Here is a 72,089-nt window from a genome sequence, read left to right as displayed (position 1 = left end):
TATTTTCTAATTTTGTGAATTAGGGACTAAAGTGTTGAAATGTGAAAACATGAGGGCTAGTTTACAAATTGCCCTAAATATGTGTTTATGGATTGAATTGAATTATTTGGTGAATAAAAGGATTAATTTTGAATACTTATAGATCAAGAAAAGAGGAGTTCGAATTTAGATCGAGGAAAATCGAAGATTATAGAATAAACGTTTGAGTCGATACCTTTAAGTACAAGGTAAGTTCGTACTTAAAATATGATGTTAAGTAAGTTTTGATGCCTTTATTATACATGGGTTGTATATAATTGAATTGGATAATATGGTGATGAATCAGAAGTTTTGGCACTAAGTGTGAGATTTAAACTAGCTTTGGCACTAAGTGTGCGATTTAACTAGCTTCAGCTACTTGAGGCACTAAGTGTACGATACCGACTTAATCTCGGTTATTTGAGATGGCACTAAGTGTGCAGAAATATTTAGCTTCAGCTAATCTTATAGCACTAAGTGTGTAGATGTCTAAAATACGAATAAGTATTGGAAAGTTTTATAACATTCAACAAGAGGTAAGTATGAAAGTGAACAAGTACAGAAAGATTCAGGTATGTATGATACCTAAGTGGTAGATGAAGTTATGTATGTGAATTTCATTGAGTTGATATGGTTTTATGGATTGAAATTGTGCAAATACTCATATGTTGTTATTTTATGTTCATATACTATTGATGATTTGAGTACGAGCTTACTAAGCTTTTTGAAAGCTTACTTTGTGTGTGTGTTTGAATTGTTTTTGTAGATATCGAAGCTACCAAGCTCGAGGATCGTCAAGGATTGTCGCCACACTATTGAACCTCATTTTTGGTACTTTTGGAAATGTATATATATTTGAAGTATGGCATGTATAGGCTAGTAGTTGTGGAGTATGTTTTGTGATGTATATATTTAGCCACATGATTTGGCTAATTTGTGTTTGAACTTATAGTTGTGTAAGGCTTATGATATGTGATGTTAATTTGCAATTGTGGCATGTTTTGGTTGGATAATGGAGAAGGTAAGTTTGGTGAGTTCATGGTATAAGAATGAATGATGTTTTTGATATAATCTTACATTATGTTTTAGTATGAATAGGTAAGGTTTATAAGCATGTAAATGGTTGATAATATTATGGCATGAATGATGTATGTGTTTTAGCATGAGATATTGGTTGATTGGATTGTACATATATGCTTGTTTCTATGCTTGTAGGTTGACCCAAAAAGGGGTGGCAATTTGGCTTAAACCAAGCTTGCATTATACCATACGGCCATAGCACACGGGCTTGTCTGTTGGCCGTGGGCTTAGTCAGTAGCTAGCTAAGAACCACACGGCCATAGCACACGGGCGTGTCTGTTGGCCGTGAGAAAAGTCAGTATGTAAACTTTGTTTTGGCACGGCCTGGTTACACTGGCGTGTGACTTCAATAGAATTGAGAAATTTTGTTAGGTTCTAAAAATTTTGAATGCGTTCGGTTTAGTCCCGACCAATTCCTAATGCATGTTTAAGGTCTTGTTGACCTAAGAAAGGGACTTTATGTTGATGTTGAACTATGATGCTATGATGTTTGTGAAATGAATGCGAAGTGTTCTGATATATCCGGTAATGCCTTGTAACCCTAGTTCAACGATGGATACGGGTTAGGGGTGTTACATTTAGTTGGTATCAGAGCTATAGTTTAGTCGTTTCTAGGACTATCATAGAGTATGTGAGTCTAGCTATACATGCCATATATCTGAAATTGCGATAGTGTGAGGAATCCTGACATGGAAATGTGCTTTTGTATAGCAATGGATCCTGATAGAGCTGTAGCTGACAATGTTGAAAGCAATTCGCCTACTCCCGCACAAAGGACGGTGCAAGCTGGTTCTCGACCGGCTACGAGTAGCCGTGATGGTGAGGCTAAGCAAGCCTTCTATCAAATGATGAACGATTTGTTCACTCAGTACATTAGAACCAATCTGGCTGTACAACAACCGCTACCCCCGGTTAATCCTCCTCAAACTCCTGATATGCCACGAGTGAATTCGGTACAGTTGAGTAGACCACCGGTTGAAAAGATGGGGCTGAAGAATTTAGAGCTACTACAAACAATGATGCTGAGAAAGTCAAATTCTGGTTAGAGAACACAATAAGAGTGTTTGATAAGTTGTCTTTGAGTCCCGAAGAATGTATAAAATGTGTTGTTTCTCTCTTGAGAGATACGGCGTATCATTGGTGGAAAACTTTGACATCTGTGGTTTTGAGTAAACAAGTTATATGGGATTTCTTCCAAGCTGAATTCTGGAAGAAATATATCAGCCAAAGATTCATTGATTAGAAACGTAAAGAGTTTCTCAAACTTAAACAAGGTTGTATGTCTGTTACAGAGTACAAGTAGGAATTTGTAAGGTTGAGTCAGTATGCCCGTGAATGTGTATCTTCGGAAGCAATAATGTGCAAGAGATTTGAAGATGGTTTGAATGAGGATATTCATCTGCTAGTTGGTATTCTAGAAATCAAATAATTCATGGTGCTTGTTGAACGAGCATGTAAAGCAGAAGATCTTGGGAAAGAAAAAAGAAAGGCTGATTTTGAAGCTAGAGAGGTACGAAAAAGATCAACGGGTAAATCATTTCAATCTGGCTCCAAAAAGTTTAGAGATGATAGCAGTCATTCAAAAGCTAGTGCGGGGCATTTGAACAGAGATCGTGTTAGATCACAATCGAATTACAAATCTTCAGCCACGTCTGTTGCTAGTGTTGATAATGCAAAGAATGAAAGGCCTGAATGTGATCAATGTGGAAGACAACATTTTGGTGAATGTTGGGGAAAAAGTAATAACCGAGCTTGTTATAGTTGTGGTTTGAGAAACCATTTTATTAAAGATTGCCCAGATTTAGCTGAAAAAGATATTGTTCAGAATCCAAAGCGGAGTGGTAATGTTTCTCGTAGTAGAACTCCTAGAAATTCAGGAAATGTAAATGGTAGTCAGAGAGGAACAAAAGACACAGCTATTAGATCTGAGGCTCGTGCACCTGCTAGAGCGTATGCTATCCGTGCTCGTGAGGAATCATCATCACCAGATGTGATTACCGGTACATTTACTCTCTATGATGCTTCTGTGATTGCTTTGATAGATCCTGGATCAACACATTCATATATATGCATGAACTTAGTGAACAGTAAGACTTTGCCTGTAGAATCTACTGAATTTGTGATTAGAGTTTCGAACCCCCTAGGCAGAAGTGTTCTAATTGATAAAGTCTGCAATAATTTTTTGTTAATGTTTCGAGACAATTGTTTTTCGGCTGATTTGATGCTATTACCTTTTAATGAGTTTGATATAATTTTGGGTATGGATTGGTTAACCTTGCATAATGCTGTAGTGAATTGTAAACGTAAAACTATTGATTTGAGATGCAAGAATGATAAAATAGTCAGAATTGAATCTAGTGATTTAAATGGATTGTCTGCTGTAATATCTTCGATGAAAGCTTTGAGTATTGTTAGAAAGGGTTTTGAAGCCTATTTTGCTTATGTGATTGATTCGAAAGTGTCAGAAAAGAAAGTTGAATCTGTACCTGTTGTTCGTGAGTTCCCTGATGTGTTTCCTGAAAAACTTCCGGGATTACCTCTAGTTAGAGAGGTAGAATTTGGCATAGAATTGGTACTTGGTCCAAATCCAATTTCGATAGCTCCATACAAAATGGCTCCAACCGAATTAAAAGAATTAAAGTCTCAGTTGCAAGAGTTAACTGATCGAGGGTTTGCTAGACTGAGTTTCTCACCTTAGGGTGCTCCTGCTTTATTCGTGAAAAAGAAATATGGTACGATGAGAATGTATATAGATTATCGATAGTTGAATAAGGTGACCATAAAAAATAAGTATCCCCTGTTCCAAATTGATGATTTGTTTGATTAGTTAAAAGGTGCTACTGTGTTTTCAAAGATAGATTTGAGATCAAGTTACTATCAGTTGCGAGTAAAGGATTCTGACATTCCAAAAACTACTTTCAGAACAAGGTACGACCACTATGTATTTTTAGTTATGCCTTTCGATTTGACTAATGCGCCTGCTATTTTTATAGATTTGATGAATAGACTTTTCAGACCGTATTTAGATCAATTTGTTGTAGTCTTCATTGATGACATATTGATTTATTCACATCATGAATCTGAACATACTGAGCATCTGAGAATAGTGCTACAGACTTTGCGAGATAAGCAATTGTATGCGAAGTTCAGTAAATGTGAGTTTTGGTTGTGAGAAGTTGGTTTTCTGGGTCATATAGTATCAGCCTCTTGTATCCGAGTTGATCCAAGTAAAATATCAGCTATTTTGGATTGGAAACCTCCGAGAAATGTTTCTGAAGCCCATAGTTTTCTGGGACCTGCTGGTTACTATAAAAGATTTGTGAAAGATTTCTCGATGATTGCGACTCCGTTGACAAAATTGCTCCAGAAAGATGTGAAGTTTGAGTGGTTTGAAAAGTGTCAAAACAACTTTGATCAATTGTAAGGTTTATTCACTAAAGCTCCGATTTTGGTACAACCTAAATCGGGTAAAAAATTTGTGATCTATAGTGATGCTTCGTTAATTGGTTTGGGATGTGTTCTAATGCAAGAAAGAAAAGTTGTTGCTTATGCTTCGAGACAATTGAAGCCGTATGAAAAAAACTATACGACACATGATCTTGAGTTAGTTGCCATTGTGTTTGCTCTAAATATTTGGCGCCATTATTTGGTTGGTGAAAAATGTCATATTTATTCAGATCATAAGAGTTTGAAGTATTTGATGACTCAAAAAGATTTGAATCTATGACAGAGAATATGGTTAGAACTGCTCAAAGATTACGAACTTGTAATTGATTATCCTCTGGGAAAAGCAAATGTTGTTGCTGATGCCTTAAGTCAGAAAACATTATTTACTTTGAGTGCAATGAATACTTATTTGATTCCGTTTGATGATGGTTCAGTTTTAGCTGAATTAAAAGCAAGACCCTTATTCTTACAACAGATTATCGACGCTCAGAAGATTGATAATGAGATTTTGGCTAAACGAGCTCAGTGTGATGTAGAGACAGATTCAGAATTCAGAGTTGATAAAAATAATCGCTAAAGATTCCGAGATAGGATTTGTGTTCCGAGAAACTCACTAAAGCTCCGGTTTTGGTACAACCTGAATCCGGTAAAGAATTTGTGATCTATAGTGATGCTTCGTTAATTGGTTTGGGATGTGTTCTAATGCAAGAAGGAACAGTTGTTGCTTATGCTTCGAGACAATAGAAAGCCGCATGAAAAAAACTATCCGGCACATGATCTTGAGTTAGTTGCCATTGTGTTTGCTCTAAATATTTGGCGCCATTATTTGTTTGGTGAAAAATGTCACATTTATTCAGATCATAAGAGTTTGAAGTATTTGATGACTCAAAAATATTTGAATCTACGACAGAGAAGATGGTTAGAACTACTCAAAGGTTACGAACTTGTAATTGATTATCATCTGGGAAAAGCAAATGTTGTTGCTGATGCCTTAAGTCGGAAAAAATTATTTACTTTGAGTGCAATGAATGCTCATTTGATTCTGTTTGATGATGGTTCAATTTTAGCTGAATTAAAAGCAAGACCCTTGTTCTTACAACAGATTATCGACGCTCAAAAGATTGATAATGAGATTTTGGCTAAACGAGCTCAGTGTGATGTAGAGACAGATTCAGAATTCAGAGTTGATAAAGATAATTCCTTAAGATTCCGAGATAGGATTTGTGTTCCGAGAAATCCAGAATTAATTCAAATAATTCTGAGTGAAGCCCACAGTAGTCGGTTATCTGTGCATCCGGGCAGTACAAAAATGTTTAATGATCTGAAGCAGCATTATTGGTGGTCCGGAATGAAAAAATATATCTTTGAATTTGTTTCTAAATTTTGATCTGTCAGCAAGTGAAAGTTGAACATCAGGTGCCATATGGATTATTACAACCGATTATGATTCCGGGGTGGAAATGGGATCAAGGAACCATGGACTTTGTGTCGGGTTTCCCCTGTCTCCGAGAAAAAAAGATGCAATTTGGATTGTAGTTTATTGATTGATGAAATTGGCTCATTTTATTCCGGTTTGATCTGATTATTTGCTTGATAAATTAGCTGATTTATACATTTCTGATATATTGAGATTACATGGTGTGCCCTTGTCTATAGTATCAGACAGATATCTGAGATTCACGTCATGATTTTGGAAGAAGTTACAAGATGCTTTGGGTACTAAATTGCATTTTAGCACTGCTTTTCATCCACAAACATACGGTCAATCCTAGCGGATTATTCAGATATTCAAGGATATGTTGAGATGTTGTATTCTTGAGTTTTAAGGTACGTGGGAACAATATCTACCTTTGATTGAGTTTTCTTATAATAACAGCTTTCAGTCGAGTATTAAAATGGCACCATACGAAGCTTTATATGGTCGTAAATGCCCTACACCTTTGTATTGGACCGAACTCAGCGAAAATAATGTCCATAGGGTTGAATTGATAAAAGAAACTGAACCGAAAGTGGAAGTGATCCGAGATAGTTTGAAAGCAGCTTCTGACCGTCAGAAATCATATGAAGATCTGAAAAGAAAAGACATTGAGTTTGAGGTCGGCGACAAAGTGTTTCTGAAAGTGTCTCCGTAGAAGAAAGTGATTCGATTTGGTAGAAACGACAAGTTGAATCCAAGGTTCATTGGACCGTATGAAATCATCGAACGAGTTGGGCCGGTTGCTTATAGATTGAGGTTACCATCTGAATTAGAAAAGATACATAATGTGTTTCATGTGTTGATGCTTCGACGGTACAGATCTAAACCTTCGCATGTAATTCCTCCGTTGAAATTGAAATTTAGTCTGATATGACTTACGAAGAAAAGTCGATCCGAATTTTAGCTCGAGAGGTTAAAGAGTTACGTAATAAAAAGATTCTGTTAGTTAAAGTGATGTAGCATCGACACGGTATTGAAGAGGCCACGTGGGAATCTGAAGATGCTATGAAACAACAATATCCAAATCTGTTTAACGGTAAGATTTTCGGGGACGAAAATCCCTAAGGGGGAGAATTGTAACAGTCCAATTTTGGCCCTAGTCAGAATAGTGGTTTTGGGACCACATGTCTGAGTTGGAAAAATAATTTTATATTTTTTTTCGTGCCTATTATAAGTGAATTGACATGTGTGAAAATCTCCTGTGAAAATTTAACTGTTTGTGTGCTTAATTTGCAAAAAGAACCTAATCACGTAAAAGGTAAAAGCTATGTGCTAAATGTTAAAAGTGCTTATTTGACTTGGATTTATAATTGAAAGGTCCTTATGTGGTTATTATGCCATTTACTTAGCTAATGGACATATATGGCCTTATTTCAAATGATTTTTATATGTTTAAATAAAGGGTAAAATGGGTATTTGTTTAATAAGTATTAGTTAAATAAAACGATGCATAAAATAAAGCCATTATTCATGTTTCATAGCTGAAAATAGCAAAGAAATTAATAGAATAAGAACACCTAGGGTTCAGCCATTGTATTCCTTGATTGAGGTATGAGTTTTGTTCGATTTTTGATAATTTATACGTTTTTGTTATCGTTGTTTAGTATACTACAAAGCCCATGCTTCAATTTTTGATTTTGGTGATGATTTTGAAATATGCCATGGATGAATTCATGAGTTTTGTGTTGTTAAATGGTAAATTATGGAAGGTATGTTTTGGATTGACATATGTTGTCTTTGAATTTTTGATGAAATTGAGTAAATTGGACTAATTTGTAAAAATGTTATTTTGAGGAGCTAAAATGTGAAATAAATGAAATGTATGAACTAGTATGAGTACTAGGAGAATTCGGCCAAGTTTGTGTATATGCAAATTATGTGTATTTTCTGATTTTGTGAAATAAGGACTAAAGTGTCGAAATGTGAAAACATGAGGGCTAGTTTGCAAATTACCCTAAATATGTGTTTATAGACTGAATTGAATTATTTGGTGAATAAAATGATTAATTTTGAATACTTATAGATCAAGAAAAGAAGAGAGCAGATTTAGATCGAGGAAAATCGAAAATTATAGAATAAACGTTCAAGATGTACGAGGTAAGTTCGTACTTAAAATATGAGGGTAAGTAAGTTTTGATGCCTTTATTATACATGGGTTGTATATAATTGAATTGGATAATATAATGATGAATCGGAAGTTTTAGCACTAAGTGTGTAATTTAAACTAGCTTTGACACTAAGTGTGCATTTAACTAGCTTCGGCTACTTGAGGCACTAAGTGTGCGATACCAACTTAATCTCGGTTATTTGAGATGGCACTAAGTGTGTAGAAATATTTAGCTTCGGCTAATCTTATAGCACTAAGTGTGCAGATGTTTAAAATACGAATAAGTATTGGAAAGTCTTATAACATTCAACAAGAGGTAAGTACGAAAGTGAACAAGTACGGAAAGATTCAGGTATGTATGATACCTAAGTGGTAGATGAAGTTACGTGTGTGAATTTCATTGAGTTGATATGGTTTTATGGATTGAAATTGTACAAATACTCATATGTTGTTATTTTATGTTCATATACTATTAATGATTTGAGTACGAGCTTACTAAGCTTTTTGAAAGCTTACTTTGTGTGTATGTTTGAATTATTTTTACAGATATCGAAGCTACCAAGCTCGGGGATCGTCAAGGATTGTCGCCACACTATCGAACCTCATTTTTGGTACTTTTGGAAATGTATATATATTTGAAGTATGGCATGTATAGGCTAGTAGTTGTGGAGTATGTTTTGTGATGTATATATTTAGCCATGTGATTTGGTTAATTTGTGTTTGAACTTATAGTTGTGAAAGGCTTATGATATGTGATGTTAATTTACAATTATGGAATGTTTTAGTTGGATAATAGAGAAGATAAGTTTGGTGAGTTCATGGTATAAGAATGAATGATGTTTTTGATATAATCTTACATTATGTTTTAGTATGAATAGGTAAGGTTTATAAGCATGTAAATGGTTGATAATATTATGGCATGAATAATGTATGTGTTTTAGCATGAGAAATTGGTTGATTGGATTGTATATATATGCTTGTTTCTCTTCTTGTAGGTTGACCCAAAAAGGGGTGGCAATTTGACTTAAACCAAGCTTGCATTGTGCCACACGGCCATAGCACACGGGCGTGCCTGTTGGCCATGGGCTTAAGTCAATAGCTAGTTAAGAACCACACGGCCATAGCACACGGGCGTGTCTGTTGGCCATGGGCTTAAGTCAATAGCTAGTTAAGAACCACACGGCCATAGCACACGGGCGTGTCTGTTGGCCATGGGGAAAAGTTAGTATGTAATTTCTATTTTGGCACGGCCTGGTTACACGGGCGTGTGACTTCAATAGAATTGAGAAATTTTACTAAGTTCTAAAAATTTTGAATGTGTTCGGTTTAGTCCCGACCTATTCCTAATGCATGTTTAAGGTCTTGTTGACTTAAGAAAGGGACTTTATGTTGATGTTTAACTATGATGCTATGATGTTTGTGAAATGAATGTGAAGTGTTCTGATATATCCAGTAATGCCTTGTAACCCTAGTCTGACAATGGTGTGCTATTGAGTATTGTTTTTGCATTATAATGTCAGAATGGGCATGCTGGTCTGGTGGTTTGTTCGGTGTAATTTGTCATTGGGTTCTGGGTTCGAGTTCTTGTAACGGCATTTTGAGTAGTATATTTTACTATTGTTAAATAGTGGATTTCTTTTACGTTTAAAAATAAATATTAGTCTTATTTTTAGGATGGATTTTTATTTTTTTTATTTCTTTATTTGTATTTTTGAAGTCACGTTCTCCTCTTTCCTCTGCTCTTGGCTTTTTTTTTGTTTCGTTTCTCTTTGAAAACAGTGGTGTGTGATTTCTAAAGAGCCTTTGATTTCCTTGTCGTCGAGTCAAGTTTGGACGCCTCTGATCGTGCATCAGGTGTGGGATTTGAAACCCCTTTTATATTATTTACGAAATTGTTGATTTGCTATGAAATTTGGCAATCTTTTTGTGTGTTTGGTAATTGGGCAAGTTAGGCTCGTGTGCTTGTAATTTTCTGAAATGTAGTGTGTTAATGTGGGTTTTTGAAGCGGCACGATTGGAGGTCATTTTCGTAACCGGAAAACTTGATTTTTAGGCTGATTGTGGGTGTTTTTGTGGCCACACGGGTGTGTTCCAGTTCACATAGCCCTGTAGAGTCAGGAATTAGGGATTATAGGCAAAACTTGGTGCCACACGGCCGTGTGGCCTATTTGGGGATTTTTGTCGATCTTCACACGACCGTGTCATCTGGGCACACGGACGTATGTGTTTGGGAATTAAGGTTTTAGTGATGTGGTGCCACATGGCCTGGCCACATGGCCATGTGGCTAATTTGGGGATTTAGGGATCCCACATAGGTGTGTGTTTTGGGCACACAGTCGTGTCTGATGGGCACACAGGCGTATGAGACCCTTACGCAGCTGTGTCTACCCTATACTCTATTTTAGCTCAATTGGATAGTGAGTTACTCAGTTTGTTCCCACGACCATGTTCTTGGTCCACACGGGCATGAGCCTCAGTCACACGGCCAAGTGCCTCTCTTCACACGAGCGTGTACCTCAGCCACACGACCGTGTGCCCCTCTTTACACAGGCGTTTGACCTCTTACACGGCTTGGACAATTCCACACGGTTAGAGCACACGACCGTGTGGTCCTGAATCACTTATTTGGGTTTTGTGTGTGTTTCTGATCTAAAAATTGTATCTGTGTGCTTGAACCCTTGGCTGAGCCTTGGTAAGGGTAGTTAGGACTCTAATTTGGGTTGCTGCTTATGTGTTAATTATAATAGTTGTGTGAGATGTTTGACTCTAAACTCGGTTAACTGGGTGTTTGTGTGCATATCTGTTCTGTCTGACTGTCTATTAATGTGTCACTGTTCTGTGAGATCATTTGCGTACATACACTTGCATAAAGTAAAGTTTTGGGTGGGATTGCGAAAAGAAGGGAGAGTGATTCTTTTCTGATTTGGAGGTTTAATGCAACATATTCATATAGCGATTTATCGCACGGTACTGCATGTGCATTAGCTTCGCTGTGTACTATTATCTGATTTTGCAGTTTAAACTGCAACATGTCTGTACTACGGATTACCTCATTGCACTGTACAATACATATGCCAGCTCTGCTGCATATCGATATCTGAGTGGCTTAGTCCACGTATATAGTGTGTAGGGTTGGATGGGCCCTTGAGGTCCTATGTGGTGTATTTAGGTTGGATGAGCTTAAATAGCTCTAATGGGGTGTGATCGGGGACAGAGAGGTGGGTTGGCTGGATAGGTGGGTTTTATTACTTGAATGCATTTTATATGCATCTATTTGTGTGTTCTGGGTGCTAGACCATCTGACTGTATTATGTCTGTCTGTGTGTGATTTGGTGTGCTTGAGTGTTATGTTCTGTTGGGACTTTAGTTCCAAGTTTTCTTTCTGACTCAGTGAATATCTGTAAGTCTGTTGTGCTATTGATTTGAATTCCGTGATTTTGTTTTTAATCTTGATTCGAACTCACACTGAGCTCGAGTAGCTCACCGCCTTAGTGTTTCCCCTTTTAGGTACTTTTTTGAATTCTGACGTTGGATTCGGTATGTAGAGGTCTCAGACAGTCTCGATGAAAAAAAATTATCAATGTGTATTTACAGTTTCTATTTTGTTATTCGGTTTTTGAACTGTAAGGTTTTGTAAACATTGTGGTACAAGTTTTGTTTTTGGATTTATATCGTGAATCCTATTTTGTTCATGAATTAAACCTAGCTTAAATTTTTTTGATTGAAGACTAAATGGGTAAATGATTTTGGTTCGTAAAGAGATGGTATGATTGTAATGGAATTTAAGATGACTAGTGTTGTAAAATTTTCTACAATCACTTCGGTGATCAATGTAACATCCGAGATTCGGTCTAAACTTCTGGGCCTGGTTTAGGGCTTTACAGAGCTCCTTTAACTCATAATTAGTTCTACCGTAAATTCAATTATTACTAAAATTAGATAATGATATACATTAATTAAATAATATGATAAATTGATCTAAAATTTTTAGTAGTTGCTTTGGCAACAAATGTGACATCCTGATGCCTTGACTCGACGATTAGGTCAGATTTGGAGGTGTTACGCATATAATTTGATGTAAGTAAAAGCTTGAGTTCAAATAGATAAGGAATCGAAAGCTGGTACGATGAGTATATGAATTTTGCAATATGTAGTATCATTCACAATAGTGAAATTCATAGCCCAAGAAATTGATAAATGATATCCTCTCATTAATATTACATGATAAATGAAAAGTAAACGTGGCTACGAGTCGTTTGCCTTTATGATAAATGACTTAATTACTATTTGATAGTAATTGACTTTTCATGAAGGAAGATGTAATGATTACAATGAGATAAATATGATCATATTGAGAGAACGAATTTATCCCAAAGAGATTAAGGATATCTTATGAGGGTAACACACTTATGACAAGGTCATTGGACGAGCATTTTATAGTATGCTCAAAGACCAACATTACATACTTATTTTACCTTGTTTATTAATATAAAGCATTGCCATTATTATTTTAGTTTCTTTTTCTGTGTATATAAATAAATTGAATTGTAATAAAGTCCTAATAAAATATGATTATTCTTAAAAGGTCATTAGTCAAGTATTATTATAGGTTTGAACAATAATAATGCATTGAGACTAATGTGTAGTTGACTAATGACAAAGTGTTGTCATTGACATAGGGATGTCAAAATCAATACATGAGTATGTGTTAGAGAACAACATATTGGATTGACCCACTATAAATATGTCTCTTAGATTATTATGTAATAGTCACGACATTACTCAAAGTGATAACTATGTATATGATCCTCAAACTTGAGATCATCATTGTCCCAACATCATGAGTTGTATATTTTGACACAGTCAAATGTCTACCATAATAAGTTATACTATAAAGACTAATACTGGGTATGCCGCAATCTATGTAGTGGGAGATGATTGATCAAGATAAGATTTATCCCTCCTACATAATGGGAGCAATATCTTAGGCATCTTGATGAAGTAAGACTAGAAATGCATGGTCATACTTGAATAAGTTGATATGAGATATCGCACTTATTTGTTTATTATAATAGTCTACTAAGAATATCAAGAAATATGAGATTGGACTATGTAAGTGTGACTATTCCATGACTTGAGTCCAATCAATATATTAAGGATAAAAATGATATAATACATAAAAATTGTCACAAAAATGTTATATCGAATCACGACTTCTTGTAACTTGGATAGCAATGATGCATTACTAGATGTCATTCATTACTTGTAATAATAGAAACGTACTACTACTACTACTACTACTACTACTACTACTACTACTACTACTACTACTACTACTACTACTAACGTTATAAGAGTCTACAAAGTCATACCCTATAGTTGAAGCGAACAGAATCTAAACACATTTGGTATTGTATTTACTTGTCATATGAATTAAATATTTATGGAGTGAGGATTTTTTTAAAAAATTAAATTATAAATATATCTATTTTTTATTTTAAAACTTGGTAAGAAGACCTCTCCAGTCCCTCTCAATTTTGATATTAAACAAATTGGTCTTTCTCAAAAACCTTAATCCCTGTCAATTTCGAAAGTGAGCAATTAAGGACAATTAATCATGGTGTTAATGCTCGCAAAATGAGCACCCATGTTATAAATTTTGTTCATTTTGATCATTCTAGTTAAAATTACAAACAAAAATCTTACATGGCATTCCAACATTTTTTTATTTCCCACCTTGAATATTTCATTATTTTACATTCAAATAATTTATTTTCCTTTATTTTCAACCTACCAATTCCTCCAATGCCGCATCATCAAGAACATAAATAGCACACAACTTTGTTTTATATGCTCTACATATCCATCCATTGCAATTAACACTGTCTTCATTTTCTTTTTTTTTTCTTTTACCTTTTCACACTTCAAGGAGTAAGGTATTTGAATGCATGAGATGTATATTAATATACAGTTGGAAAATTACAAAAATTACCTGGAATTTTAAATAGGATTTTTGTTTGCAATTTTAGCAGAAGCTATCAAAATGAACAAACTTAATAATGTGAGTGCCCATTTTGTTAACTTTTTTGTGCTTAAAATGAAATTTTTTGAAAGTTAGGTGACTATTTGTCTAGTTTACCCTAAAATCTATACTACTATATATAAATTTCTTAAAAATGAAAATTTTTTGTGCCTTCCTTACATGACACTTGTCCATTTTCTTTTTCTTTTTTCTACATGAGAAGATGGCTAAATTTGAATTTTAATCTCTTTACTTTTGTGAGATTATATAAGAAAGGTTAAATTTCAATTTTGATCTTTATATTTCGCTCACATTTAAAATTTTATATCTATAATTTATTTTTGACATAATTTTCTACCTCAATTCTTATAATGCCTTTAGTTAGTCTAGTTCTACAACCAAACAGTCTTATCGCGATATTTTTTTTTTTACTTTAGATGAAGCAGAAAAGGTTTCCATAGGTCTTCATGACGCTTCTCCCGACGCTTCTGGAAATGTCGTCTATAGTGCAGTTGGCATAGGTTCCACGACACTTTTGAAAAAGCGTCGGCATAATGGAAAAAACATAGTCAAAGCCGGTGTTTCGTAAAAGTTGGCTTAGGGTGGAATAGATGACGAAAAAAATATTGGAATAAAGCATACTTATGACGACCTTTAAAGAGTTGGGTTATGCCCACGTCAAATGTGACGTTAAAAAGGTTGGGATAGATAGGTTCTAAGCCAACCTTAATGGGGTAGACCCGTCTAAGGAACCTTTAAAAGGTTGGGATAAACTCGTCTGAGGCAATCTTTAAAAGGTTGAGATAGACACGTCTAAGGCAATTTTTTTTCTATTTTTTATTATTTCAATATTAATATATTTTCATAAACATTTCTAGTGTACAATGATAGAAATTGTGCTTTAAATACAACTAAAAAAATATAAAATTAAAATTAAAATAAAGGTTGAATATTCACTACAAAAATTGATCCAACAATCAAAATACACTAATATTTAGTCGAAATGTATACCACCAACATTCAACCCAATGTACAAAAGTAAACAAATAAAAAAAATACTTAAGACGATGGACATTGATATTGATGTTGTACTACATAAAAGTCAATACAATCTGAAACTGTAACCTTACTCACAAGTTCTTCTTGGCATGGGGCTAAACTTGGGGACGACCCATCATTATTTGCTATTAAACTCTCTGGACCATCCGAGTTAAGGCTTAGATCATGGGAGTGTTTAGTGCTATTACCTTATTCATGGGAATTTGTTTGTGTTGATTCATTGTCCCTAAAATAATCCATTGCAAGTGTTTATGATCCAATAAAACATTTAAAGGAAAGCAAAAAACAAGGGAACGAAGGGTAGGGAATGATACAAACATTGGTTTTGTTTTTGGTGTCAAACATTGAATTTTCATGTGCATATCAGAATTATAAGTGTAATAATATTCTTTAGAAAAACATTCAATTTTATGTTTCTGTTGCGCGGATACGTGTGAAAGAGTAAAATTATTGTACTAAAAAAATCACACTAAGTTCAATTCCCAGGAAAGAGAGGTGGATCACGAGGATCACTTAAGTTCCAAGTCTTTCCTAGCCAGAATATCCCTCTATCGTAATTTAATAGCACAATAAATCACTACAATCACATTCACAAAATATGAACAATAAATAGTAATGAACACCAGAATTTTAACGAGGTTCGACAAATCTTGCCTACGTCCTCGGGCACTACCAAATATATTTCACTCCAAAATACAAGTGAAACTTTACAAATAGGGAGAGAGAACAATGCCTTAAGTAGAGAATGGCAAATGTGGGATGATGAGAATGAGCAATGGTTGGCCTATTTATAGTTGAGGTTCAAGGGCCACCTTGCAAAGTCCCTATTCACTTAGGGACCAAAAAATTACTATTATCCCATGCCCAACACTAAATAAATATTTGGTGCTCATAACTTTGACCTTTCCAAGGTATGGGTAGGTATGGGAAAGGTATGGGCAAGGAATGGGGTATATTCTAATAATCTCCACCTTGAAGATTTGATTAGGATAATCTTATCTTCACACAATTCTTTCTGCCTTTGACAACAATACTTGATAGTGCCTTCTTCAACTGTTAAACTTGTAGGATATTGATCAAGTTCAAACAATGTTCGAACTTGGTTGCTGTTACTACCTTGGTCATCATATCTGCGGGATTATCTGCAGTCTTGATCTTCTGAAGACAAATTTTCCCTTCTTCAATAATTTCCCGCACAAAATGGAATCGTACGTCGATATGCTTTGTACGTGCATGATAGACTTGATTCTTTGCTAAATGAATAGCACTTTGACTATCACAATACACGTTAATATGCTCCTGAACCAACCCCAAGGTTTTAGCCATACCTTGTAACCAAATAGCCTCTTTTACAGCCTCTGTTACAGCCATGTACTCGGCTTCTGTGGTTGACAACGCAACTGTAGACTGTAATGTAGACTTCCAACTTATTGGTCCTCCAGCAAGTGTAAACACATAACCGATGGTTGATCTTTGCTTGTCCAAATCACCGGCATAGTCAGAATCAACGTACCTAATAACACCTTTACCAAGTGTATTATCCTGCTTGAACAGTAATCCAACATCTACGGTCTTCTGAATATACCGTAGAATCCATTTCACAGCTTGCCAATATCCTTTTCCAGGATTATACATATACCTGCTCACTATACTAACTGCCTGTGAAATGTTGGGTCTTGTACACACTATTGCATACATCAAGCTACCCACTGCATTAGAATACGGAACTTGCAACATGTATTCTCGTTCCGTATTCGTCGAAGGAGATAGTTGTGCAGAAAGCTTGAAATGAGAAGCCAACGGGGTACTCACAGGTTTTGTCTGCTCGTTCATGCCAAACTGTTGTAGTACCTTCTTCAAATACTGCTTCTAAGACAAGCTAACTCTATCATGAGCTCTATCTCTCCATATTTCCATGCCGAGAATCTTTTTAGCTTCTCCTAGATCTTTCATCTCAAACTCGAGATTGAGTTGAGTCTTCAATCTTTCAATCTCAACTTTGCTCTTAGATGCTATTAGCATATCATCAACATATAAGAGCAAGTATATGAAAGTTCCTTCTTGTAGCTTCTAAAAATACACGCAATGATCAAATTACTTCTTGTGTACCTTTGCCCTTTCATGAACTGATCAAATCGCTTATACCATTGCCTCGGAGATTGCTTCAATCTATAAAGCGACTTTGTCAGTTTGCAAACCCAATTTTCTTTTCCAGCAACCTTGAATCCGTCTGGCTGAGTCATATAGATTTCGTCTTCCAAATCACCGTGTAAAAATGCGATCTTCACATCAAGCTGAACTAGTTCAAGATCATATTGCGCAACCAAGGCTAGCAAAACCCGAATAGACGAATGCTTCACAACTGGAGAAAACACTTCATTGTAGTCTATTCCTTCTTTCTGAGCATAACCCTTTGCTACCAATCTAGCCTTGTATTGAATTTCATTTTTATCAGGAAATCCTTCCTTCTTTGCATATACCCATTTGCATCTAATTGCCTTCTTTCCCTTGAGTAGTGTCACCAACTCCCAGGTCCTATTTTTATGAAGAGACTGCATTTCTTCATTCATTGCTTGCTTCCACTTTACACCATCAGGGTTACTTATTGCTTCTGTGTAAGTAAAAAGAACATCATCATCTGCAATTGGAAGTGCATAGGCCACTATATCATCAAAGCGAACAGGCTTACGAATCTCTTTTCTTGGCCTCCTATATGCAATTGAATCTTGTTGCTGTAAAGGTTCTTGGGTAGGAACCTTTTCATCATTTGTCCCTCCAATATTAGCTGGATCATCGTTAACCTTTTCAAGCTCCACCTGCTGCAAAGTACTACTGGTTTTGTCATCTTTTTGTGAATCCTTGTACTTTAACATGGTTGATTCATCAAAAGTCACATCTCTACTGAAAACAATCTTTCTTGTATCAGGACACCAGAGACGATATCCTTTTACTCCATCAGTTATACCCAAGAATAATGCTTTCTTTGCTCTTGGGTCTAACTTAGATTCTTTTACATGATAATATGCAGTGGAACCAAATACATGTAAAGAATCATAATCAGTAGCAGATTTACCAGTCCACATCTCCATAGGAGTTTTTTCATTTATTGCAGCTGATGGCAAATGGTTAATTAGATGGCACGCATATATAACTGCCTCAGCCCAAAATTCCTTGCCCAATCCAGCATTGGACAACATACATCGAACTTTCTCCAGTATAGTTTGATTCATGCGTTCTGCCACCCCATTCTGCTATGGTGTATTCCGAACAGTGAAGTGTCGTACAATGCCCTCATCTTGGCATACTTGTAGAAATGGATCATTTTTGTACTTAGTACCATTATCTGATCAAAGTCGTTTGACCTTTCGACCAGTCTGAGTCTCCACCATCTTCTTCCATTTCAGAAATGCATCCAAAACTTCACTTTTTCTTTTCATTAGATACACCCATACTTTTCTTGAATAATCATCAACAAAAGTAACAAAATAGTGCATACCTCCCAAAGAAGCCACTTTGGTAGGTCCCCACACATCACTGTGAACGTAGTCCAGAATTCCTTTCGTATTGTGAATTGCTAGACCAAATTTTACCCTCTTCTGCTTGCCCAAAACACAATGTTCACAGAATTCCATTTTGCAAGAATTTGCACCTTTCAACAAGCCTTGCTTCGCCAATGTCTGCAAAGCTTTTTCACCAGCATGTCCCAATCGCATATGCCATAATCTGGTAGCCTCTGAATCTACATCTTTTGTAGAAACTGTTGATGTTGATCCAATAATTGTACTTCCGTTTAAAAAGTACAAGTTATTTCTTCTTGTACCTTTTATCACCGTCAGTTGCCCAGCTACTACTTTTAGTAATCCATCTCTCAAAGTGATTGTAAGCCCTTTAGATTCTAGGGCCCCTAATGAGATGAGATTTTTCTTTAGACAAGGTACGTAGCGAGCATCTGTCAAGACTTGGATTGAGCCATCGTGATTTTTCAATTGGACTGTACCTACTCCCATTGTCTTACAAGCATTATCATTGCCCATAAGAACAATTCCACCTTCTAGCTCTTTAAGACTAGAAAACCAGTCCTTATTAGGACACATATGGTAAGTACATCCTGAATCTAAAATCCACTCATCCATTTGACATGCCATTACCATGCCAACCAAGCTAAAGTCTGACTCCTCATCATGCTCCGCTACACATGTATTAGAAATAGCCTTGCCCTTTTGTAGCTTAGGACAATTCTTTTGCCAATGCCCTTTTTCACGGCAAAAGGCACATTCATCTTTGGCGGGTCTCCCTTTGGACTTTCCCCTTCTACCAGATTTGCTGCTGTGTGAACGACCTCTTACTGTTAAGACTTCTGTAGTTGCATATCTGTGATCTCTTTTATCTTTCTTTCGAGTCTCAGATCTATACAACGCACTACAGACTGCATCAAATGTGATCGTGTCCTTCCCATGAAGCAATGTGGTGGTAAGATGATCATATTCATCAGGAAGGGAATTCAACAACAATAATGCATTGTCTTCATCTTCAAAATTCTCATCCAAATTTAGCAAGTCTGTTAAAATTTTATTGAATGAGTTTACATGGTCATTCATCGACATACCGAGTGTATACGTGAATCGATAAAGTTTCTTTTTCATATAAAGTCTATTTTCAAGACGTTTCGTTAGAAACTTTTCTTCCAGGGTATCTCATAGCTTCTTCGCTGATGTCTCCCTCATGACAGAGTACTTCTGCTCTTTGGCCAAACATAGGCAGATTGTACCACACGCCTATCTATTGATCTTGGCCCACTCCTTGTCATCCATCTTGTCAGGTTTTTCTTCAAAGGCTATATCTAGCTCTTGCTGACATAAGACATCTAGGATCTCACATTGCCACATACCAAAATTATTGGTACCGTCAAATTTCTCTACTTCAAATTTTACATTTGTCACAGTAGTCCTTGCTGATGACGATGCTGCTGCCATTTTTCTCTTCAATCCCAACTACTGTATACGTGAACAGTACCGTATACGTGAATAGTATCATATACGTGAATAGTGTTGAATACGTGAATAGTACCGTAAATGGTCGTATTCCCTAAGTACGAATCTGGCTCTAATACCAATTGTTGCGCGCATACGTGCGAAAGAGTAAAATTATTGTACTAAAAAAATCACACTAAGTTCAATTCCCAGGAAAGAGAGGTGGATCACGAGGATCACTTAAGTACCAAGTCTTTCCTAGCCAGAATATCCCTCTATCGTAATTTAATAGCATAATAAATCACTACAATCACATTCACAAAATATGAACAATAAATAGTAAAGAACACCAGAATTTTAACGAGGTTCGGCAAATCTTGCCTACGTCCTCGGGCACTACCAAATATATTTCACTCCAAAATACAAGTGAAACTTTACAAACAGGGAGAGAGAACAATGCCTTAAGTAGAGAATGGCAAATGTGGGATGATGAGAATGAGCAATGGTTGGCTTATTTATAGTTGAGGTTCAAGGGCCACCTTGCAAAGTCCCTATTCACTTAGGGACCAAAAAATTGCTATTATCCCATGCCCAACACTAAATAAATATTTGGTGCCCATAACTTTGATCTTTCCAAGGTATGGGTAGGTATGGGCAAGGTATGGGCAAGGTATGGGCAAGGAATGGGGTATATTCTAATAGTTTCATTTAAATTATCAAAAATCTTGCTTTAATTGAATTAGTTCATGTAATTAAATTTGCATTAAAAAGAAAATCCAAATTACTTAGGAGATAACCATCTTCCTAAGATAACTCTTTCGCTTTTTTATTTGTTTCAACCAAACTTGAATATTCTAACAACTTACAACTACTAAATCCAAAGGTAACTATTCTCTTCACTAAGTCTAGTTACCAAAAGACCAAAAGAAGTTCAGCAGATAAACCAGCAAGAAGCAACATATACATCAGATTTCATATAGATGAATTAAACAAATTAAACTCATCGCCATCTTCTCCTTCATCAATCATACAAAAACATATACATTAGATTTCATATGGATGAATTATATATAGCAAATGAAGAAATTGCCTCAAAACAAATTCGTCTTTCACAAAGTGCATTTGCAAAGATTTCCACTTTTATTTAAGAAATTTAAAGAAAAAAATAAAAAGAAAAGGAACTATAATTATTGAATGAACATAATTTCTGATTCAATTGGTTCAACCCTTTTGTTCAGTCCGGTATATCAATCGGTTCCATAAATATAACTATTTTCTATAAAAAAATTCTTGGTAAAATGACCTTTTTGGTCCCTCTCAATTTTGATATTAAGCAAATTGGTCCCTCTAAAAAACCTTAATCCCTGTCAATTTTGAAAATGAACAATTAAGGACAATTAATCATGGCGTTAATTCTTGCAAAATGAGCACCCATGTTACAAAGTTTGTTCATTTTGATCATCCCTGTTAAAATTGCAAACAGAAATCTTACATGGCATTCCAATTAATTTTTTTTTATTTTCCACTTTAGATATTAATATCTACCTCATTATTTTACATTCAAATAATTTATTTTCCTTTGTTTTCAACCTAGCAATTCCTCCAACGTCACCTCATCTAGAACAAAAATAACACACAACTTTGCTTTCTATGTTCTAAATATCCATCCATTGCAATTAAAACTGTCTTCATTTTTTAGTATTATTTTATTTTACCTTTATACACTTCAAGGAGAATGAGGTGAATATTAATATCCAACTAGAAAATAACAAAAATTAACTAGAATGGTAGGTAGGATTTTCGTTTGTAATTTTAACAAGAGCAATCAAAATGAACAAACTTCATAATATGAGTGCCCATTTTGTTAACTTTTTTATGCTTAAAATGAAATTTTTTGAAAGTCAGGTGACTACTTATCTAATTTACCCTATATTGTTTTATATAAATTTCTTAAAAATGAAATTTTTGTGCCTTCCTTTCATGACATTTGTCCTTTTTTTTTCTACATGAGAAGATGATGGTTAAATTTTAACTTTAATCCCTCTACTTTTGTAAGATTATATAAGAGAGGTTAAATTCCAGTTTTGATCTCTATATTTCGCTCAAATTTAAAATTTTATCACTATGCTTTAATTTTGACATAATTTGCTACCTCAATTCTTATAATGTCATTAGTTAGTCTAAATGTTTTATTTTAAGTAAAATGTTTCTGAATTTTTAAGAAATTTTAACACCATTAAAATTTTCTATTAAATTTAAGTCCATTACAATGTCAACTTTTTGTTACATAGATATCAAGTGAGTACTTTTTTAAAAAAAAATTCAAAATGTATGACTCAAAATTTACGGGTAACGGAATTTTGGATCTCTGTTTTCGTAAAACGAAAATAAATATTTACGAAGTTAGTTGTGTGGTTAATTAGGTTTTGAATAGGTGAATTTGTCTAAATTAAGAGGAACTAGGTATAAGGACTAGATTGCAAATAGAGTAAAAGTTGAATTATAGAATAGAGAAAATTTAAGGGACTAAATAAGAAATTAAGTCAAAAGTTGACAAGTGTATGGTGATGGTGGTGACATGTGGATTAATAAAATACATATATTAAGAATAATTACCTATTTACTTATAATTTAAGTAAATAGTATTTTATTGTATTATATTATATATATATTGTTATATAACAATTAAATTAAAACAAACAAAAAAAGAAACAAAAGAAATAAAAAGGAAACAAAGAGTGAAACGAAATAGGAAAGAAAGAAAGGAGAAAAGAAAGAAAAGGAAAATTAAGGTTTTAAGGTTCAAAGGTTTAATTGCTAATGTTGTGCCGGATACCACGGCTAAGAAAGGAAAAGACAAAGTTGACGAGGAGTGACTCGGGAATTACGGTTTGTATTTCTATAATCTGAACTTAATAATTAATTGTTGAATTTATTACTTAATATGTATGGTAAGTGGATTGAGGTGAGTAATTGATATTGTGATATTGAATTGAATTGAACTGATTTTATGGGATATGTGATTATTTGAGTTGGAATGAATGTTGTTTGATATTGAAAGGTGAATGAAACCCTATTAACAATGTCGGGTTGAGTCGGATATAGTTGGCATGCCATAGGATTAGAAGAGTTCAGGGATACTTCGACCTCGAGTCGATGAGACACTGGGTGTCAAATTATTACTTCGGATAAATTCGATGATGTACTGGGTGCCAACTTACCTCGGCATGGTCGATGGGACACTGGGTGTCAATCTATTACTTTGAATTATCTGATGAGGCACTGGGTGCCAAACTAGTGTGTTTTGGTTGGATCCCTGTATCTGTCCGAGTCCAAGTTGTGTTAATAGTGGTAAATGAATGAATTGGCAATAAGTTTGAAATTGAATGACATTGTATGTGAATTGGAATGGATAATGAATTGAGTTGTACAAATAAGAAGCATGAATCATGGGATTCATGGAATGGAAATTGACATTGAAAGATGAATGTGAGAATCAAAGTTGAGAAAAGCTATTGAGATAGCTATTGATGAGAATTGAATGTGTGATAAATGATTTATATATAAATTGATTATTTGAATGGATTTAGATATTGTATGAATTAAATGTGTATGTTTAATTATTTTTTTATAAGTACTCGGATTATAGAAATACCACTGAGTTCATACTCAGCGTACGGTTTGTTTTCCTTGCGCAAGTTAGGATTAAAGTCAGATCATTGAATCAGCATCCAAAGCCGATCCGGAGCTAAAATGTGGTAAAGTATTTTTCTTTTTGTTTATAATAGCATGTACCTAGGATGTTGCAGTTTTCATTTTGGGGAAATGATTGTAAATATGATATAAACTGATATTAGTTACTTATAAACATGAATACATGTGTGTTATGTTGAGGTTATAAAGTGGTATGTTAAAGCTATTGCCAATTTTTGGTTAAATTGGTATGTTTTAAAAATTAGTTTGATTGATGATTATTTTGATTGTTTTGTTCATATGAGTAAGGTATCTATGAATGTTCATTGGTGAGGCATTTAGGTTGTCTATTTGAACAAGTTTAGAGGTGTTTAATCGTGTTTTGAAGTGGTTGAATAAATGGTTTTTGAATTGCTTGATGTTCAAGATTTGCAGGGTTGGTAAACTTGATGTATAAGGCTCATTTTGAGTCCACACGGCCTGGCATACAGGCATGTGACCAGACCCTGTGAGACATACGGCTATCACATAGGCGTGTGGTTCGGCCGTGTGTCCCCTACAACTTAAAATTTTCAAAACAGAATGCCCAGAAATCTTCACACAGGCAGAGACACAGGTGTGTGTCTCAACCGTGTGAGGCACACGACCTAGCACACGAGCGTATGATTTGGCCGTGTGATGCAAGTCAGAGAGTTACACGGGGTAGGACACAGCCTAAAGCACGAGCATGCAATAGGGTCACACGGGCGTGTCCCTTAGTCACACGAGCGTATGTGCCCTGCAACTAGGAAAAATTTTGAAATTTTTGCGAAAAAATTTTCTGAGTTTCTGATTGAGTCCCGGTTTGTTTCTAACACATATTTTGGACCTGAGGGCCTATAAAAGGGACAATTTGATTAATTTATGTAGTATATGCAACTTAATGTGTTTAATGTTCGTATTTGATTTGAAAAGTTCGATAATGCTCTGTAACCCTATTCTGACAACAGATAAGGATTAAGGGGTGTTAACACCAGCAAATTTAATGGAAAAACTATAACGGTGATAACAAAGGGACCTAAATTTTTTAATTCAAAAAGTAAAGGAACTAAACTCTTGAAAATAAAAGTATGGAGATTAAATTTAGAAATTTACAAAAAGTATAAGAACTTTGAACTTATTGTAACCTTTTAATTTTTACTCTATAATTTAACAAAAAATAATTAATTAACCCAACTCGAAGATCAAGTAAAAATAATATAATATAACAAATTAAGGAAAATTTAGAATTTGCAGGGAGGAAAGAGATTTCTATAAACTTGCGCTAAAAGGAAAAAAACTTAAGGCAATTTCTTTTTTAAGTAATGAACTATAAAAGTCAAAATGGTATAAGCAAAGGGGATGTAGCTCAAATGGTACAGCGCTTGCTTTGCATGCAAGAGGTACGGGGATTGATACCCTGCATCTCCACTTTTTGTTGTTTTTTTTTCCATAACGAATAATAAACACCTAAATTTTATAATCTTTACTGAAAGGGATACACCTAATAACTAACTTAAAATCAAATCCCAAATCACGTTTCATAAAAACAGAAAATGTAAATAATTTAACTTCCTAAGGAAATAAAAATAATAATCATTAACGAAATAAAAGAAAAAGAAACCAAAGCCGAGACTCTCCCAGTGTCTTGTCTACATCCTAGCCTAATGGATTGTTTTTAAAGATGGAAATTTGGGGGAGTGAGCTATGGAAACTCAAGGTGAGTCCCTTTACAATAAACCGAATCATACAGTTATTCTATTAAAACATTAAACACACATCATATATAATTACCAAGAATAGAAATTGATTATAAATAACTGGCAATTTCAAATATGGTAATTTAGTATGGCTACTTTAGTCAAGCATTAATAATATTTTCAAACATAGACAATCAACCGAATCAATTCCAAAGTTATTCACGTTGTTCATGAAAGATATATGCACATAAATCATCTCAATCGTTTCATCAAGTAACTCATTCATACATGCATAAATGGTCAAATATGCCATACAAATATCGGTTTAAAAATTGGCTGTCCTATCCCAGCCACTAGCGGTCCAAAATCGTGAGTTCTCTAGAACTCCCTCCACCATTACACCAATTTTTGTGGACTTAATACTACATTTGGATTTTGGTAATTGTAGATAAAAGTTGTCAGTATAAGGCGTACCTTAATACTCGGTAGTCTCCTTAAAGTATGGTTCTTTCTTTCCGCCAAACCATTTTGTTGTGAAGTATAAGGTGCGGAACACTCATGTACCACACCTTGTTCCTCACAAAATACATTAAATTCATTTAAAAACATATTCACCACCTCTATCACCACGAAACACTTTGATTTTCTTATTAAACAAATTCTCAACCTGATTTTCTTATTAAACAAATTCTCAACCTCATTTTTAAAATGTTTAAACATATCAAACGCCTCGCCTTTACTTCTCATGAGAAACATATAAATAAATTTAGAGAAGTCATCTATAAAAATGATAAAATATCATTTTCCACCTTTTGTTAGAGTTCCATTTAATTCACAAACATCAGAATGAATTAAATCTAACACTTACGAATTCCTTTCACACTTATTAGGAAACGACTTCTTGGTAATTTTTTATTGAATAAAAATTTCACATTTATCCCCAAAATCATCATTACTTAGACTTATATAACCATTCTTTTGCATACATTGTAAAGTTTTAAAATTTAAATATGTTAAACGCGCATGCCACAAAGGATAAGATTCAACGATATAAGTAGAAGAATTAACTTTATTCATATCAATGCTCAACTTGAACATACCTTCATTACAATATCCTTTTCCTACATATATATCACCCTTAAGAAAGACAAACTTATCAGATTCCAAGATAATCTTGAACCCATTGTTACACAGAATACTTGCAGACACTAAATTCTTTCTTACATTGGTCAAGTTTCACAAACTATTGGTTCATTACTTTGAATGTAGTGGTAGCTTTCGTTGCCATCTCCAAAATTTGTTCTCTTTGATTGTTGGAAATATAGAATGGAGAAGATAGATTCGGAAACGGTATTGAAATAAACAGTAGACTTCGAGGTGCAGGTGACGCTTTTCAAAGAGAACTATTCGCCCCCACACAAAGTTGCTAGAGGGTTAAGACAAAGGTCCTCCTAGGATACAATAAAGCTTTTGAATTTTCTTTGATTAGCAAAATCAAGGAATTCACTAACTCTTACTTTAATTTCTAAAAGATAGGATTGATTGTAATTGTGATTTGTGAGCACTATAGACCCTCTATTTATATATACTCAATAGACACTATTTTGAAGAGTCACAATCCTTTATGTTTGATTTCCATTGGACATACTTCAAAGAAAAACATGTCTCCTGGAATCAAATGTATCTTTTGAATAAACCAACACTTTCTAATAAGTGCTCATGAATAATTATGAATTTGCAATGTACAATTTCCAACAATTAACACTTTTTTCTTTTTTTCTTTTACCTTTACACACTTCTAGGAGTAAGTTATTTGACTGCATGATGTGGATACCAATATCTAGCTAGAAAATAACAAAAATTAGCTGGAATGTCAGGTAAGCTTTTCGCTTAAAATTTTAACAGGAGCAATAAAAATGAATAAACTTTATAATATGAGTGCCCATTTTGTTAACTTCTTTGTGCCTAAAATGAATTTTTTGAAAGTTAAGTGACTATTTGTCTAGTTTACCCTAGAATATATACTACTATATATAAATTTCTTAAAAATGATTTTTTTTCCTTCCTTACATGGCACTTGTCCTTTTTTCTTTTTCTTTTTCTTTTTCATTTTCATTTTTATACATAAGAAGATAATGGCTAAATTTCAATTTTGATCCCTCTACTTTTGTGAGATTATATAAGAAAGGTTAAATTTTAGTTTTGACCTCTATATGTCGCAAATTTAAAATTTATCTCTATGCTTTTAGTTTTGATAAAATTTAACGGGAAGATTATAATAGTGTTAATAAATGGACCTAATTTTTTTTAATTCGAAAAGTAAAGGAATTAAACTCTTGAAAATAAAAGTATAGAGATTAAATTTAAAAATTTACAAAAAATATAAAAACTTTAAACTTATTGTGTAACCTTTTAAAATTTACTCTATAATTTAACAAAAAATAAATAATTAACCCAACTTAAAGATATAATGTAACAAATTAAGGAATGTTTAGAATTTGCAGGGAGGAAAGAGATTTCTATAAACTTGCGCCAAAAGGGGAAAAACTTGAGGCAATTTTGTTTTTAAGTAATGAATTATAAAAGTGAAAAGGGTACAAGAAGAGGGGATGTAGCTCAGATGGTAGAGCGCTCGCTTAGCATGCGAGAGGTATGGGGATCGATACCCCGCATCTCCAATTTTTGAGCGTACAAGAAGAGGGGATGTAGCTCAGATGGTAGAGCGCTCGCTTAGCATGCGAGAGGTATGGGGATCGATACCCCGCATCTCTAATTTTTGTTTCCTCTATCTTTTAAAACATGTTTCTATTCCCCATTTGCACTGGTGATGAAATTTTAAAGTGAAATAGATACAGATGGAATCACGTAGCAGAATTCCTATGAAACACACCTGTGCTAAATCAACTGTTTATGACGATCACCGACGCTTTATCAGCTACCCAATTAATGGAATTTTGCTGTTACAAACTCTGTGCTTGCCATAACAGAGTACACTTTTTCTTTGCATTCCATTGTTGGGTCCTGATGGAGATAATAAGTGGATATTTCACCTCACCTTTGCTGGTTTGGCCTTCGACTCTTGAGTTTGCTACTTACATTCATATTCAAATTGTCATTCACTATCATATGCCTTGAACAACTTTAAAATTACAACCTCTCAAGTTCCGGTTTTACTTGATTTTCTCAACAAACATCTCTCTTGTTCATTAAATTGATAGATATGGCTTTGCCAAGCTATGCCTATGAATAAAGAATAAAATAAAATTGATAGTTTGTGTGACGTGTTGGGTAAAACTCCGCTAACCGAAAATAAATAATTTTAGGAGTATGTTGGGCTGAGTAACCGGGGTGGGGTGCTTGGGTTGTCATCTCTCTTCGCGTCAAAATGTTTAATATATTCCTAAGTAAATAAATAATAATAAAATTTAAAAAAAATCAAAAAAGGAAAAAAGAAAAAAGAAAAAATAAGTACTGATAAAGTTGCACTTCGAGGACTAAAGGAGGAAATAATTAAGGTGTCTTAGTAGGTTTGGTAATTTACCTAAATAGCATAACTCAAGTCGATCTTAATTTTTGTGTGAATTAATTGGAATACTTTTTCTGTTTTACTTAAAGTAAGCTTAGAGGTCTCTTTATTTTTCATATGCATTTTTAACTAATTTTTATGGAACTTTGGAGTGGTATTTCTTTTATGGCAGAATCTAGCTTTCACAATCGATAGGAACCATACTTGAGGGCAAGCATGGGCTAAGTAAGAGGGAATTTGATAATACTCTAAAATGACATGTTTTATATATTAATCATGTGTTTATTTTGAGCTTGAGCCTACTAATTTGAGCTATTTATGTCTTTTTATCTTTTAGGGACTAAATTGGAGGCGAAAAGTAAATTCAAGGGAAAAAGAGTCAATTTGGAGATTAAATGAGCCAATATGCAACGTGGGACAAATATGGTGCCAAAAGTGTAAACATGGAAGGCACAAGGACTTAAAATCAAATAGAAGAGATTTTATTTTGGAAGACTCTATTTGATTTGATTTTATTTTATTTTATATTAGGATAATTAATATTAAGATAAATATTAGGATTATTTAATTTTAGGATTTTATTTTAATTATCTTTATTTATCTTTAATTAAATGTATTTATCTTTTTAGAATTCAAGTTCAATTAGACTATCTCCCTAGCACTATAAATAGGGGGTGAAGTAACTCTATTTGGGGTTCATCTTTTCTGTAAACACTCTCCCCCTAAAAGTCTTTTGTTCTTTCCATATTTTTCTTTTAATAAAATTTCTTTTTCCATAATTTATTTTCTTTTCCACCATTATCATGAGCCACTAAAACCCTTCTAGCCAAAAGTTGTCAATATTTCCCCAAAAAGGGTTCTTGAGGCCTAGAATCCGTACTTAGCCTTCTCGCCAAGTATTCATCGTTTCTCCGCACTACGGGCTGACGCTTCTGTCCATGGCCCTTAAGAAGTAAGCTTTTCAGCATATGCAAAGGCGGCCGCTTTGTATGTTTTAGAAGGATTGCATAGTCGATTCGTTAACTTACTGCATCAGAGGTTGGCGAGCCAAAGAGACAAAATGGCGTAGGATTTGCCATTGAGAAGCGTTAATCTAGCATAGATTACTGGCTAGAGTCAGGTTCCCTAAAAATCGTAAGTCTAATCTTTGGAGCTGGTGGTCGTAGGCGTCCTCTTCCACTATAACTAGCTTACTTGAGTCGAGAAGAATCATCCAAAAGCCAAGGATTAAGCCCAAGGCGGAATGAGACAACCGGAGGCTGGAACTTTCCCATAAGAATTTCTTTTCTCTTAAAACTCTCTTTATTATTTTTATTATTTTCGTAATCATAATTTTAGTAAACTTTAAATTCTATTTTTATTTTATTTTTTGCTTCCAAAATCAATTCTTAAATTTTTTTTTTATTTTTTTCCAGAACGTAGGTTTTCTTGGGCACGATTCTGCCCAGGAGTTCGAGAAACAAGCATTTGTATAATCCGGTCCCTAAGGATTCGACCATACTTCCCCTTTACTATTTCTTTTTCGTTATTTTACAGGGAATAGGATATTTTTGGTGCTCTCAACGACGCATCACATTTCCCTTTGCTTGCACTGCCTTTCATCTCTTGCTTCATTTTTTTGTTTTACAAGAGCTTTTATTAATTGTTTTCTATTTGAGTTTGATGTGTTCAACTTGGGTTTTTGTCAATTTTATTTCCACTGAGGGTTTCTTTTTCACGTTAAAGGAGAGCATGTTTTGAGAATTTATGAGATTTTGCAAATAAATCTCTTTCCTTGGCTTACTGTCTTTCTTGGTAGGGAATAGTCGCTCTTTGATTTGATAGAGGAAGTGACATCTAAGGGGAAATAAGAGATGGTATCGAAAAGGAGAAGGCAAAGGGACTAAGAAAGAGTGTCTCGAGAAGGGGCTTTGAGGGACGGTTGGTTGTCTTTCGACATAGGAAGCATCAAATTGCATTAGTAGGATAGCTTACTTAAATACTCCCTCAAGCTAGGAAAGCTAGTGCTCGTGACCATCAACTCCTAACCCCTATCAACAAACCATTTAATCCTTTATAATACCAAGACCCTCAAACCTCATGGCTATAGAAAATGATTCAGAAAAGAGCCAAATACCGACCAACATGACTGTAACAGCCAACCCATTTAAGAGATCTGAGTGGTGAAACCCATTTGAGAGATTTGAGCTGTCACACCCAGTTTCCATTGAAATCTGAAAATTTCATACTTTTAGGGGTTAAATTAAAAGAGGCCCTAAACTGGTGATCTTTACTAGACAATTTGAAAAATATAGAGGCTAGTTTGAGCATAGTTGAACTTCAAATCTGGTTTGGTTAAAATTAGAACCATATGGTTCCTTAATAGGGGACAAAATAATTAAGGATGAATGGTTGTTATACGATGAAAAGCCACATATGAAGGGCTATAAATAGCTGGTTAGTGACTTCCTGGGAGACTTATTCTCCAATCTGTTTCATTTCATTTCCTTTATTTTCCTTCTTGGTTACTCCGAAGGAAAGATGGCCACTGTATGGAGTAGTGATCGTGAGTTTTTATTCGGGAAAAATAGAGGATCTAGTAAGCTGCTAATGTTCTAAGTCCTTTAGTGTATGTAAGATTTAAGAACCAATGTTATAAAGGCTTCCAAAAACCATTTTAAGGATTCTACATGTTTCTAGAAAATCGAGTTTTAAACTAAGATTATTGAGCTTAACTCATGAATTGGTTGTATTGCTTAGCTGCCAAGAGAATGGAAGCTCTGACGTCCAAAAGAGCTAAGCAGACAAGGCAAAGAAGCATCAGGTGAGTTTTTGCACTCAACCTTTGAAAAGCTAAGTATGTAGTAAGATTGCATGGTCTACAAGTGTCCGCCATGTTAGTTTAATAAGCATGAATTAACTATAATTTCAAGGTAGTTCATTTAAGAAATGCATACACTACATGATTGTTAAAGTATCACATGAATGAGAAACACTGACGGGTTAGATGAAGGTAGGAATAAGAAAGAGGATCAATTTGTTAGATACCGCCATATGGTGTTGCTGTGTGCACCTGTGACGTGTGAAGCTCGGGGCCTTATGGAGGGAACGCTGCAGTGTTCAAGCATCAAGGTATAGGATGGTGAAATAGAGGAATAGATGGAATGAAATGGAAGAATAGAGATCATGGCTAGACCATGGGACCGATTAGAGGCTATACACCAGGAGTAAGTAAGACCATAGCTGAAACATACTATGCCATAATGATGATAATAAGTAAGACCATAGCTGAAAGATGCTACGATATCATGATAAAAATGAGTAAGACAATAGTTGAAAGACGCTATGGCATAATGATAAGGGTGAGTAAGACTATGGCTAAAAGACGCTATGGCATCATAGTAAATAAGACTAAGACCATAGTTGAAAGACACTATGACATCCTTTGATAGTCCGTCGGGACGATAAAAATAGGATAGTTCGATAGGATGTTAAACACGTGATAGTCTGTTAGGACACTAATTACGGGATGGTCCACTGAGACGGTAAGCATAGGGTAGATCGTGTAAGTCCATTGTTGAAAGATGCTATGGAATCGTGGATAGCTTGCTAGGACGATAAACACGGGGATACTGAACTGAATGAAAATAGTAAGTGTAACACCCAAATACCAACAATAGACCGAGGCGTTACATAGAAAGTAAATGTAAGCTTTGTCCGATCTTAATTTATTTTCCACATATAACAAATTGAATTGGGGAGTTAACTCAGAAAAATTTTAAAACATGAGTAATCAAACAGATATACACCATAATATAAATCATAAATTCTTTCATTGGAAATGTCATGAAAATCAACAAACTTATATAAAACTCACGGTAAGTTCTATCCTTTACAAAAATTTTAAATTCAACACTGGAAGTAAAATAACGTTTAAAAACAATTTGGCATATACAATTAGAAAATATTTCATAAACCATAATTCATTAAGGCTTTAACCAATCCTTCAAGGGTAACATTCTTATAAAAACTACGTTTTAGAAAAGAAGTAATCTATTACAAATTTTTAGTTACAAAACAGAACTATATGTCACTGTAAAATAACATACACTTGTTACAAAATAAATACAAGAGAAGCTCACAGCAGAAGCCGCTATTTCTGGCCGAGTCTCTTCAACAAGCTTTACGACGAAGCACCTCTTGGAAAAAGGAAAAGAAAGGGAGTAAGTTCAAAAGAACTTAATGAGTTCCAAAAATAGAAATACTCAACCTTTTCCCAACAAGTTATAAGAGTAGGTAATACTACAATTGTACATAAACATACACATAAACTAATAAATTAAACTCCACACGCAGAGACATTTGGGCATATACTCTGATACCAATGGCGGATACCTATCTATGGCGAATACCTATCCATGGCGAATAGTTTTTCTAAATGGACTCTAATACTGGCGAATACCATTCTTCCTTACATCCATAGAGATCATTAGCCTTAACAAAACTGAATCCTTCCATGGAAGACAACATTTACTAATACTTACCATTACGTCTCATAAAATTTATCAGATTGATTTATACATACCTTCAGAACTCACTTTCATTAGGGCAGATTCTACATGCCAAACAAAAAAACTTAGCGAATACGTTACGTACTCGACACAATCAACGGATGAAGATTTATCACTTAACATACAAAATATCAAACATGCCTAATCAACTTTTCTTTCTTGACTGCGGACATACATAACATGTAAAAACTCCCGAAATTCATATTTTCATACCTTTTTCTCGACCTTCCTTATGCTAGCTTCGGATCTCATTTTCACACATTAAACTAGATATCACAATCATTGTTGTTTCGAACACATGCATGTTCCCATGAGTTCAGGACTTTTTTCCATGGTTAACAACTAACATGTCCTACCGAGGCAACACCCATATCGTCAGGCTATTTAGCAACTAACATGCCCTACTAGAAACCCAACACTCATGCTAATCTGGTTAGCAGCTAGCATGTCCTACCAGTGGTTCATCATATCTGCCATTTTGGTTAGCAACTAACGTGCCTTACCAGAGGCCCATCTTATCCAGATATCGAGTTTGTACTTCAAGAAAGTTGTGTCTGTTTCTTGTCACATATATGCACATGTAGATGATTACATACAGAAGCTTACCACATTCCAAGGGATAGTTTTATTTGAATTCTTAGCTTACAACTATGATAGCCAGAACTTAACAATATGTAAAGATTTAGAGAAAATTCATAAACAACTAACATTGGTTGGAATGCTCAGAAAAAACTTCAAAGCAGTTGGTTTCACCAAGACCTTCACTATACTCTACAACCTTTTTCTAATATTCAAACACTTGCTAGTTTCTCTCCAACGAAGAATTCTTTCTTAAACAGGTTATCAGAGCAAAAGGAAAGGAAAGAAGAACCCCATTTTACAAAAGTCTCAACGATATTTATAGCTCATAGCTTTCACAATAACTTACATGTGGCTAACATACAAAGCTAACTCACCACCTTAATGTGGCCAACACAATTATTTCTAGGTATTTCTTACATTAAAGTCCATTGCACTTTAGTTAATTTCTAACTAGATCTTAACAAAACTTAACTAAAACTGAACAGTAAACACACATGTTCAAACAGAAAACAGTAGGGTGCACAATCCTACAATCCACTATTGGAAGATACTAGTAGAAGGATCTGTCACACAAAACTTACCAAGAGAGTTTGTCGATTGGTGAGTTCTCCCAATGACCACGCCAAGACATAAAAACCCATAACCTACTACGCCAAAAGACAAATCCTTCAACCAAAGCATCACAGACTTACTTGATTAACTAAACATTCCATCAATCATGGCGCGAAAATCAACACAAATACAATACTTGGCAAATAGGGTGAAAATCGGCCTTAGCTAGACTTAAACTTAACCAGCTATCCTCCTACGCAAAACATCAACTAGGACTACATCGAACATGGTGTTACAGTTAGACTATGGCAACTAATAGAGTTCGTCAGGACATTAAACATGAGAGGGGTATATTGTGCAAGACCATGGATCAATTATGGCAGCATAGAGAGTTCACTGGGATGATAAATGAGTGAAAAATTGAAATAAAAATCGCTGGAATTAACATTTTCTTCATTTTTTTTCTTTTACCTTTATACACTTTAAGGAGTAAGTTATTTGAATGCATGAGGTGGATATTACTATCCGGCTAGAAAATAACAAAAATTAACTGGAATGGCAGGTAAGATTTTCGTTTGCAATTTTAATAGGAGTGATCAAAATGAACAAATTTCATAATACGCGTGCCCATTTTGTCAACTTTTTTTGTGCTTAAAATAAATATTTTTGAAAGTTGAGTGACTATTTGTCTAGTTTACCCTAAAATCTATACTACTTTATATAAATTTCTTAAAATGAAATTTTTGTGCCTTCCTTACATGACATTTGTCCTTTTTCTTTTGTCTCTTTTTTTTTTACATGAGAAGGTGATGGTTAAATTTTAGTTTTAATCCCTCTACTTTTGTGAGATTATATAAGAAAGGTTAAATTCCAATTTTGATCTTTATATTTCACTCAAATTTAAAATTTTATCTCTATGCTTTAATTTTGACATAATTTTCTACCTCAATTCTTATAATGTCATTAGTTACTCTAAATACTTTATTTTGAGTAAAATGTTTATATGAGTTTTTAAGAAATTTTAACACCGTTAAAATTCTCTATTAATTAAATTTAGGTCTATTATAGTGTCATATTTTTGTAACATAGATATTAAATGAGTAATTTTATTTAATTTAAAAATGTCATACCAGTAAATTTAACGAAAAATTATAAGATATTAACAAAGGGGCGTAAATTTTTAAATCCAAAAAGTAAAAAGATAAACTCTTGAAAAGAAATATATAAAGATTAAAATTTAAAATACAAAGAGTACAAAAACTTTTTTAATAGTTAACTCAACGCGAACCTCCGATAAACCCTAAAAACCATACTAGTGTAATATAATGTAACAAATTAAGGAAAGTTAAGAATTTGAAGGGAGGAAAGCGATTTCTGGGCTAAAAAGGATAAAACTTGAGGTAATTTCTTTTTTAAGTAATGTAGTATAAAAGTGAAAACAGAACCAGCAAAGGGGATGTAGCTCAGATGGTAGAGCGCTCGCTTAGCATGCGAGAGGTACGGGGATCGATACCCCGCATCTCCAATTTTTGTTTCCTCTAGCTTTTAAAACATGTTTCTATTCCCCATTTGCACTGGTGATGAAATTTTAAAGTGAAACTAGATACAGATGGAATCACGTAGCAGAATTCCTATGAAACACACCTGTGCTAAATCAACTGTTTATGACGATCACCGACGCTTTATCAGCTACCCAATTAATGGAATTTTTGCTGTTACAAACTCTGTGCTTGCCATAACAGAGTACACCTTTTCTTTGCATTCCATTGTTGGGTCCTGATGGAGATAATAAGTGGATATTTCACCTCACCTTTGCTGGTTTGGCCTTCGACTCTTGAGTTTGCTACTTACATTCATATTCAAATTGTCATTCACTATCATATATATGCCTTGAACAACTTTAAAATTACAACCTCTCAAGTTCCGGTTTTACTTGCTTTTCTCAACAAACATCTTTCTTGTTCATTAAATTGATAGATATGGCTTTGCCAAGCTATGCCTATGAATAAAGAATAAAATAAAATTGATAGAGATCTTCCAGGAATTAAACACTTCCAGGAAAAAATGAACTTTCCTGTAAATTTTTGAGCAATGAGGACCGAGGAGAATAAGTTCGTGGAGGAATACTGGTGACGGAGAGCCAAAGATTAGACAATGACCGGTGACGATGAAGCTAATAGTCGGTGACGGAGAATAGATCATGAGTAGTCTAAAAGTTGAGGATTCTTTGAGATGTTTTCAAAAGGAGAACATGATAGTGGTGAAAGTGTTAGTGGATAAAATAGAGATGATAGGTGATGGTGGACGATTTTGATAATTATCCCATGTTATGCGTTTATAGATTTTGATTATAGATAACGATCGCTTTTGATTTTTTTTTGTTACTGCCCATTCGACTTATGTTAAAAGAAATAAAGAAGTAAGGAAAATAAAGGAGGTTAACTTAGCGTAATTGTTTGAATGTGATAATTTAACTTAGCGTCAACCGTTAAACAGAAGTGACCATTAGGGTAGTTTACCCGTAATCTTTATTACTTTGGAGAATAATACAGAATCGGATGGATCTGGGCTTTGGTGAAGGAGACAAAAGGGTCTGATACGGAGGTAGGCGGAAGTGATAATGGGGCTGAAATGATAAATTCATTAGAGGGAAAACTAGGGCAGGAGAAAGTAAAGAGCGAAGGGTCATCGAAGAAAATGCAAAAAGGAGAGGCTGAGGGTGGTGGAGTTGAATCAAACAAGATTGAACAAGAAAAATCATATTCATATAGCTACCATTTTTTCTTCACAAGCATCACAATACCTATCTCTAGTTTACTGCATTCATTTTCGAATTTGGATTGGTTTCAGATGATGGGTTTTATTATTGTGATGTTTGTGAGGCACGGAAGGTACTGATATGAAGCGAACGGCGATGACAAGGACGAGGACTCCACTTCTGGAAATACAGCCACGGCCTGGTGCGTGCTTCTTTATTATTTTTGCGAAATTGTTTTTGATATCTTTTTACTGGTGGTTTTATCAATGCTTGGGGGGATTTTATCATTAGTGATTAGGGTTGATAGGATTGAATTAGCTGTTTATGTGAGGGGGAGTTCCGGAATTTAGCTTAAATGGTGGCATAATGAAACTGCTATGGAGTTTTATCTTTACATGGATGGATGGATTTAACTCATGATTCCTACTTCTACTAAACAACTTTCTTTTACTCTTTTATTTCACTTTTAATTACTTCAATAATAAAAATTCATATTTATATGTAGTTGTATAGTTGCAGTATGAAAAGGACTAATTCTATCATAAGTATTCTAACTCTTAACAACTCCTTTTCATTGTTGAATTATGAAAACAATGTACTATATCAATACATACCCTCTATACGTATGTATCTTCTCTTCCATATACGCATCAAATCAGTACTATGGCAACTTCGAAAATCTTGTTGTTACTTCTTTTGATCCAATGCATTGTATTCACTGGCTCTTCTCGTCAGTTGAAGAACACCAACATAAATATCGACAATACATTTAATGTGATTAACTTTGGAGCTATTGGAGATGGACAGAAAGATGATTCTAAGGTTTTCTTTTCATTCTCTCTGCTCTCTGTGCTGCTAATTTTAACAAGACATTGTTTAGGATTGATGTTGCATGCCTACTGATAATATATGCTTGGTCTAATGGTGTGTATGTATTTTAGATGTTTAAGCATGCCTGGGATGCTGCTTGTGATACTTCAGCTCCATCACCAACCTTTCTTGTACCTCAAGGGAAGACGTATCTGCTGCAACCTTTAACTTTCAATGGCAAACATTGCAACTCTAATAACATTACGTTGCAGGTATTTCTTTCTCTAATTTCGATTGTAAATTTATTTACATATATATTTAGTGATAGTGCTAGCAGTGTATAAAACCAAGGATACATAATACGAGGCCTATGTCTTTTGTGTTAGTTAGAAACTGCTTCCTTTACATTTGTCTTGTGAAAACTTAGCATATAAATTGGGGTGCAGATTGATGGGAGAATCATAGCCCCAACCAAACCTTCTGCATGGGACTGTGAAACAAATTGTAACCATTGGATTGGCTTTGAAAATTTCGATGGTCTGCACATTCAAGGATCTGGTACCATCAATGGCCAGGGAGATAAATGGTGGAAACTTTCTTGCAAAGATAACGAAAAGGTAATTGTTTATATTCTATTATAAGCCCATAAGATTTCTACCTATGTATATAATATTTTCTGGTTAAACTTTCTTGTTGGGTTTTTACTGATGTATACATGTTCATTGCTCTTTGAAACAGTCCTGTCAACATCGGAAACCAACGGTATGTGTTCGAATTTCATGTTTTTGCATTTATGAAGATACTAAGTTTTTTGGTATGGCAGAAAACATTGACATAAATTGTGTATACTGTAATTGTATGAGAATTATGTGGCTTTTGTTTTAGGGTTTTATGATAGGACACTCCAAGAATGTAGATATCAAAGGTTTAACCTTTGAAGACAGTCCACAAATGCACATTGCATTCGAAAGCTCTACTTTGATTCATGCCACTGAACTTACAATCAGAGCTCCGGGACACAGTCCCAACACTGACGGAATTCACATCCAACGTTCCACCAATGTCTCTATAGATAATTCAACCATTCAAACCGGTTTGTTTGTTTGTTTGCTTGTTTTATTTCATTATACATACATCTTTATGTACATTCGAATATCCTATACATATTTGATTATTAATTCAGGTGATGATTGCATATCAATTGGCAATGAATCTAAATACATTAACATTAGTAACATCAAATGCGGTCCAGGTCATGGAATAAGGTACGTACTTTTTCTTTTTTTAATTTGTTTTCATACTTTATTGCAATGATCTGTCTTCTTGCTTCATGAAGTTAAGTCTCTATCTGTTAATATTTGATTGTCATGTGAAGCATTGGGAGCCTTGGAATTATGGGAAAAACTGAGGATGTTGAATTTGTTCATGTAAGAAATGTTACATTCCATGGAACAACTAATGGAGTTAGAATCAAAACTTGGCAGGTATATATCACTACTCTAATTCAGTTTTTTTTTAAATTATATTAATAAAACTGTTACGTAACTTATAAATTATTGTCGTTGTTGTGTGCTTAGGGAGGACACGGTCATGCGAGGAACATTAAATTTGAAGATATAACTTCCCATTCTTCGACTCGACCTATTATTATCGATCAATATTATTGCCCTCATAAACAATGCAAGAACCAAGTAAGCGATTAATTATTAGATTTCATTTTTATATTTGAAACAATGTAGCATTCTTAATTTTAATTACTATATATATATTGCAGACATCAGCTGTGGAGATCAGCAATATAGCTTATGAAAATATCAACGGGACATCACATAAAAAAATAGCAGTGCAGCTTTCATGCAGTGAGTCCATTCCTTGCAAAAATATCACAATGAAAGACATTAACTTGATATACGAGAAGCATAAAGACAAAACGTCATCGTATTGTCTTAATGCTCGTGGCTTGAGAAACGGAAGGGTCCATCCAAGTATATCTTGTTTACAACAAGAAGATAATTTTTAGGCTTTTTTTCTTTTTTTAATTAGTTCATAGTATATTGTTTATAACATGATAATTTTTTTTAGGTTTTTTTAATTAGTAAATAGTATTCTTTAGGTTTAGGTTTAATGAATTATCTATTAAATATCACATTTAATAAAAATTATTATAGACAAAGTTTTCACTAATTTTCCATATTTCAATTACAGACTTTATAATTTCTTTTTTTTTTTGTAAAAAGCCCTTTTTTAAATTCCTTTCTTATTTTTAAAATTATTTCCAAAATATTTTATTACGTATTAAATAAATATGGAATTATTTTAGATTCGTTTGTGTAGTTATTTTAGTCCAATGTATAGAATAATAAATCATAATTTTTTAATCCATGATTGTTTCTAGAAAATTTTAAACTCCCTAAAGACTGACACTAGAATTGGTAATAATAAAAATTTGTCGAAACTATTTTTAAAAAAAAACGGGGATTGACTTTATATTTTGAAAAGAAAACGAAAATTGGGAGTCGCCACCAATCTTTTTTGTTTAGGTGTGATCGGATCACCAAGAAGTTTGGTCATTTTAATAAAACATTTTGATTTACTAAAAAAACGATTTTGGTCTACGAAATTTGAGAAAACGGGTTCGAGATTCGGTTACGTGCGAGGAAGGATTAGCAAAATATCTCATTTTAATAAAACATTTTGGTTACGTTCGAAATTTAATTAATGTCTTAATGTCGAAAATTGAAAAGATTTAAAATAAATTTTGAAATACGATCCCTTTTTATGAATGTTTGGATAACCTGAGGTGGATATTAAGATTCTCTTTTTTTCGAAGAAGTAAAATATCTCATCCAACACGTAGGACACGACATTTCAAACCTTCGATACCCAAAATCATCTCATGATTTTCAAAACTCATGCATTGAAATTTTTTAAAATGATATTCGATTGTTTGGTCAAACGGTAAATCGAAACCCAGCACGTAGGGCACGTTTTCTCGGATTCCCAAACATTGAACATTGCCTTGTTTTAGAATTTAGAAAACATGAGTGAAATTCTAAAGGAATATTCGATTATTTGAACAAACGGGAAATTGTAACCCAGCACGATAGGGCACGATTTCCCGAATTTCCAAACTTCGAACGTTACCTTCGTTTTAAAGAATTTTTAAAACATGTGTGAAATTCCAAAGGAATATTCGATCATTTTGAACAAACGAGAAATTGCAACCCAGTACGACAGGGCACGATTCCTCGAATTTCTAAACATCAAACATCGTTTTTGTTTTATAAAGTCAACCCAAAATACATTAATTTGACTTGGAATGAAATAGAATCATGAATTTCGGATCAATAAATTGAAAATTACAATGCGACAATTACGAATGAAAGGCGAAATTAAAAACATGGAACAATATATATGGATAAAATACGATACAAATGAGTGACAATAGTATGAAAATAAGTGAACGAATTATAGCACACACAATGACAATAATCACTCAACATACATTATTTAAATATTAATAAATAAAGTGAAATGTACTGAATAAAACGAACAATCAAAAATAAGCAATAAGACAATTCTAGACGAATAATATGTAGAAAAAAACAAGCTTGAAAAGACACTATGGACAATAATTTAAAGTAAATGATATCAATCAATTTAAAATCATTAATATAAAAGATAACAAAATAATATAAATAGAATAACTTAAAATAATAATTAAAAAATGATTTTAAATTGCATATAAAAGTTTAGAATAAATAATATCGTAAAAAAATAATTTAGAATAATTAACATATAGAAGATATGTACAAAAGTTTGATATAAATAACATATGAAATTTTAAAATTAATAGTAGTAGAAAGATATATAATAAATAATAAAAAGAATTTAACACAATTATCATATAAAACGATATAACTAAATAACATATAAGAAATTTAAGATAAATAATATATATGTATATATACATAATAATTTAAAATACAAAGATGTATATAAAAATTTCAAAATAAATAATACGTATAATAGTTTAAAAGAAATAACATATGTAAAATATTTAAAATTGATAATAATATAAAATATATATTGCTAAAAATAATAATAATAATAATAATAGAAATAACAATAATAATGTAAATAAATACAAAAAGAAAATATATAATGTGACAAAATCAATATAAAATTAATTAGTTTAATAAGATGATGATAGCAATAGTAATAATATAATAATAAAGTAGAAAATAATAATAATAAAAATAATACGTTAATAAGAATAATAATAGTATATTAATAATAACAATAATAGAAAGTTTGGTTCAGGGGAATACATTTCCTTATGCCCGTGCGGAGGTGAAAACCTCACGAAGACATAAGTACGGATGTACTCCGGAAGCGATCCCCTAGCCCATGCGGAGGTGAAAACCTCATGAAAGCATAGTTTCTCACTCCCACTTAAAAGGTGTGACCACAACGGTCATGCAATATGATGCGAGAGTATATAAAGAAATTCAACGAAAAAATAAACTTAATAAGGACACAGAAAATGCAAAGTGAGGATCATATATTTTTAAAAAAATCGAATTTCTAAATTTCGACAAGAAGACAAAAAATAATCAATTTACAGTTCGACTCTCTTATTGATCCCCAGTGGAGTCGCCAAGCTGTCGAAACCATTTTTTTGAAAACGGGAAATCGACTTTTGAAAACGAAAAGTTGGGAGTCGCCACCAATCATTTTTAATAGGGTGTGATTGGATCACCTCAAAACACGGTCGTTTTTAATAAATAAATAAAATTTTCAAAACGACGATTTTGGTCTGCGAAAATAGAAAATCGGTTCGGGAGTCAGTTACGTACGAGGAAGGATTAGCACCCTCGACACGCCCAAAATTGGTACTTGATTGATTATTTAGTGTCTTAACGTCGAAAATTAAAGATTTGGACAGAGTTCAAAATGCGATCCTCCTTTTATTGGCTTTTAAAACATTTAGGTAAGTTAAATGTGTATTAAAGACCATCTCACCTCAAGGTAAAACATTACATCTAGTACGTTAGGATACAACATTTTTGACCCTCAATTGTGAGCTTGCCTTTAAAACGTGCGTTTTAGCCTTAAGAGAATATTCGAATATTCAAGACAAACAAAGAAAGCGAAACCCAGTACGTTAGGGCACGATTCTTCGAATTCTTTAAATTCTGAACATTGCCTTTATTTTGAAAATTTTTTTAGAGTGAACTGGTAAGAGGATATTCGAATATTCAAGACAAACAAAGAAAGCAAAACCCAGTACGTTAGGGCACGATTCTTCGAATTCTTTAAATACCGAACATTGCTTCATTTAAAAATTTCAAATGAAATGTAATAAATAAATGAAATGTATTTTTATAAAAAAAACTTGATAACATAAGTAATAAAACATGTGGCAATAATATCTCATGAATAATCTAAGATAATAAGGAAATGCAAAAGAACAACTTAGAATACATGCAATAACAGCACATCATATACTATAAAAATACCACCATTTATATCCAAGGGTCAATGCATAAGAAACTAATTTTAAAAGAAGTTTCAAATAAATCACCCAAATAAAATATAACAAGTTTTTCTAAAATAAAATAAATAATAGGAAAATTTTTTTGGAAATATAACTACATAAACTATAAGAAAATTTTAAAGGGTAATAAATATAAGAATTTAAAAAAATAAATAGGGGGGAAAATAATATATCAAATAGTAATGTACAAATGAATTTTTAAAATAAATATTATAAAGTAAATAATTTGAATGAAAGCTTGAATTGTGTCAAAATAAAAAATAAGGAAGAAAAAAATATGTGGCATAAATGAAATTTCAAAAAAATAATATGCATAGAAGATTAAAAGTAAATAATATGCAAAGTAATATATACACAGGAACAACTTAATATAAGTAATACATATAGTAGTAATAATAATATATAAAGATATTTCATATAAACAGGTACGCACATAGAAAAAAATAATCACAAAAGTATGAAATCAATATAATATGTTGAAACATGATTATTCTAAAAAAACTGAAATTTAATTGAGAGGAAAAAACAAAAATCCAAGGGACAATTTATAAGTAAAATAAATTATTAAAACAAAATTTTGGGCTAAAATTAAATGCGTATAAATGTTCGAGGTCTAGAATTGAAAATGCCCTAAATCTTAAAATACTGCACTAAAAGGGGAGGGCCAAATTGAAATAGTGCGCAGGTTACAGGGATAAATTTAAATAATTTAAGAAACTTAACATGACCCGATTAAAGACTAGCGCAAAGGAGGGGCTTGATTGCGCAAATTACCCATTGAAAGGTACAATGCGCGTGGATCCAGGCCAAAAAGTGCACTAATTCCATTCTCCAATGCTGTTTTGTTTCCTTACCCACTGAAACTTATTTGTTTCCTTTTATTTTAACCTTAAAAAAAAACTTTTAGAACACCCAAAAATTTAAAGCAAAAAAAACTTTTAAAACACTCAAAAATTTAAAGCATCACCCTCCTTATTCATTTTTATAAACAGAGTGAAAGCTCTCTACACAAACGCCAAATTCGGTAAGAAAGAAGGCCACTGTTATAGCCGTGGACGAAATCCCCTGCCTGAATCTTCACATTTCGCAGGCATTCGGGTTCTAAATCACTAAGACCCAGGTAAAACCTTCTCTTTAATTCTTGTTTCAAATATATTTGCATAAAACCCAATAAATAAATAAGAAAGAAAAAAAGAAACGTAAATATAAAGCAAAAAAAAATGACCCAAAGAAGAAGTAAAGTAACCTTTAGAACTTTGAGTTTGATTTTTTTATTGATTCCTCTTTTGTGTGTATTCTCTATTTTATCCAAAAAAAAATCCCTTTTTACATTGTTTTTGAAGGTTTTTATAACCTTTTTTTTTACTACTGATTTTCGTATTTGTAGGTTCGATTAAGCACGTCTCTGATGTGGGCTAGTAGTGGAGCGTACGGCTCAATGGAGGCGAGCGATGTGCGGGGGAGGTGCGCTGGGCGTGGGCACAAGCAGCAGCTTGCCTGAAGGTTTTCCTTTTGCTGGAAAAAGAAATTAAGTTATTGGGCTAAAAACTTGGGCTAAGGTTTAGTCTATTTTTTGTATTTTGGGCTTAAAACTGGTCTGTTTGGTTTTTTGGTTTGGGGATTGTATTTTGGGTTTTAACAGGTTTTGGGCCGGGCAAAAAATTAGGTCCAACATGTATATATACATAATAATTTAAAATACAAAGATGTATATAAAAATTTTAAAATAAATATTACGTATAATAGTTTAAAAGAAATAACATATGTAAAATATTTAAAATTGATAATAATATAAAATATATGTTGCTCAAAAAAAATAATAATAGTAATAGTAATAGCAATAATAATGTAAATAAATACAAAAAGAAAATATATAATGTGACAAAATCAATATAAAATTAATTAGTTTAATAAGATGATGATAGCAATAGTAATAATATAATAATAAAGTAGAAAATAATAATAATAATAATACGTTAATAAGAATAATAATAGTATATTAATAATAACAATAATAGAAAGTAATGATAAAATAATAATAAATAATAATAATAATAATAAAATAAAGAATAGTGCCAACAATAACATAAATAGTAATAGAAAAACAATAATAGAAACAGTAATAATAATAAAAGTAATAGTAATAATAAATGATTAAAATAAAAATGGAACATGCGTGATGAAGAAAAATAAATAAAATATGAAGGTATAAAAATAAGTAAAGAAATAAATAAGCAACGAGAAAAAAATAAGAATAATGACAGATGATGAAATTTTGTACAAAAAAAAAATACATAACAGTAATGTTAAGTATTTTAAAAGTAAAAGAATATAAATAATATTAAACCTAGGTATTTAAAAGGATAATAAACAATAAAAAAATATAAAGAAAATGAACATAAATAATCAAAGTACAGAATTGAAACTTAAATAGAATTAAAAAGGTAAACTGAAATTAAAATGAAATTTAAAATCTTAAATAATAGTAAAATGAGTGATTCAACAGTATATAAATAGGAAAATGAATGAATAATAAAATAAAAAGGAATAATATATAACTAAACATGTAAATAGATAAATTGATAAATAAATGAATTAAAATAAGAGGGCTCAATTATAACTTAAATAAAATTAAGAAGGCAAATTGAAATAAATAAATAAATAATAAAAGGGTTAAAATATAAATAATTAAATAATTAAAATAGCCTTAAGGACTAAAATGGAATGCGCAAGATTATCCCAGGCCTTATAAACACATCGTTCGGCAGGGGGCCAAAATAAAATAAAAATAAAATTACAGGGGCAAAATTAAAAAAGGAAATGGGACTAAATCGTAACCGGCCATGAAAGCGGAAGGGGCTAGTGTGAAAATATCCCGTTTCAACAAAAACACGCGGATCCTAATTGGAGCGGGTCGGGTCGACCCGTTTTACTCCAAAACGACGTTGTTTTGTGTCAGTAGGCACTAAGCCAAAACGAAGCTGTTTTATACATGTTATAAAAGCCTCAAATTTTTTTTTAAAATTTCATTTCAGCATTCTCCAAAAAAAAATATGAGAGAACTCTCTCATTCCCTCTCCCCCTTTGCGATTTCCGGTCATCGAATTGACCACCGGCCGTCGTGGCTCCGCCGCCGTCGACCACCGTACACGGTGGTCGGAAATAAAAAAGGTAAATTTTTTTATTTTTTTATTTTGCTATGTTTATATATAAATATACTGTTTTTGAAAGAAAAAAATAGAGAAAATACGTTTGTATGTGTAGTCGAAAATTAAAAATAAAAAGGAAAAAGAAATGAGACCTTAACGTGTTCGAATCTGTTTTTTTTTCTTCAATACTTGCTGTTTTTTTTTTGTATTCAAATATATGTTTGAAAATGATGATTTTACATTCACAATTTTCTGATTTTTTTTTTCAAAATCCCCCCCATTTTACAACGATTTTTCGAGGCTTTTAATAGCCTAATATTACACTTGGTCTTTGCTATTATTTGCTACTGTTTATGTTGCCATTTGCGTATGTCTTGCTTTCTTTTTGTTGCGTGTTTGCAGATCTTTGGAGGTGCAGGCGATGGGACGGTGGCGTGCTACAGGCGTGGCTAGTGGAGGGGTACGACGCACATGGGACTAGGGTTTTTTGCTCAGCTAATGGGATGTTTAGGTTGTGGGCTATAGGGTTGGTTTGGGTAGTGAGCTTAGTTGGGTTTAGGTCTATTTAGTTTTTATTTGGGCTGATGTAATTGGACTGTTAAAAAAATTTTTGTTTGTTGGGCCCCGGGTAAATTTGGGCCTCTACAAAACTAAAATCTAAAATTATACAATCTTTTTATTTTTGAAGATGTAAACTAGAACAAAAATGATTTTAGGTTAAAATATATATGTAACTGTATTTTTATTTTAAGAAATTAATTTTTTTATTTTTTAAATGTCAAAATTCAGTTTCAGTTCTTAAAATTATTAAGGTTATTTTACTAAATTTAAATTTATTATAATATTTTTTTTAAAATTGTATTGCTATTAAATGAATATTTTTTTATTTTAAACTATCATATCAAAAAAAGGTAATCATATTAATAATTGAACATGAATTTTAATATTTGAAAAGTAAAAAATTAAACTCTTAAAAATAAAAATATAAAAATTAAATTTTAAATTTATGAAAAGTGGTAAATTTTAACCATTTATTTGATCTCAGTCACTAACCTTATTTATTTACTAGATTGGACAATAATATAACAAAATGGCATGTGGATCTGGGCTTGGGTGCCTATAAATTCTTTAGGGGAAAAAGTAGGGCATCAGAGTGTATAGCCGAATATGCAAAAAGGCGAGGGTGAGGGTGGAGTTTGATATTCTTACCTTCTTTTCTTCACAAATATCACAATAAAACATGGATGAAACTATCGATGCCCAAAGCTGCTTCTTGTATCGATGATAGAGTTCTATTATTGTGATATTAGTGAGGAACAAAAGGTATTGATATGAGGCCGACGGCCATGACCAGATTCTGTCGGATATACACTCACCGTGTGCTGCGTACTGCTTTATTATCTTTGCCTCTCTCTTTTTTTACTGTTGATTTTATTAGTGCTATTTCAATTCCGGGGGGGGGGGGGAGGGCGGATTTGTTACTAAAAGAGAAATTTTGATAGAAAAGAAAGGAAGAAGAAGAAGAAGAAGAGAGAATCGAGAGGAAGGAATAACAGACTGAACAGTTAGTTGGCCCTTCTTACAGCTCAGACTGTGAGTCCCCTTAAAATGCAGTTTCATTAGACCATCCCTATACACACTGTTTTAACTGATCAACACGTGCCGTTTTACAATAATGCTCTAAACTCCTAAACGCATCGTTTACCATTTACTTTATTTCTTTAATTTTAATTTTGTTCATAACAAATACTGTCTCCCAGAAAAGATTATTGTCCTCAAGTAGGGAAAATTTGCACACAGCCCTGCTGCTGTGGCTCCCAATTAGCATTTTCAGGAAACATATTGGCCACTCCCCTAACACTCCGGTGACCCCAAACTTGTCAGAAAAGAAGTCGGAACCGTTAGCAGCCCAGAAGAAAACAACAGTCATGCAAGCAAGGTAGGTATTGAGGACCATGCTAGTGGCAAATATCTTCTTGAGCTTCCATAAGTTAGGCATAAGAGATTCCTCTTTGGAAATGGTCATAATGGTTTCATAGCTCCGTATGGCAATGCTCAAATCCATGAAAGGTAAGAAATCAAATTTCCAAATAAGAGCAAGAAACATAAATCCCAACACAAATTGGATAGTAATGGACTCAGCATATAGTTTTTCATTCTTTGAAAAATGACTCTGCTTGTTAGAACAGCATATAGTTATTTTCGTTCCAATTTCAAGACCCTTGAGGCCTGTCCAGTGTCGAGGAGATTGCACAAGTATATGCCTTCCTTGTTAGCCTTGCAAGTTGAATCAACATCTGTAGATTTGAGCATAACCACTCGCAAGCCACCATCCCTTAAAGGATTTAGGTCAAAAACATCGATTCTGGTACAAGGGCTCCCAGAAGATGCTACAAGTTGCTTGCTTGAATCAGCAGAATTTTTAATTTTTAATTTTTTTAATAAAAAAAACCCATTTTTTAAAATTCCTTTCTTATTTTTAAAATTATTTCCAAAATATTTTATTACGTATTAAATAAAAATAACATCATTTTAGATTCGTTTGTGTAGTTCTTTTAGTCCAATGTATAGAATAATAAATCATAATTTTTCAATTCATAATTGTTTGAAGAAAAGTATAATTGCAATTTTTTTTAATTGCATTGTTGTTAAATGAGTATCTTTTTATTTTAAAATGTCACAAAAAAAGGTATTGAATATGAATTTTGAAATTTAAAAAATAAGGGACTAAAATCTTGAAAATTAAAGCATAGAGATTAAATTTTAAATTTATAAAGAGGATAAGGATCTATAACAAATTTTAACCATTTATTTAATCTCAGTTATTAAGCTTATTTATTTACTAGATTGGACAGTAACAAAGAATGGCATGTAGATCTGGGCTTGGGTGCCTATAAATTCTTTAGAGGAAAAATTAGGGCATCAGAGGGTATGGCCGAATGTGCAAAAAGGCAAGGGTGATGGTGAGGGTGGAGTTTGAATTAAACAAGATTGAACAAGGAAATCATTTTCTTACCTTCTTTTTTTCACAAATATCACAATAAAACATGGATGAAACTATCGATTGATGATAGAGTTCAATTATTGTGATATTAGTGAAAAACAAAAGGTACCCATATGAGGCCGACGGCGATGACCAGATTCTGACGGAAATACATTCACCGTCTGCTGCGTGCTTCTTTATTATCTTTGCTTCTCTCTTTATTTTTTTATTTTACTGTTGATTTTATTAGTGCTATTTCAATTATTGGGGGTGGATTTTTATCATTAGTGGCGGAAAATAGTGAGTTGATTCAATACACTGTATTGACTGAATCTTATTATCAGTGGAAGATTGATGGTTATGGCGACAATAGATCTGATGCCATTAACTTTGGATCTATCGGAGATTGGACTGAATGATGATTCTAAGGTTTTCGTTTTTTTCGTTTTTTTCGTTTTAAGGTTGATTGTGTTTGCTCTGTATGCTTCTAATTTTGTGATGTTTGAAGCAGACATTGGTTAGGACTGGTGTTGTATGCCTACTGATATGCTTTGTTTTATGGCGTGTTAGAAGCTTTTAGAAACCAACCTATTTAAGTGTGTATAATATGAATAATATTTAAGGGTTTATGCTTGCTTGTGGTTCTTCAGCTTCGTCACCAACTGTTATTGTACCTCAAGGAATGACCTCTCTACCGCAACCCTTTACTTTCAACTCAATGATATTAGTTTCAATGTAATTCTACGTTTCTCTTCGTCCTAAATTCAATTATATATTTAGCGATAGTATTGTATGAAACTAAGGATATATAACAATGATGTCTTTTGTATGATTTAGAAGCTGTTTTTAATTAGTTTTGTGAAAACTTTGCATATGAATTGTGCTACAGATTGATGGGAAAATCATAGCCCCAAACAAACCTTCTGCGTGGGAATGCAAAAGGAATTGTCAACATCAATGACCAGGGGGATAAGTGGTGAAACTTTCTAGCAAAAATAAGGAAAAGGTAGTAACTGATAACACACACACACACATATATATATATATGTTCTTTGCTCTCTTGTAACAGGCCTGTCAACCTTGGAAATCAACGTTATAAGTGATTGAATTTCGAGTTCTTGAGTTTCTAAAGATGTGTTATACAAAGATGATATGGCAGAAAAATTGTCAACATAAAACGATAATTACTTTTATTGCATGAGACTTCTCTTGGTTTTGTTTTTAGGGTTTTATCATAGCATGCTCCAAGAATGTATAGAGATTAAAGGGTTAACATTTGAAGATAGTCCAAAAATGCAATGTTCTACTTTGATTCATGCCACTAAACTTAGAATCAATAAATTTGAATGCAAAACTTCTCATGCTTCAATTAGCTTACTGTTATCGTAATGTGACTACTTATTTCCCTTTAGGGTTAATAATCTCTTTTCATTCCTATGTTAAAATTAATCACTCTTATTTTATTTTGTATATATTGTCGAAATCTTTTTGAAATTGACCGAAAATAGGAGTCGCCACTAATACTTTAAGGTGTGATCGAATCACCTCGTAATTTTATCGTTTTAATAAAAGGTTTGATTTAATAAAATCATAATTTTTGGTCTACAAAATCTAAGAAATAGGTTCGGGAGTTGGTAGAGCACGAAGAAGGATTAACACTCTCATGACACTCAAAATTAGTACTTAATTGATTACTTGTCGTCTTAGTGTCTAGAATTGAAAATTTGAAGAGAGTTTAAAACATGATCACAAAAAGGCATTACTTACCTAGATTAATTTTCACGAAAAGTGTTTATTTCAAGTTAATCGAAACGAAAGGATCAAATTTCGTAAGTTAGGACGCAATGCCTCAAACCTTCGAAATCAAGAATAAATATCATTTGATTGTTACTTAAATCTCGTTTTTTTTTTTGAAATAGATATTCGACTATTACGGTTTTTTAAAAAAAAATCATATTCCGTAAGTTAAGAATATGACTCTTCTAATTCCAAAAATAATGAACATTGCCTCGATTTAAAATTTTTTCATTTTTATGCATCGCGCAAAAGCAAACGTAACATTTAAAATGATGTGCATTTAACTTATTCAGGCATAATACACAACTGGATAAATGCTTAAACCTAATGTATGACATAGCGATAATGAAATAATTTAAAATGACTATGTAGGTAAAATGATAAATAATAGGTAAATAAAGGAATATTATAGTAATAATGCAATAATAATAATAAGATTAATAATCACATCATAATAATAATAAAATAAATAAGCTAACTTAAAATAAAAAAAATGAAAATGAAATATGCTTAATGACGAGTGTAAATATAAATAGTGTGAGAATAATAGAAGAAATGATATAATAGCAAAAATAAGATAAAAATAAAATAATAACAACAATAATAATAAATGAGCGAAAAATGTACAAATAAAAAATGTAAACAACTTTATTTTTAAATATGTAAAAAAATAAGTAATAAATAAATAAATAGTTTGTAAAAGGTTGAAGTTAAATGAATAAAGGACTAAATTAAAATTTATAACGAAATTTAAAGATTAAATTATGAAGAATCCTAAAATGAAGGATTAAACTAAAAATAAAATATAAAGTGTAAGGACTTAGAGTGAAATTATCCCAACAAGTACACCCATGTCACAACTGACGTTATTGCAAATGACTAAAGGGGACTAAATTGAAAACATGATGAAATTTAAGGTATAAATAAAAAAAGCATAATGTAAATGACTAAATTGAAATGAAACAAAAAGTATAGGGACACAACGAATAATTCCCCCATCACCGGCACACGTGTCCTTCCCCTGGAGAGTCAACAATAAGCTTAGGGACTAATTTGCACAAGGACGAAATAAAATGGTAAAAATAAAAAAAGACTACAAAATGAAATAGGATCACATTAAAAATAACGGGAAAAGTGGAAGGACCGGAATAGAAATTATCCCATCCATGCGAAAACACGCGGATCTAGGGGAATAGATGGGTCGGATTTCGAGTTGGTCTCCAAAACGGCGTCGTTTTAGGGCTTATGAACGCCGACCAAAACGGTGTCGTTTAACCCAGCCTATATAAATAAAAAAAAATTCTGTTAAAAAACATTTTGCCTACTGTTTAAAAAAAAAGAAATTTGAAAACCATCTTTTTTCTCTCAATTTTTTCAATTCGGCCTTTGAGGTCTGGCGAATCCCACGAAGAGCTCCGCCGTTCCTAGTGCCTGAAAACGCAAAAAGTCCCCTTTTTTGGCCTTTCGACTCTTAGAGCAAAGATCTAGGGTCGGTGTTCCTCAAAGCTCGACGAAAAAATAGGAAAATCCGAGAAGTCCTATCGGTTTCTTCGCCGTTTCACCGAAGGGAGCCGTCCATAATCAAGGACGTTGTCCACGTCCACTCGTAGCAATGGAATCCGAAACGACTCGGTGAGTTTTTTTATTTTTATTTTATGTTTTATGCTTTTTTTTCTAAAAGATAACATAAAAAATGAAGAGAATCACCTTTGAAATTTTTGTTTTGTTTTTTTTATTACTTTTTTTCTTTTTTTCTTTTTTCGTAAAAAAAATTACATGCTGTTGATGGCTTTTATAGTCGATTATACACTGGTGTTTTTCACTATTTTTCTACTGTTCTTATTTTCCTATTTCTACGTCATTTCTGTCCTTGTGTTCCGCTATTTTATATGTGACAGTGGTGGCGATGGGAAGAGGCACTCTTCTACTGTTTTGGCGACATGGTGGCAGACCTCGAGCGTTATTTGTGCTGACATGGCGAAGAGGAGGTGGCGGCGTGTAGAAACCCTAGTGTTTCAGACTTTTTCGAAAAATAATTTAGGTCGTTAGGCCACTGGGCCTTTAGGTTTTTTTTTATTTTTTGGGCCATTTGGGCTTATGTTTTCCGTAAATGGACTGTTGTATTTTGGACTTTGTAATTGGGTTTGTAAATTTTTATTTTTATTTTTATTATTTTTGGTTTCTGTTTGGGCCCAGGCTAAATTAAGCCTCTACAACTGCCTCCATTTGCTCATTGTCGTGTAACAAGAATGGAGCAAAGACCTTAAGGAGGACTAATTCTGTCTGGTCCTGCCGAATCTCGACCTATTTGGCGCTTTTCATTCTTACCCACTGCAACTTCAGAGGTATAGGATTTGTCGCTTCAATCTGCTTCATTGCAACTTTAGAGAGATAAGATTTGTCATCTTCAATCTTCTCCACTGCAACTTTAGGGAGATAAGATCTGTAGCTTCAATCTGCTCCACTGCAACTTCAGGGGGATAAGATTTGTAGCTTCAATCTACTCCACTGCAACTTCAGGGAGATAAGATTTGTGACTTGTAGCTTTAATCAGTTCCACTGCAACTTCAAGGAAATAAGACTCGTTATGGTAGATTTAATCCGACCCACTATAACTTTAGAGGTATAAGATTTGTCACTTTAATCTGCTCCACTGCAACTTCAGGGAGATTAGATTTGTAACTTGTAGCTTTAATCTGTTCTACTGCAACTTTAGGAAAATAAGATTCGCTATCTTCAATCTGCTCCACTACAACTTCAGGGAGATAAGTTTTGTAGCTTTAACCTTTTCCACTGCAACTTCAGGGAGATAAGATTCGCCATGGTAACTTCAATCTACTCCACTGCAACTTCAGGAAGATAAGATTTGCTATGGTGACTTCAATTCGACCCATTACAACTTTAAGGGTATAGGATTTGTGGTTTCACTGATATGCCAAGCGATTAGGATGTTATGATCAAAATAAATCTAATGCTCCTAACTAGATGTATATGAATGATATTTGCATGATTGTAGAATGTCATCTTTTGATAATGGTCTACTTTTTAGTACTTAGGTTGGCACGGCTCGTTGTTTGTCAAGGTTCCATCACTGACGTGTTATCCTGCATTCTTGTTCAAATCTGGTACCTTTGACAGAAAATCTGAAAAAGTAATCACAATTTACATTATTCGTTTCCAAATATTTCCAACCCTTAGATTTGGTTAGTTCTAACTAGTGGCCTTGTTTCAAGTCCTTGTACTTTTTAGAAAACCTTTCAGAACAATATGTAGAAATCCTTTCACTTAAATATTGTTAATCCGTTAATCGTTATTTCAATGTAAAAATGCTTAAAAAATTGTAACAATGGACAAGATTGAAATTTATTGAGAGCAAAGCTTGAAATGAATGGATTAATCAAAATAGCAAACATTTCTAAAATGCAAAATGAGTAAGGTGAAAATAGGAGCCCCAAATATCGCAATATAAGCTTCTCTGCATAAACTTCTCTAGAACCATTTTGAGCTTGATATGTGCTTAGGAGATCTAGAGTACTTTGTTAATGCCCCAAGATGCAACATTTCTTCTTTTGAGAGGACGCAGCTACCGCATGTTCAATCTTTGATTTAAATCTAAGTTTCTCTTTCCTGGGTTTTCAACTCAAAACCCCTTTCGTCTCAAGGCACCCTTTACAGGTTTTCGCCTTGGCCTATCTTTTTTTTAGGTGAAGTATTTCTTGATTGAATCTGAATTCACTGGATTAAGTAGGTTTTTGCTATCCATCTCGGCTAGAATCAACGCTCCTCCAGAAAAGGCCTTATTTACCATATAAGGTCTTTCCCAATTCGGTATCCATTTCCCTCTGAAGTCCTTTTGTATAGGCAAGATCTTTTCCAATACTAGGTCTCCCTCATGGAATTCCCTAAGGCAAACCTTTTTGTCATAAGCTCACATAATTCATTTTTTATACATCTAACCATGAAAGATAGCTTTCAACTTCTTCTTTTCAATCAAGTTCAACTGATCATATCGAGATTGGATTCATTATGCTTCATCTAACTTTAATTTTGACAAAATTCGGAGAGAAGGAATCACGACTTCAATGGATAAAACCGCTTTCATTCCATAAATTAATGAGAAAGGCATTGCCCCAGTGGAGGTTCTAACAGACGTTCGATAAGCATAGATGACAAATGGTAACTTCTCATGCCAATCTTTATAAGTCTCTGTCATTTTCTCCCATGATCTTCTTAATGTTCTTATTGGCTACCTCCATTGCACAATTTATTTTTGGGTTTTGTGGTGTTTGATCATAAACTGACTGCAGACTTTTGATATCGTGCTGTTGTTCAAATTCAATGCGTTGTCAGATATAATCTTATCTGACATCCCATACCAACATATGATCTCTTTTTTCAAAAATTTACTGACTACCAACTTCGTGACATTGGCGTAAGAAGCTACTTCTACCCACTTGGTAAAGTAACCAATGACCACAAAGATAAAACGATGCCCATTAGAAGCTTTTAGCGAGATCGACCCAATGACATCTATGCCCCACATAGGGAAATACTATGGAGAAGTCATAACATGAAGAGGTGAAGAAGGCACATGAATTTTATCTCCATAAATTTGGCATTTATGACATCTCTTGGTATAATTGATACAATCTCTTTCCATGATGGACCAATAATATCTGAATCTCATGATTTGCCTGCCCATTGTAAAACCATTAGCATGCGTTCCGCAAACGCCCTCATGGACTTCTTCCAAAATTTTCTTAGCCTCAACAATGTCTACACATCTCATTAGTACCTGATCATTTATTCTTGTGTATAAGATCTCTCTATCTAAGACATAGTCATTGGCCAGTTTTCTCAACATCCTTTTATCATTCTCGGTTGCTTAATCAGGTTATTCACTATTCTTCACATATCACAGTATATTGTGGTACCAAGGGTGATCATCCTTTTCTTCTTCCTCGATGTTGTAACAATGAGCTGGATCCTCATAGATACTCATATGGATAGGTTTTACATTCTCTTGTCTGTTCACTTTAACCATGGGAACTAAAGTAGCCAGGGCGTCAGCCATCTGATTTTTATCTCACGAGAGGTAGCAAAAGGTGATGTCATCAAACTCCTTAATTAATTCAATGACCAGTCTTTGATAATTGGTCAACTTGGGGTCTCTCATCTCCCATTCACCTTTGAGTTGATAAATTACTAGTGCAGAATCCCCATATACCTCTAGTACCTTGATCTTGCATTCTATGGCTGTACGGATACCCATGATACATGCTTCGTATTCTGCCATATTGTTTATGCAATCAAAATCCAATTTTACTAGTAAATGGATAATGGTATCCGTTTGGGGATACCAGGACTGTCCTGATTCAGTTACCCATAGCGTTTAAAGCTCCATTAAAATTTAGTTTCCAATGATGTCATTCTTGAGCATCTTCTTCAGTGGTCGCAACATACATCAGATCTTCGTTTAGAAGATCAAAGTTCAAAAGCTCATAATCTTCTAGAGCTCTACTGGCTAGAAAATTTGCTATTGCACCCCATTTTACTGTCTTCTAGTTCACATAAATTATATCAAATTCGAAAAGCAGAATTTTCCATTGGGCTATCCTTCCATTTAGAGCAGTCGACTCCATCATGTAATTTAGAGGGTTCATTTTTTAGATAAGCCAAGTTGTGTGGTACAACATGTACTGCTTCAACCTTCGAGTTGTCCAGATTAAAGCACAACACAACTTTTCAATCGGCGAGTATCTTGTCTCATATTTAATGAGCTTTTTACTGAGATAGTATATCGCTCTTTCTTTCATTCCTGACTCATAATGTTGGCCTAGCATTATCCCATAGAATTCCCAAATACTGCTAAGTACAATATCAGTGTCTTATTTAGACTAGGTGACATTAGCACTGGGGCATTGGACAAGTAATGTTTGACCTTATCAAAAGTTTTCTGGCACTCATCATCTTATATACCTAGATTGTGTTTCTTAAGGAGACGGAATATGGGGTCGCATTTCTCGGTCAGTTGTGAAATGAACCGGGTAATATAATTTAATCTCCCTAAGAAACCCCGAACCTCTTTTTGAGTGCACAGTAAAGGCAAATCCTATATAGCTTTAACTTTGTCTGGGTCGATCTCGATCCCATTTTCACTGACTACTAATCCTAGCAATTTTCTTGACTTAGCCCCGAAGGTACATTTTGCTGGATTGAGCTTTAGTTGGAATTTTCTCTACCTCAAGAACAATTTCCTCAGGATTTATACATGCTCTTTTTTTATTCAGGATTTTGCAATCATATCGTCGCCATAAACATCGATTTCTTTCTATATCATATCATGAAACAAAATTACCACGGCTCTTTGATACGTCGCTATCGTATTTTTCAGTCTGAATGACATCACTTTATAGCAAAATGTTCCCCACATGGTTACGAATGTGGTCTTTTCATGTCTTCAGGATGTATTTTTATTTGGTCGTATCCAGATAAGCCACCCATGAAGGAAAATAATGAATAATCTGTCGTGTTGTCTACTAAGGTGTCAATGTGAGGCAACGGAAAATTGTCCTTCGGACTGGCTTTGTTTAAATCACTGTAGTCTACACACACCTGTACTTTCCCATATTTCTCAAGGACGAGGACTATATTGGCTATCCACTCCAAGTATTTAACAACTTGTAGGAAACTAGCGTCAAATTACTTCTTGACCTTTTCTTTTATATGGGCTTCATCCTTCGGAGTTTCTGTTGAATTGGCTTGCATTCTTCCCTTATAGGAAGTTGGTGCACCATGATATCAGTACTTAGACCAGGCACGTCCTAATACAACCATGCAAGGACATCTTTGAATTCTTGGAGTAACTGAATGAGGTCTTGCTTCATCCCTGCAGTGATGCAAGCTCCGATCTTCACCTCTTTCTTTTCTTGTTTGTCTCATAAACTCACAATTTCTACTAACTCTTTGTGCAATAGGATTTATTTCTCATCTTGTTCTACCATCTTTAACAAATCAGGAGATAGGTTACAATCTCGATCATTTTCAAAGTCCTAAGGTTCCTCTATATACATATCCTGCTCAAAAGGAGACTCTGAGTCAGCAGCAGTGTCACTTGTGTCATTGATATATGGAGACCTGTTGTATGAATAAAGGAAGACCCAAAGAATAAATGAATCTGAGAATAATTATCTGTGTGGTATAAGTATAAATGAAATGGAAAAAATAAGAGAATATTTTCCAAAATAAGACACAAAGATGCATTTTATTGAAATAAAAATAATGGACATATGCATTTTTCACAAAATGATTCTTATTGCTCCTAAGCTTAAAGCAATAAATGTGTTTTGAACATTACTCTGAATTAGTTCTAAAAATTACAGGGATCTCTTTTGCAGTCGAATTATTTAGAACACTTCCAGGGATATAAGGACAAATGCTTGACAAGTTTTCCCCAATTCTTTCTTTGGATAGAGCATTGATGCTCAGATTTCCTAACATTTTTTCTGCAGTTTTTTTTCTTGACGTCTTTCATTCAGGATAAATAATTTCTCCTAACACGAACGCTTTAGATATATGAGGAAAGGTCATCGGTTCCTATTTGACCTCTCCTCTACTCATTCGCGCTCTTTTTCTTTCTTGTTTCTTTTCCAACTCTCTCTTCTTTTGCCTCGCATCTGGCTTGTATCCTAAGCTAAAGTGGTTTCGTTTTTCCATCATCATTGGTGCATCAAATTTCCCTTGAAGGTATTTTTGAGTCCTCTTCCAGATAAGGCTCCTTTTCCAACCGTCAACTGCAGACCCATCTTCGTGGTCTTAGATATTCTTGGTATTGGGATTTTGTTCCCTTCAACAATAAAAGTTGAATTAACAAATTCCAGTTATCGAAAAGAAAATTCTATTGTCTCATTAGCCACTCCTATGTATGGTGCGTCACTAGTTACGGATGCAATGATATCCTCTTCAGTGTTTATCATAACTAGTCAACCCTCCGTTACCAACTTCAGTTTTTGGTGTAGTGATGACGGCACTGCCTCAGCCGAGTGAATCCAAGGTCTACCCAACAAACAGTTATAAGAGGGCTTAATATCCATCACCAAAAAGTCTACCTTATATGTGTTTGGGCCAATTAAGAGGGGTATTTCAATCCTTCCCATTACCTTTCTTTTTATACCATCGGACGCGCTCACTATATTTTGACACGTCTTCATGTGAAAGTTATCCACTAACAATCTATTCAGTATGGATAAAGGTAAGACGTTCAGTGTAGATCCATTGTCAATTAACACCCCTGGAAACATATATCTTTTGCAGCGGGTAGTAATGTGTAGAGCCTTCGTAGATCCCATGCCCTCTGGCGATATTTCATTGTCATTGAAAAAGATGAAATTTTCGGCACTCAGATTGTTAACCAGACAGTCTATCTTGTTCACAGAGATATCATCAGCGACATAAGTTTCATTTAACACCTTCATCAATGTGTTACGATGTGTCTCTAAGCTCAAAAGTAAGGCTAGTACTGATATGTGAACTGGTTGTTTGTGTAGCTGTTCTACAACACTATACTCGCTATGCTTCAATAATTTTAGAAACTCCTTAACCTCATTCTCAATTACCGGCTTATTAAATAGTGATTCAAGTCTAGCCATCTTTTCTTTCTTGTGTTCAACTGCTAGGGTTTTTCCTTTAACGGGCTTAGTTCTTGTATTTGCAGGGTCATAGCGCCTCCCACTGTGTGTGTAGAAACCAATATCTTGGCCCTCTTCTGAAGTGATAACTGAGTTCTCTTCTCCTGGGATTATCACGTTACAATTTATAGTTCCATAAAACCCTTTTGCTGTCTTTATAGGGAAAAGCCACGGGTTTTTGAATAATGACTCTCAGTGTAGTTTGTGTTCCTACTTTATTATTTCTCGACCGTAAAATAATCACCACCGGATGGTTGAATTTGTAGATATTCTCCATCAATCCTTCTTCTGAGGCACAAACATCTTCTTCTTCCAAGCCCTAGACATCTTAAAAAAACTTCAATTATTTTTTATCCGTCAGATTTTGCACTAAAGTCCTTAACTTAGTGCACTCTTGGATCTCATGACCCTTTTCAGTGTGGAACTCACAATAGTTTCTCACTCCTTTGGGTATCTCCTCTGAATCTTGCATTATTAATCCTCCTTCGTCTATCATTTTTTTCCAAACCCATTTTAGCGGGGATTTCACCTCCACAACGTCGATTTTGGTCATCTTTCCTCCACTCTCAATTTATCGGGTTTACCCCTTGATCTGAATGATTGGGTAATGAGTTTCCTGCCATATTAGGTCCTAATGGATCATCAAACCTTACAATCCCCATCTTGATGAACCTTTCAATCAACTTTTTAAATGTAGTGTAGTTTTCAATTAAATGTCTCGTTATTCCTGTGTGGTACTTACATTGAGCATTCATAGAGGTTGCATGGGTTTTAAGTAAAATGGGGATACCATATACGCGTCGAACAAATTCTGATATAATTCTCTGTATATCATTGGGATGGGTGTGAATTAGAGTTTTTACGTGTTTGGCATTAAGTTAGATTCTTACCTTGAAGGGGCCTTGATGGCTGGTTGTTATGGTCCTTGGGTAGCCCACAATGACCGATTTTGAATAGCTCTTGTTATACACACTCACGGTGTTCACTTTATTTTCCTTCTTCCTCGGGGCTGATCTTTTGGCGCTTCCCCCGCGTCTCTTTTCCCACTCCTTATTGCATTTTCGATCATTTCTCTAGACATTACTATATCTAAGAAGCTTTTGGTAGCACTTCCTAACATATGGTTAATGAATGGGACTTTCAGCATGTTTATGAAAAGCATTGTTGTCTCCTTCTCCAGAAGATATGGTTGGACTTGCATTGCCACCTCTCTTCATCTCTAAGCATACTGCCTAAAGCTCTCACTTTGCTTCTTCTCCATATTTTACAGTGTAAGTCTGTCGAGTGTCATGTCAGTCACATAGCTGTATTATTTCATGAAAGCTTGTGCCAAGTCTTTCCATGAGTTGATTTAGGTACAGCTTAACTGGTTGTACCACTTAGCAGCCGACCTAATCAGACAATCCTTGAAGTAGTGAATTAAAAATTGGTCATTATTGACGTATCCCGTCATTCTTCAGCAGAGCATTATGATATGAGCTTCAAGATAACTAGTCCCATTATATTTTTCGAATTCTAGAGTCTTGAATTTTAGTAGGAGTACTAGATCTAGGATTAAACTCAGTTCTTTAGCATCGACTACGCAAAGGTAATCGACATTCTCCATAACTCTGAATTTCTCCTCCAACCAGTTGCACCAATCTTACTACTGTTTCGACAATTCTACTATTGCTCTATTGATTTTAGCCATGTCATCCAAATCAGGAACAACTAAGTTGGTCGAATTATCTTTGGGATTGGAATCTAAACCTGTTGGGTAGTTCATAGGTGCTAAAATACCGGTTTGATATTGTTGAAGTCTTATAGTGACGGGTACCCTTCGTGGATATGTATCTGGTTGGGCTTGGACATTTACCAGGGCAAAGCCTAGGGGTATGTAGGGTCTTCATTATCATCCCCATAGTTAACCACAGTGCTTTTCCCTTTTTCAATCCCTCCAGCTAGCAACTGTGTTAACTGCTTATCATACTTCGTTAGAATTCTTATATTTGATCTCTCATGTCTTGTTGTGCTTTAACTAATTGTTTCTGCAGCTGTGCTTGCAACTGATCTTGTATTTCCTTTTGAATTTGTTCTAATCTCTCTAATATTTGATCCATTGCTTTGGTTTTACCGCAGGTACTGTAACGATATTCAGTTGGCAGATTCTTGTTGGTTTCCAAGGTAACTATCATAATTTCGATTAATTAGGGTCTTTTAATGAAATTTAATGCATATGATGAAATGTGATGCTGATAAATGAAATGAATGCAAAAAGAGACATTGATTCTGATTCAATTTTATTAGAACAACTTTACTAGAAAACATATCTTTTTACATAAAACAGATATTTTACATATACAGTCTTACCCTAATACTCTAAGCCTTGACTTTCCTAAGAAGCCAAGCTAATTCTCGGCCCCGATCTGATTCTAATTCATAATTTAAGCTCAGCATGTCAGCTTGAACTGCTAGGGTTTGCAAGTGGTCGTCTACTTCTCGTACTTGAGTCATAACTTCGCCTATGATGTGATCTCTATCGCTAATTTGACCTTAAGAGCGTTGGAGTTGCTCTTTCCATTGTTCATTGTTCGTTTCAAGAAGCTCAACTCAAAGTTTACAATTTTGCAGTGCGGCCTCGATCTCTTTTTCATTTCTTTTCAACACTTCAATCTTATTTAGGCTTACTTTCAACTCAATTGCGGGATTATGGCTACGATATTGATGTAGTGAACTTTCCAATTCTGCCACTCTGCCTCTCAACCCAACCTTTTCATTTCGGCTTTCTAACAAATCCATTTTCTAGAGCATCTTCTCAAACTCGAGCATCTTGAAATTTCTTTTCCTACTGATCAGCTCTAATCTTTTCTTCTTTGATTTTTTCTACCATTGTTCCAATGTCTTACCCAATCTGGCAGTCCTCATCGACAAATGCAGTTTCTTATAATCTGTTTTTAAGCTATCAAAATCTTCCTCAACCTTATTCTTTCCTTTTTCTCATTTTCTTGACTTCTAACTTCTGGACGTCGACATCTGATCCTAGTCGCATCTTTTCCTCTTCCAACTGTTTTATCTTTTTCCCCAGTTCCAAACTCCTCTTTTTAAAGTCTTGCTTTATGATCTCTAATTCGGACGGTATCACTTTTAAGTGTTCTTCTATTTGCTGAGTGTTTTTTTACTTGACATAGGGACATTTTCATTGACTCTTTTACCCCATTGCCAATTATATTCGGGGTTTGCCATGGGATTGGCAGTAAACCCTTTCATTTTGTGAGTTCGGTTCCAAATGTTTGATATTTCACGAACCTTCTTCTTGTAATTATCGCATTTATATGCAAACTCACATTAAGCCAACCTTTGTGTTGTCGATATAAACTGCATCGACCTATACTGCCTCAATACAAGTAGAGGGGCATATCCAATAGCTCCTCATATCTCGAGTAGAGGGACCCAGTCAAAGTCTCCATATCTGTACAAAATCTCATCAGGGATCATCCAAGGGGCCCTCCATTCAACGTCTTCATCTTGGAGACCCTAGAGAATTGTCATCCACTTTTCTTTCGAAATGTTGTCTAGCCTTGGGGTAGCCATGAACTCTTTCAACGGAGAATAGTTCTAGGAGAATATTGATAAAAGATCTTTTCTACCTTCTAAAAGTGGCTACGAAACCATGCTAACGAAAGTTACGCACACCCAATAAATATTCCTTCACCCGCTCTTCGGCATGCATTTAAAGATCTGTAAATTTCGACCAAAATTTTCAGGACGGGCGTGGCCCTTTTGTCAAGCCAGTCAAATAAATCTAAAACTGTCTCATCTATGTGCTCTAGTGCTTTAGGGAAAATGACCAACCCGTAAATACTCAAGGCGAAGACATTGACTCTTTTCTTTGTATCCAGACGTACCAAGATCAAATCTCACAAACTTTTCTAAAGGATGCATTTACTATCCCTCTTTTGTTTAATCCGAGCCGCGACCCATTGCTCATTTATCCCTGTCATGCTAATTAGGTTTTTTAAGAAAGTTGGGACGCTGGCGGCTCTAGAATAAGTTTTACCGGCTTGGATCCTTGGGTAACGGATCAGAGTTGTCTACTCTTTTATGGTGGGCACCAAATCTACCTTCACAAAAGTAAAGCAGCTATAAGCGAGATTCCAATATTGGGCCAGAGCTCGGAACAAGTGCTTATCCACTTTGACATTGAGTAAATAAGGAAAATCACAATAGTTACAGTAGAATAATTGCTTGGTTTCGTCATCCTATTGGTCTCATACCTCCTTCAACTCTTGGAGATTATTTTCATTCACACTGATGTGAGTGAAATCCCATAATTTTGACACATACCCCTCTGTCAGGCTGTCACCCTTCTCTTGTTGCGCCTTCTCGGACCATATCCAGACAGCCGCATTGTCTTCCACTTTATCAAGAAATCTCTTTCCCATGACAAGCTCTCTATCTAGCAACTAAATTTGAATCATTCTATAATGAAAATGCAATGCAATCATAGCAAAAAAAAATGAAACAAGTCAGTACATTTCATACAAAGCTAGAATTCAAAGCAAGAAATAATAAATAGAACACCTTTGTAATGGCCTAAATTCAAGGTTATCGGAACAATGGTTTCTTAACCATAGATCCGATTTAAAGAGAAATTTATTTCAATATTTTTTCTTGAAAATTGATATGATAGAAAAATCGTATGAAAATATTATTAAAAAAATTTTACCGATTTAGTGGTTAATTAGAAAAAGAAATTATTGAAGAAATTGGGTAAAAACAAGGTATCGAGACTTCTATCTCGTAAAACCGAGTCGAAAATAATTTTATAAATATTTATGAAATGTTATTAATGTGGTATTAAAATTTCGTTAGGAAATTTTAATGTTTGGGTAGTCAATTAAATGAAAAGGACTAAATTGTAATAGGTGTAAAAGTTGCTAGAATGATTAAATAGTTTAAGAGTCTAATGAGAAAGGATTTAAAAGGCAATTAGACCCAAAAGTTATTTGGGCTGGACGGCAAGGGTATGAAATCAGCAGAAAAATTGATAAATTAAGGGTAAAATTGGAATATTGCAAAATTAACTAAATAAAGCTAGGACTCAATAGGAAATATCTAGATTTCTCTTCATTTCTCTTCCATCCAGTAGCTAAAAATGCCATAGGAGGGTTCTCTAAGCTGGTATTTCATAATTTTTACACCAAGTGAGTTAATCCTTGCCTTTTTCTTGTAATTTTTGTGTTTCTAAGACTTTTGCAACTAGATCCTACTATTAAATTCATTAGTTTTTGATTTCATGGATGAAATTGAAAGTCACCATGGTTGAGTGCTGTAAGTTTATGATGAAATAGAATGAAATTAAAGCTTTAATTTGATTATGAGATGATTTTATTAGGTAATTTCAATAGAAATAGATTTTTAGGACCTAATTGTTAAAATGCTTGGAATTAAAGTCTATTGCTGAAATTCTGATTCCTAAAGTTGTAAACTAGTTTAAGGTGATAAACTAAAATGTTAATTGAGAAAAATCAGCTCAATTGAGAGACTAATTGAGTAGGGACGAAATTATCATTTATTAAAAGTTTAGGGGAAAAATAGTAATAAACAGCTTGCACAAAAACAGTTTGGACAGCAGCAGTAGACTAACTTTGAAAAATCACCATAAATTTTAGAATTCGAATTAGAAGATGGAAAAAAAATATGGAATTAAAGCTTATTGAGTCTAGTTTCTCATAGAAGAAATATTGTAAGCAATGGATTTGTAAATTTTGAGATATAATGAATTTTGTGAGACAAGGTCAGAATGAATTAGGGTTCCCCTGTTCTGACTTTTAAAAATCATAAAAAATTGAAGAAAAACAATTATGGGATTAAATTTATATATATAGAATCCTTAATGAGTCTATTTTTAATAGAAACAAACGAGAACATTATTTGAATTTTTTATGAAGAGATAATTAATGTTTAGTGAAGAAGGGTCAGAACTGTCGACAGCAGAACAGGGGTGACTTTAAAGAATAAATTGTACTTATTGGCTAAACCAAAAATTCTGAAAAATTTTATGGTAAAAAGATATATGAGTCTAGTTTCAGGGAAAATTAACGTATCTTAATTTTGAGTTCTGTAGCTCAAGTTATAAATAATTTAGTGACTATGACTCAAGTAGACAGCTTTGAATGAACTATAAATAATAGTTGAATTATAGAGAATGTTGCATATGAACATGAAATGTATTAAATTGATAATTAAATTTATTTATTTAGATCCGGAAGATTCAAATACGAAGCTAGATCGAGGAAAGGAAAAAGTTCGGGATTAGTAGATTTTTATTGTTTACAAACAAGTATCAAGGTAAGTTCATGTAACTTGAATTATATTCTTAAATGCTTGAAATGCATGTTTTTGATATGAATATGATTTGAATGTTCATTATATGAAATTTTATGAAACATTGACATATTTGATAAAAGAGGAAGAAATCCCGGTTGAATGAAAGGAAAATTCGATGGATCTCTGAAAAGGAATTTTGACGGTAAAAAGGATCAAGCCCGGACGGGTGATTCTATCCTGATATAGCCCTCCCGAAGAATATGTGTAAAATGGATTTAGCTCGGACGGGTAATCCGAATTAGGGTCTGAATTTAGCCTGGACTGGTAATTCAGATCCAAGCTCATTAGAGTAATTATCGTTGCAGGGGATTTAGCCTGGACTGGTAATCCCGACATACTCTATGAGTTTATATTGTAGGGGATTTAGCTTGGACTGGTAATCCCGCTACAAGGTTGAGGTTCACGGGAGTGTGCTCTCTGAAATGGAAATGTGCGCACATGAATATGAATTGACGGACCCGGAATTGTACAATAAATGTGTACCTCTGAAAATCCATCGAAATTCCGATAAATTCAACGGGATAAATATGGAAAAATAACAAGGAAATGGAAATTATGATATTGATGAGCTCATCAATCATGATATATATTATTGATACATGGAAATTATTGTACTAACTTGAATGTTGAGTTTGTGCATGTTAGGGTAATAATGTATTGAATGGATATATGAATGTTTATTATATTGTATTGAAAATATTAGGTAAGTATAATTCTTGTTACATGAGCTTACTAAGCACAAAGTGCTTACCCCGTTTCCTTTTTCCTTGTTTTGTAATGTTAAGAGCTCGGAGGTTGGATTTGGTCGGAGACACATCACACTATCAACCTTAGGACTTCGGTATATAAAGAAACTTTATTTTGGAAATCAATGGCATGTATAAGCTAACAAAGTAAATGTTAACGTGAAATGAATGTAAAGTTAGCCATTAGTATGGTTAACAAACCTGGTTTTAGATATGTGATGATGTTATCTTATAAATATGCATGAATTTATCTTGAAAATATGTTGAATTGATTTGGTTGATGTGGATTGGTCTCGATTTAATATTGAAGGGAAGGTTAGATATTTATAAAGGGGTTATATTGAATATAAAAAAAATTAATTCGTAAACTCCGGTAATGCCTCATACCCTATTCCGACAATGAATACGGGTAGAGGTATTACATTTATTGGTATCAGAGCTACGGTTTAACCGGTTCTAGGACCGATGTAGGAGATACGGGATTAGCTATACATGCCATTTAAATTATTATTGATAGTGTGATATCTCCTGACCATTTAAAATGTGTTTTTCTTATAGTAATGTCATCCGACCGAGCTCAATCTGAGGAAGTTGGGAGTCATGCTCCGGCTTCAGTACAAAGAGAAGAAACTAGCAGTAGAAGGCCCGAGACAGAAGGTCGAGGGGAGGAGGCAAAAACAGCCTTCTTTCAAATGATGAATGAATGGTTTAATCAATACTTAAGAACTAACCCTGTAGTGCAGCAAGTTCAAGCTCCCCCTCTTGCTCCTCCACCGGTTCCTGAGATCCCACAGGGTACAGGTACTGAATTTTTTAGAAAAGAGAAAGCTCCAGTAGATAAAATTCGAAAATATGGGGTTGAAGAATTTTGAGCAGCAGTTGATGATGATTCCGAACGGGCTGAATTCTGGTTAGAAAACACTACTCGGGTTCTGGAGGAATTATCTTGTACACCAGAAGAATGTCTGAAATGTGCTATCTCACTGCTAAAAGACAGCTTACCATTGGTGAAATACTAAAGCTTCAGTTGTTCCGAAAGAAGAAATTACATGGGAATTCTTTCAGACCGAGTTCAGAAAAAAATATATCAGCTAGAGGTTTCTCGATCAGAAAAGAAAAGAATTTCTTGAGTTGAAACAGGGTAACAGATCAGTATCTGAATATGAAAGAGAATTTGTTCGATTGAGTAAATATGCTCGAGAATGGGTACAGTCAGAAGCCGAAATGTGCAAACGATTCGAAGAAGGGTTAAACGAAGACATTAAACTACTGATCGGAATTCTTGAAATTCGAGAGTTTGCTACATTGGCAGAGAGAGCTTATAAAGCAGAAGAATTGAGCAAAGAAAAGAAACAGACTGAGAGGGAAGCTCAAATTTTTAGTAAAAGACCGATGAGAAAATCCCAGTTTTCTGCTTCAAAGAAATTGAAGAAGTATCAGGATCGTTCTACTTCAGCCATTGGGTATTCGGGCAGAGAGCAAGGTTCTCAACGCACTAATCCAAGGCCTTCTACTTCATCAGTGACCAGTGTTGGCAGTGTTGGCACTCTTAAACCGAGATGCCAGTACTGTAATAAAGCTCATTTTGGTGAATGTCGATTAAAGAGCGGGGCTTGTTACCGATGTGGTTCTTTTGACCATTTCCTCAGAGATTGTCCAGAAAGGGGTGAAAAAGAAGCTGAACAGATATCGAAGCTGAGTAATCTAGTTTCGAGAGGTAGACCACCCCGACCATTCGGTAATGTTAGTGGTAGTCGATGAGCAACAAAAGATACTGCAGGTAAGCTTGAAGCACGAGCACCTGCTAGGACATGTGCCATTCGTGCCAGAGAAGATGCCTCAGCACCCGATGTTATTACTGGTACATTTTCTTTACTTGATACTGATATTACTGCATTGATTGATCCTGGTTCTACGCATTCATATATATGTGTTAAACTTGCAACTATTAAAAATTTATCTGTTGAACCTACTGAATTTGTGGTTAAAGTCTCGAACCCCCTGGGCCAGTCTGTGTTGGTGGATAAAATTTGTAAAAATTGTCCAATAATGGTAAGAGGTTATTGTTTCTCGGTTGATTTGATGTTACTGCCATTTGATGAATTTGACGTGATATTGGGCATGGATTGGTTAACTCAACATGATGCGGTAGTAAATTATAGACAAAAATATATTATGCTAAAATGTCAGAATGGTGAGTTACTCCGGGTTAAATCTGATCAGACAGAGGGGTTATCTGATATGATTTCAGTAATGGCAGCACAGAGGTATGTCAAAAAAAAGTATGATGCTTACTTGGCTTATGTACTTGACACCAAAGTATCTGAGTCAAAAATACAGGCAGTTCTAGTGGTATGTGAATTTTTCGATGTGTTTCTAGAGGAATTACCAGGATTGCCACCAGAAAGAGAAGTGGAATTTTTTATAGATTTGATTCCGGGAACTACTCCGATCTCTATAGCTCCATATCGTATGGCTTCTACAGAATTAAAGGAGTTAAAGACACAGTTACAAGAACTTGTTGACAGGGGTTTTGTCCGACCGAGTCATTCACCTTGGGGTGCTCCGGTTCTGTTTGTGAAAAAGAAAGATGGGTCTTTGAGATTGTGTATTGACTACCGGCAGCTTAATAAAGTAACCATAAAGAATAAGTACCCGTTACCCTGAATTGATGATTTATTTGATCAGCTGAAAGGTGCTACTGTGTTTTCAAAGATTGATCTTCGATCAGGTTATTATCAGTTACGGGTAAAGGAGTCAGATGTACCAAAAATAGCCTTTAGAACCAGGTACGGGCATTATGAGTTTCTAGTTATGCCGTTTGGGCTAACTAATGCACCTGCAGTATTCATGGATTTAATGAATCAGATATTCAGGCCGTATTTAGACAGATTTGTGGTAGCATTCATTGATGATATTTTGGTTTATTCTCGGGATGAAGAAGAACATGCAGAACATTTGAGAATTGTGTTGCAAATTCTGCGAGAGAAGCAGTTATATGCTAAATTCAGTAAATGTGAATTTTGGCTTCGAGAAGTGGGTTTTCTAGGACATATTGTATCTGCCGAAGGTATCATGGTAGATCCAAATAAAATCTCAGCTATTGTTAATTGGAATCCACCGAAGAATGTATCTGAAGTTAGAAGTTTCTTGGGTTTAGCTGGTTATTATCGGAGATTTGTACAGGGATTCTCTATGATAGCTTCTCCAATGACTCGATTATTGTAGAAAGATGTAAAGTTCGAGTAGACTGATGAATGTCAACAAAGTTTCAACCGATTGAAAGACCTATTAACGAAAGCACCTGTATTAGTGCAGCCTGAACCGGGTAAGGAATTTGTTATTTACAGTGATGCCTCATTAAATGGTTTAGGTTGTGTTTTGATGCAAGAAGGTAAAGTAATAGCCTATGCTTCAAGACAACTTAAACCACATGAAAGAAATTACCCAATACATGATCTTGAATTAGCTGCTATTGTATTTGCGCTGAAGATATGGCGGCATTACTTGTACGGTGAGAAATGTCATATTTATACTGATCATAAAAGCTTGAAATATTTGATGACACAGAAAGATTTGAATTTGAGACAGCGCAGGTGGCTTGAACTGATAAAGGACTATGATTTGATTATTGATTAACATCCGGGTAAAGCTAATGTTGTAGCTGATGCTTTGAGCCGAAAATCTCTATTTGCTTTACGAGCTATGAATACCCGGTTATCATTGACTAATGATGGTTCAATCCTAGCAGAATTAAGAGCTAAACCGACATTTTTACAGCAAATATGTGAAGCTCAGAAGAATGATGAGAAGTTACAAGTTAAATGGGCACAGTGTGAGTCAGGTAATGATTTTGAATTTCAGATTGGTTCTGATGGTTGTTTATTATTCAGAGGTAGGGTATGTGTACCTCAGAATTCAGAGCTCATACAGAAGATTCTACGCAAGGCTCACAGCAGTATTATGTCTGTACATCCGGGAAGTAATAAAATGTATAATGATCTGAAAAAGATGTACTTGTGGTCAGGAATGAAACGTGATATCTCTGAGTTTGTATCAAGGTGTTTAATATGTCAACAAGTTAAAGCTGAACATCAGGTACCTTCGGGGTTACTTCAGCCAATTACTATACCAGAATGGAAATGGGAAAGAGTCACTATGGATTTTGTATCGGGGCTACCTTTGTCTCCGAGGAAAAAAGATGTTATTTGGGTGATTGTTGACCGATTAACAAAGTCAGCTCACTTTATTCCGGTACGTATGGATTATTCTTTAGATAAACTAGCTGAACTGTACATATCTGAGATTGTCAGGCTACATGGAGTGCCTGTCTCCATTATATCAGATAGAGATCCCTGATTTACGTCTCGTTTCTGGGACAAATTGCAAGAAGCCTTGGGTACTCAGTTGTATTTTAGCACTGCATTTT

General features: G+C 34.1%; 1 protein-coding gene, 2 long non-coding RNA genes and 2 other non-coding genes across 6 annotated transcripts; all 5 read left to right on the top strand.

Annotated features, from left to right (window-relative positions):
- The first annotated feature begins 28,196 nt into the window (after positions 1-28,196).
- TRNAA-AGC (transfer RNA alanine (anticodon AGC)) lies at positions 28,197-28,269 on the top strand. Its single transcript has one exon. It is a non-coding gene; the product is annotated as a tRNA-Ala (tRNA).
- Positions 28,270-36,173: 7,904 nt separating this feature from the next.
- LOC107893036 (probable polygalacturonase At1g80170) lies at positions 36,174-40,553 on the top strand. Of its 2 annotated transcripts, none has more exons than XM_016818022.2 (9): positions 36,174-37,761; positions 38,501-38,641; positions 38,816-38,986; positions 39,108-39,131; positions 39,255-39,462; positions 39,553-39,634; positions 39,745-39,853; positions 39,947-40,060; positions 40,144-40,553. In XM_016818022.2, the coding sequence occupies exons 2-9, from the start codon at positions 38,501-38,503 to the stop codon at positions 40,387-40,389; spliced, it is 1,095 nt and encodes a 364-aa protein (XP_016673511.1). In that variant the 5' UTR covers positions 36,174-37,761; the 3' UTR covers positions 40,390-40,553. The 2 variants fall into 2 exon arrangements, with proteins under 2 accessions (XP_016673511.1, XP_040933409.1); XM_041077475.1 differs by lacking the exon at positions 36,174-37,761 and adding an exon at positions 38,192-38,381.
- TRNAA-AGC (transfer RNA alanine (anticodon AGC)) lies at positions 36,254-36,326 on the top strand. Its single transcript has one exon. It is a non-coding gene; the product is annotated as a tRNA-Ala (tRNA).
- A 4,113-nt stretch (positions 40,554-44,666) lies between the features above and the next one.
- LOC121206508 (uncharacterized) lies at positions 44,667-45,660 on the top strand. Its single transcript, XR_005901544.1, has 2 exons — positions 44,667-45,049; positions 45,317-45,660. It is a non-coding gene; the product is annotated as an uncharacterized lncRNA (long non-coding RNA).
- A 2,409-nt stretch (positions 45,661-48,069) lies between these two features.
- LOC107892356 (uncharacterized) lies at positions 48,070-51,430 on the top strand. The gene is made up of 2 exons (XR_001682594.2): positions 48,070-50,796; positions 50,951-51,430. It is a non-coding gene; the product is annotated as an uncharacterized lncRNA (long non-coding RNA).
- The last annotated feature ends 20,659 nt before the right edge of the window (positions 51,431-72,089 follow it).

The sequence above is a fragment of the Gossypium hirsutum genome, chromosome A09, assembly GCF_007990345.1.
Source record: "Gossypium hirsutum isolate 1008001.06 chromosome A09, Gossypium_hirsutum_v2.1, whole genome shotgun sequence".
Classification (NCBI taxonomy): Eukaryota; Viridiplantae; Streptophyta; class Magnoliopsida; order Malvales; family Malvaceae; genus Gossypium; species Gossypium hirsutum.
Note: the sequence above shows the minus strand (reverse complement) of the source record. Positions and strands in the feature narration are given on the sequence as shown.

Excerpts from the sequence above, each read along its gene's own strand:
- LOC107893036 (XM_041077475.1), top strand. The coding sequence starts at position 38,223 with ATGGCAACTTCGAAAATCTTGTTGTTACTTCTTTTGATCCAATGCATT. Across the intron at positions 38,382-38,500 it reads GACAGAAAGATGATTCTAAG|ATGTTTAAGCATGCCTGGGA; the intron begins GTTTTCTTTTCA and ends TATGTATTTTAG. Across the intron at positions 38,987-39,107 it reads CTTGCAAAGATAACGAAAAG|TCCTGTCAACATCGGAAACC; the intron begins GTAATTGTTTAT and ends TCTTTGAAACAG.